The following is a 72,089-nucleotide window of genomic DNA, read 5'->3' as shown; positions in this document are numbered from 1 at the left end:
TTCGCAACCCTTCCATTTGCCTCTTCCATATCTGAACAATTTGGTACGTTTTGAGTGTGGCGCTTAAAGCAAGTCCCTATTCGAATCCTAAAAAACTCATATTCATGGCATTGACATTTACTTTTATAATGTCCCCTAGAAGCATATGAAATCATGTGCGTAAGCACAAAAAGCTCAGGACCAAAGGTTTGCTTTGTATGAACTAGCTTATTTGCAAACGAGGCTTACTTTTGTGCACGGAATTTTCTTTTTGGGTTTGCTTGCGAGATTCATTACATTTGTTGCTTCAGCTTATTTTTCTTTTCGTAAAGAAACAAAATCGGCAAAACCAACAAACAGAGAGCTTTAAGGCTGCCTGTGAAAAAGAAGGCAAGCGAAGCCGTCCTATGCGAATGTTTATTTTAATGACAGTAAAGCCTTCCACAAACGAGACTTTCCAAAGCAATTTGCAACTCTCTGGCCTAAAGGAGGCCCATGAGCTAAGGGTTGGGATAAGGATAGTTATTTGGACTGAAAGACGAGAGCCGGGTGGCCATCAATATATTTTCAATTTACTTTGCCTTAGTACCTAACTTACGGGTAGCTGGATTAAGGAATGGGCCATTTAGAATTGCCGAAGAAAGTCAAAAGTCTAATGACTATTTCCTTGCATTCGGATGGACTTAATGATTTACTGCCTTAATTAATTGGTTTAGCTAAGACAACTAAAGGCCTGTGACATATCATATAGTGAAGAACCATTGACTTTGCTTAAATGAGTTTTTTAACCTGACCAGGTTAAACTTTTAACTAAACGCAAAAATATCTCGTTTTAGCCATTACGGGTCCGAATGGTTTGAGCCTCCAAAGCCGCTCCGACTGGATAAGAAAATAGCCTAATGTCTAAGGGTAGTAGAAAATTAAAAGATAGCGAAGTTATCATCTATTTAGAGACGAGCGAAGAGCAGAAATGATATAAGGGCAACGCAAGACATTCCGCTTGCACGGTGTTTGTTATTTTAAAAATGGTAGTTTCGTTTGTGCGAGTTGTTTGATATATTTTTATATCGTTTAAGATTTAATCATTCTTTAATGCTCAAACAATTAAAATTGCATGGGAAGGAGGATTTATGAAGTTCTTGCCAATATCAGATCTTAAGGATCTATTGTTTCGACTAGAAAGTTTATTTGGCAAATCGACCTAAAATATCATAGTTTCTTTTTTGTGCTGTTTTGTAGATATAATTGAAACTTAATATCAGTGTTTAGGCATTTTAGTTATTCTTAAACTCATTAATCCTCATATGATTTAATATGGCTAAAGAAAAAAAATAAATTTCCATACAGGGGTTCCGGATTAGCTTAATTGGTAGAGCAATGGACTGTTAATCCATAGGCTGTAAGTTCGAATCTTGCATCCGGAGTTTAAAAAGAAATAAGCAAAATAGGGATGGGATTTAATTAATGAGAGCTAGTCTGCGCTTTTACGTTTTCTAAGTGCTCTGATTTCATATCCTGGATAACGGGAATGTATCTTTTTCTTAATATATGTTGTCCTATTTTATCGGCAAATGTTAAAGCTCCGATTATTGGCTTATCTTGGCAAGGATTTAACCTAACGCATATATGATAAGCACTTTCACTGTATATACATTTAAATACAATAGTATGTTAATTACTTTAGTTTGCGTGGTAAGACCGTTTAGTTGATTTAATTGTCTGCAATGTAATAGAGGTGTTCATGGGTTTGAATGTTATTTTATTTGCTAGGCTTTTTTCAATATGCAAATTAAGCTTTCTGTTTGATGGCCTTGCCATATGGGGCTTATGGCATGATCTGTGGGGTAAAGGATTGAGTTTTCATATCTGCTGTTCTCTTTTAATGCTTGCCTTGTTTGTTGGGCGAATAAATGATAGGTTTGTTTGCTTTGCTATCGTTTAGTTTTTGGCTTTTTGTAATTAACAAGATGTAGTAAAAGAATCGGTTAAGCTTCTATCCCTGCTCTAAGTACAATCCATTTGTTATTTGGTGAATTTAGGAGCAAATGAGTTATTTTTTAATTGTTTATTGATTTATTAATTGTTGGATCGGCGCTGAAAATAAGCAGTTTCCGCTGCGCAGAAAGAAACTTTATGGGCTAGCTTGAATTTCCGTACATGACAGTTTGCTGCCTGGAAGGAAAAGCGTGATGGCTTGTAATTTGTCAAAGATGCACGGCGCACTGCTTAAGAGTATTTTAGTGAAACTAGAGATAAGAAAATTAGCACTATCATTATGAGAAATACGGATACGGGAACTTACTATAGGTAAAGAATCACGAGTTTTTCTTTGATTTTTCCTTTCGCAAACAAAAATAAATAAGATTTGGCTGATGTGATAATGATATTCACTACTACTTCAAACGCACCAAGGTAGACATCATAGTCAGCATTCATAGATAGGAAAAACTGATTAATTCCGGGATGGATAATAGTTGGTAGATCCCACCCGCCTAAGTAAAGAACCGTTACAAATAGCGACGAAACCAAGAGATTTGGGTAGGAACCGACATAAAATAATCCGAATTTTATTCCTGAATATTCGGTTTGATAACCTGCTACTGATTCTTCCTCCGCTTCTGGCAAATCAAATGGCAATCTTTCGCACTCGGCTAACGAAGAAATGAAGAAAGCTATGAAACCTATAGGTTGGCGCCGTTCCATCCAAATATACCATACTTGGATTGGTTGTCGACTATATCAACTGTACTTAGACTTCCAGATAAGGATAGTCGACAGTTTGGTTGTATTTTACCGTCTCTGATTCGAAACCGTACATGAAGCGTTGTATTCATACGGCTCCTCATTGGTTATTTCAGAGGGAACCCATGCTCGATATTTTAATAGCACAGTGGAATTGCATAGAAAGTTCCAATCTGAACCAACGGGATTCCGTTCGCCACAAAGAATGATTGCTTCTGGATCCATCTCAACCTTCTCAGTTTTCTTTTCAATACAAAAAGAAAATATATTTCTTAATAAACCTTTTTTCATACATATTTCTACCAGTCGATGTTCACTAACAACTTTTTGTTTAGTTAGAGATATAGAAAAAGGTTGAATAGAAAACAGAGTCAGCTTAACAAAGAGATGTTAAGTATCATTTATTTGATTTGTATCCAAAAATGAATGAAAAGATTGTCAGAAGGATTATTTCGTCCTAGATAATCATAATATGAGTGGATAAAAAGATGCTCGAGATTGGGATTTCAAATTGGGTACTCCTCAGTTATTCCTACCCTAACTGAGTTCCCATCCAAAAAAAAAGGGGGGTCAATTTCTTTTTAGATCATTCTGATGGCAAAGATAAAGGATTTTTATACCAAGGGCTAAAGTAGTTTGGAAATAAGAATACATGCAAAAAAGCTAGAAAAGGGCATGCTACAGAAACATGGTTAATTCTGTTCAGTTAAGGAGTCACTAAGCATATTATATGAAAGTTATCTCTGTTGATTGAGATGAGGCAACTTTTTTACGAATCAAAGTCTCCTTAGGCAGCCGACAACCTACAGTTATCTTTACATTCCTGTGTTCGTTGATAGAACAAATAACTGTATGCTATTTTGTTTTCCGTCAGCTGAGATTGCTTGTTTGCTGAATCAAAGCACCCATCGTATAAAAAATATTGCCTATTCCTTCGAAGATAAAAGACTAAACGACATACCAGTCGGCAGCATTCCAGATCCTCTGGAATGAGAACCATAGGTGATACCGGATAAATCTAGTTAGACGTTTTTCTTGCGGATGATCGAAAGACTCATGGTATCTGCTATATTTAACAATATTTTCAAAAAAAAAATGTAACAACCAACAAAAGCCTATTTTGTTTTTTTATAGCAGCAGAAAAAGAGTCCAGATGTTTGCTTAATTTCAGCGAATTATACCCAATGCGATGCGCAGGTTCTGAGCCTATAGGTCTCTCACATTTCATTTGATGCGAAATGGAGTGGATTATCGTCTAGTGAATTTATTATTTGAGGCAGGACATATCACAAGATTTCCACAAAAAACACATAGCCGCGATTTTAGCGATTGATCTGCTTCGCGAAAGCTAAGGCTAGATAGCGGCACTTGCATCTATAAAGCTTAGTCCATCCTTTCAAGAAACCCTGTTACCAATCTAAAGCAAGTTGTTGGGGTAAAGAGCCGTATGCGCGGTGACGTGCTTGTATGGTTCGGAGAGAACTCAATGTACACCGACGGATTGGTGGAATAGTTTAACTCTTTATCCCAAATATGCTTCTCTAGGAGCATTATGATCTGCTGCTTAAATGGTTTCTTATGAAGTATCTATTGGTCCTATTATCATTACTGTACTAATTTGTGTAGGTTTTTGTAATTTAAGTGAGATTGTTATGGCGTAAGAGCAGATATGGTTTCGTATTCTCTTGTTTCCTGTATCGATTATGTTTTTTATTTCCTGTCTAGTAGAAATCAATCGAGCCCCATTTGATTCACCAGAAGCAGAGGCTGAACCAGTAGCTGGCTACAACGTGGAATATTCTTTAATGGGGTTTGTTTTATTTTCTTTAGGAGAATATGCTAATATGATTTTAATGAGGTGCGGAGCTTCGCATCTGACATTCGTTAGGCTTTCGCTTTTCGCAAAAGCCAGCGTCTTCTCAAGCAAGGGCCTTATGCAGTAAACCCTTTTGGGCGACGGTTTGAACACAAATAGATTCCGCAAAGCTTTCAAAAGGAAATAGCCTAGTGTGTAAGCACAGCCATGAAGCGCGAACCCGTTTAATGAGCTATCTAGGATTGAAGAGATATCCCAAGTAATTAACCTTATATTCTTTTCCAAATCTATACTATTGAATGCCCATATGGATAAGTGTGCTCTTAAGCTCGAACCCCGAAAAGGTTACCGTAATGAATCTCTTATCGTTTCCGGGTGCGGATACACTTGCACGGATTACAGTTGACGGCTACGAAAACGGCAGGAAAAGAGACAGTACCTGACGTCTAGGGATGAATGTAAACCCATTGGACAGGGATAATCATTTTGGTTCCAGAAAAAAAGATTCACTGGCAATAGTTCACATTTATAAAAAGGCCACAAAACACTATAAGTTACTGAAATGACAGCGAAGCATGCGCTCATGTGTTTGAAACGATTGCAGGCCAAATAGAGCTAATGGTATCTTATGGGCAAATCGGGCCTAGACTATTTAACTTTACCTTCTGTAAGGAATTTGCAAAGACTTGTTTTTTGCTTGAAGGAGATCTCTGCTAAATAAATAAAAAACAAAATACTAAAAAGTGCCCATCATTGGGTATTTCATTTGAGCCCGCAGCGGCATAGATGGCATTGCTTATTTGTAAAGGATCGTTTTCTTTTGGGTGAGGCCAAAACCATAAATCTTTATGCCGATGACTCTTCCAGACCCTTTTAGTTTTGTTTTTTTTAAGCAAGCTTTGTATGGTTGTCAGCAAACTTCAAAGTTTGCGTTGTCTTTCTTATGCCATATATTAGCTAAGTGGTCTAAAGGACTGTGAAGGGAGGCCGATAGATGAAGAAAGTATAGAATTATTTGCTTATCTGTTGCGGCAACTAGATTCTAGTGTTTTTTTTAATCGAGTAGGCCCCTCGGTAAAGGTGCCGACACGTTGTCGGCACTTATCATATTATATTATAACATGGTGCTGGATAAAAAAAAACTTAAACCATGGCAAAGGCCTCAAAGGCTAAGCCGCTAAATGCTAGATATATTCTTAGTTTCAAAGTTTGTACCTCTATCTATCTACTTCTCCAAATACAATATCTTAAGTACCTATAATGGTGACTACATCAGCTAGCATGTAATATTTGGACATAAAATCAAGTCCTTGTAAATGAGCAAAGCCAGGCGCTCTTATTTTACGGCAATAGGAACGATTGGTTCCGTTACTGACCGAAAACATGCCAAATTCCCCTTTAAATGCTTCAACTGCGGTATGGGTGAAAGAAGCTGGTACAGAAAACCCTTCTGTATAAAGTTTAAGGTGATGGATCGAAGATTCCATGAATTACTTCATTTAAGGCCGTGACGGAGGACATAACTTACGATTACCAACTCTAATCATGCCATTGAGCATCTAGTTAAAGCATTACACAATAATTCGAATACTTTGTCACATTTCTTCAATACAAATGCAATAACAATCATAACAATCTCCCCTAGTACCTACTGATATGTCAAAATCCGATTAGTCATAAACATCATAAGGTGCTGCTTTTCACGGATCCCGACATACTCCCGGTTGAAGTAGATGGGCCCTTTTATTTGGCTTTCCCTTCCTAAGAACCATACATGAAAATTACCCTTCATACGGCTCATATGCATTCTCAATCCTATGACATGTTTACGGGCAGGCGCTTAGAAACCAAAAACATTCTTAGTCTATATATGAACGCCTGCTTATAGCAGCCAGCAAATTCTAGTCAAAAATCCAAACCATTTCCCGCAATGCCTGTCTTTAGCTCATTTGAGTCATTTTTTGCCAACATAAGCAGCAAAGATCTATTTACTGACCTCATATTACTGGCTATATGGTTTATAGCCATAAGGAATCGACCCCAAAACCAAAACACATGCTATACTTGCGGCAACAGCCATTACGTTGCGATACGCAATTTGACAATGGACGGGATCTCTCAGTGATCCGCTAAGTCTTTTTCTTAAGTTTACATATTCTGCGATCAGAGGTTGACAAATTATTTAGCATTATTTCACTCAATTACACTCTGTGGCTAAACCTTTTATGCCTTTCTTTCCGCTTGAATCGATCCGTAATGAAAGCCTAATTTTCTTTAGTCAGATAGACTATCTTCCTATCTAATTTGATGCCGAAAAAGAAAATCACGCAATGGGGCCCAGCCTTTAGTCTTTGAGCCTTCCTCTACCCATATCTCGTAATGTATTTAACCTTATACATAGGACATCTATATGGATATAGGCTTGTCACGTTTCGTCAATAGCATCTACTCTATTCCGATTTCGGCGGACCGTGCTCCACCCCGGTGAACCTATGCGGTTTCGACGTGCCCAGAGGCTAAAGGCGAATCCGTTCACAGTCCATTAGACCGACTTCTCTAAGATAGCCATAGCCTAGTTCTGGTCATGCTTTACTGAGCTTATACACATTTGCCTGCGCTGTCCTTCCTTCGGCTCGCCCTAGCCTTCATCTAAATAGACGTTATTATCAAGGCGTCACACTAAGCCTTTACAGTCGAAGCGTGCTTGAATAGGGTCAGACAAAACCGTTACCCAATAGAAACTTTTTCCGTATCGCAATCGATGTCTTCGTGTCGCACAACCTCTTAACATTACACCACTAAATCCCCAATCCAAGGCTTGCTGTGTAGTGACAGTGCCAATGTCTATTAATCATTGTTTCCAGACACGGTTATTGGTTGACATCTCTTCTGATTCGTCAATACGAGAAGCAAATTGTTATGTGAATAAAAAAATATCTTCACCCAAGCCCAAAGGCAAATCTTGTGCCACTCCACCTGGTCATATGTAACTAGTATACATCCTGGCTCCCGAAACTCTTTCATGGAATTCGAGAAGTTTCTCTCATTCCTCAAAAGCCCACGGAAAGAGAATTAATGCTCCCACGTCCATCGCATAAGTAGTTAAAGCAAGTAAGTGATTCGAAATTCAAGTTATTTCACAAAATAACACCCATATATATTAGGCTCATAACGGTACCTCGCAATTACAAAGTCTTTCTACGGCTAAAGGATAAGCGTGTTCTTAAGCCATCATAGAAACATAAATAGAGTGAAAAGTTACTTGATGCCAGCCAAAGCTGTGTCACTTGCATCATATAATCAAGTGCTCTCTAAACCGTACTAGATAGTTGCCTATCATACGGCTCTTTGATTTGAGTGACCGTAAAAGAACAGAGTTTAGTTGCTACCGAACAGAAACGATTTCACATTAAGAGAACATCCAAATCTTTACCTTCATCTGTAACGCTAACGAAGCAGTAAACGTAAGTTAAAGGCTTTGCTTTGTCCTAAAAGCTAAAAAAAGTACGAAACCGCTTTTTTACCCCATTCCATGCACGCTATGAAAAGACTAGTTAAGGCAAATAAAACGCGTTGTTGTGCTCTGGCCTCGAAACTCATACATTCCAATAACATCTCACAAAGCGGTTAAATTAACTGACTAATCCCTCATCCAGATGTTCTAACTGACATGAACTTTGCTCTTAACAGCTCAAATGGAAAGCATTAATCTTAAAGCCATTAATCTAAACTCCTTCCCTTCTATGACACTAGCAGCCTTTTTTGTTTATATAGTGTCTTGGTACTGCGAACTTTCTGTCTTACACATCTAGTAAGCAAATGCATAATTCACCGGTTCCATTAAATGCTCTTATCCTTTAGCAAAGGTCATGTGAGCGTACAGTTATGCTTCAAATGTTTACGATATCCATGTCAAATCTTAGTTTCCCTCTTTTTTGGTGCATTCGCTTCAGATCTCCGATACACACAAGGAAAAATGCGAAAGAAAAAAACCTTATGTCCAAGGCTTATCCAGTTGATCATTTCACTAGCGTTTCGCATTCACAAGACTCTCCATTCAACTGCCACTTAAAGATATAGTGAAAAATATGGCAAATGTTGGCTGTGTCTGGTTATCTTTTTTTATGACATATTAGAGTCTCTGCCATATCTTATATTTCAATAAAAAATACTCGCTTTGCTGCGCTTCCTTGCAACGCTTGGCTTCATTTGATGGCTCCACGGTCGCCCTCTGAACGATCAAAATGAGGTAAAGCTTAAAGATACGTTTTATACTCGATTAATTTTTCTGTTCCTCTAGTTGGATAGGCGCTTCTTTTCTATCAGCTAAATCCCCCCAATAGAACCGTACATGCAAGTTTTCTCGCATACGGCTCACGCCACTTTGCTACAGGCAAGGTGGCCCAGTTTTTCTTTTCCAATGAAAGAAATCTCATTAGCATTCAGTTCGAAAAGGGGCCTTACCATTTCCGTCAAATGACTTGGCCTTCCTGGCTTGACTGCCTGGTCATGCTTTTTTGACTGGTCTGGTTGGTTTTTGTTTTGGGTTCCTTTTTCGCTATGCTTTTAGTTTAGCCAATGGGCCTGCCACATCCAGTGCCTAAGCATTTCTAGCAAAGTCTTTGCCAATGGTGCCATCCTAACTGCCCTGGGGATTCGGTTTGTTCTTTGCAGTTAACCTATTTCTTCCGATATGAGTGAAAATAGGATCCAGGGCCAGTCACACGTTCTACTGCGCTGAGATGCAGAGGGTACTGGTTACGATATCACCCCGCGGGGCACGCGCGTGCGTCTTTAGCGGGCACTCCAACACCCGCCGACGTGTCTTTGTTTTCAAGAAACCCCGATGATTAACTTGCATAACAATCGAAGAGAGCAAAGTTTCTTTCTGACTAGATCCTTAATATAGGTGACGAGGCCACCTTCATGACCTTTTAATTCCGTTCCCCAGGGGCCTCACTTGAATCGCTTGGCCTTTTCAGACTTAATGCTTATGCCACAAAAGTTGCCTTTATGTGTCATCCGTGCCAGGGGACAAGCAGGGCATCGCTGGCAACATAAAATATGTCGACTCGGCAGCAGCAGCTTTGTGTCGCACTGAAATAATCCAATATGCGGTTCCGCACGTTCTACTACTTCCCCATCCATTTCCGATACTGATCATAGGACACCATGAGCAGCAAGGTGTTAAGGTCCAAGATTCGAAGTGAAATTCTTGATTTGTCTACTCAATGCCATATTGATTTCCTTTCTGCCTTTTTTCCACCAGCCTACGACCGGACTCGAACCGACTTGCCGTTTCCCGATAATAGAAAGGCTCCACCTAAAGAGCTGCGTAAGCCACACAATTCGCTAACGATAGTCTTACCAGTTTGGATGGTATCCTAAAATATTTGTTTATGCATCGTTTAAAAGCTATAGGCTATGCAAATTCCCTATGGTTTCCAAAACATCCACAAAATTTAACGAAATCATTTCATAGCCTCAACAGTTAGGTTAGAATGTCTTTTTTTCAGATATTCTCATTAGTCTTTGTCGCCTTCACGACCCTATTTTTCTTAAAGCAGAAACCATGATATTGCCTTTTTTCGCTTCCAGTTGCCATCGTTTAGCCATTAGCCGTAATGCAATCAAAAAGAATTAATCGATAACCATTCTAAGAATCGCAAATTTCGCTCGTACAAAGCAATTGACAATTTTACTTTGGCTTTCAGGCATATTTGATCGATGCGAAACCTTGTTGATCTGTGAAATGCTGAAGCCATTTCTATAAGGTTATATTTTTGCTTATAAAGAAACTATCTTCTGAATTCTTATCAAATAACGCACATAATAATTAATATACCTATAAATCCGCTTTGTTTTGATGTTTTTTGGTTATTGAACTTTAAGAAATAGAAGGGGTGCCGACTCCTTTTCGAGTCGGCATTCGTAAATAATCTGTCCATGCTAGCAAAATAATGTAAACAACATTATCATTTTATTTCCTTCGAGTCGTCATTCCTAGTTAATATCGCTTCTATTTGACTAATAATAGGAGTGCTTACAAAATAGAAAAAAGACATTGCAAAAACCACTTATCCAATAGTAACATACGATGCCTCTACAGGTTAACATCCAATCCAGCCCAAAAGTAAGCAATCGGCCAGAAACAACCAAAACATTCTCTAATAAATCAATCAGAAACTCGAACTCCGTACTGCAGAAATGTTAATAAAAAACAAAACCAATGATAGCGCAAAAACTAATCCTGTAGCGGCCACTCCTCCTAATTTGTCAGGGATACTTCACAAAATGACATAAATCGGTAAAAAATACCGTTCCAGTACAATATGAGCCAGAATGAACATCGGATTCGCAGGGATATAATTATCAAAATGTCCTAAAGCATTAAAGGAATAAAATAGCCAAATGGAGAAAAAGATGGCAAATGCTACCCAACCTACCAAATCTTTGACGTAGAAATAGAGATAAAAAGCAATTCTATCTACAAACGAATTTAGACCCAATAGATTATTAGATCCGTATTCATACAATGCAGCCAAATGAATAAGACTAGCGCCTGCAATTATAGAAAGTAATAGGTGATAGGAACTGAAAAAACGATTCAAGGTAGCATTATCTACAGAAAACCCACCCCATAGCCAAGTAACTATGGTATCTCCTATCACAAATATGGCACTTGCTAAACTAGTAATTACGGTAGCTCCCCAAAAACTCATTTAACCCCAAGAAAATACATAGCCTATAAAAGCAGTAACGATCATTAATAAAGGAATGACCACTCCAACGCACCAAACAAATTCCCTAGGACTAGTGTAACTTCCATAATACAAACCACAAAAAATATAAATATGAACTACAATAAAAAACATACTAGCCCCATTTGCATATATGTAGCAAAGCAACCAGCCTCCCTTCACATCTCTCATGATATGTTCTACGCTGTTGAAAGCTAAATCAACATGAGGTGTATAATGCATAGCTAAAAAAACACCACTAATGACTTAAATGACCAAACAAAAACCAGCTAACGAACCAAATCCCCACCAATAACTTATATTGCTTAGAGTTGGATGATCTACCGAATGCTAATCGAGTACAGAAAACATGGGCTACTTAAGCACAAAAAGTCATCTAGCCATGATAGTAATCGTAATAATAGCATTTAACCTATTTCAAATCATACAGCCCCGACTGGGCATTCATTTTTGATCATAGATAGTTATTTCGTCGTTTTAGCTTTAGATAATTTACTTTATTTATCTAAAAAACTGGGGCTCTTACCGATAAATGAAAGTTTTTCCTAATCCCAGAAAGCATCGAATGTTCCCTAGAATTTATTGACTTTCATTAGAATCGGGACTTAAGTCCCATATAGTCTCCATTACTATTCTATTTAATAGACCTTCTTTCTTTTTTTCCTTTTCTTCATTATGACAGAGTATGTAAAGAGCGTTTAGAGCTGGAGGAAGACTGGGATTCGAATAAGCTTTAAGCATAGAAACTGCTATTTTAATAACAGAATCTTCGAAAGAAAGTATAAATTGATCAGAGTTAGACATACCCGCTAGTCCTATGCAAGCAAACCTACGCCCATTTAAAAGATCGGTTAATAAGTTTAAGGATAAGATAAATTCCCTAAAATTGTTACTATCCGGCATGTGGGTATGAATAAAAATTTCAGAGAAAAATCATCCAATCCCTTTATCTTTACTTTGTCCCCCAAGTCGTCCGTTCCTTGCTTTTCTTCCCTACCCGCATAACAACCTTTCCTGTACGGTATTTTGTGGATAAGCGAAGACTAGAGGCCGTTAGGCAGCAGACCCGCGACCTAGCTATCAAAGGGATGTTTAGCTTTATCCTACCCTTCGTGATTGCGTATTCCACGGTAGAATTTGCCAGTTTAAGGTGTCAAAGGAATGGCTTCGAACCGGGTTCAAATCCTATAAACGAATCATAGTTGTGCTTTGTTTGCTGTTTGGATTCGCCTTACCTGCTTATGCTTTTATAGCACAAGATTTTACCACCCACTTTATACCCATCACCAATATATTGCTGGGTTTATCATGGTAGGGGCCATATTCTTCATTAGGGATTATGATCCGGAACAAAACAAAGACAATGTATTGTCAAGAATGTTGGAGCATAAAGAAGCAATAATATCCCATTTAAGTTGGGCTAGCTTATTTCTAGGTTTCCACACTCTAGGTCTTTACGTACATAACGATGTCATGCTAGCCTTTGGAACTCCAGAAAAACAGATTCTTATTGAGCCCGTTTTTGCATTTGCATTATTGAAAAAGAAATATGGTTACGGATCTTTCTTAACTTTACAAAATACTTTAACCACCAAAGAATATTTGCTGAAAAAATAAAAGCTTTAGATAAAAGCCAATTTAAGCAACAAACTTGCAATTCACTCCAAGATACTAATTCAAATAATAGCTATAAGAAATGCAAACAAAAGAAACCGCATAATCCGGTTAATGATCATGATTGCAGGGACAAAGATAATGGTAAAAAAAAACAACCAGATTAATAAATATATATTATCATAGCACGCTAACTAAAAGGCATTAGCGCATTGATTATGGCTTTCAGCATCGAGGTGCTAAACCTTCCCTAAGATGTTTTGATCAGCTTGTTATCCCACAGAGTCACTCTTATCCTAAGAGTGACGGCTCTTCCACTTGGTTAGCACCGTTAAATCATAGCAGGCCAACTTTCTAACTATTTGACTGATAAGTATTGCAATCAATCTCCCGCACTCTTTGGCTGATTCCTGTCTCTGCATGTTTTCGTTACTTTCTATCTAAAAGGCCTACGCGCCAATCGCTTGCCATCGCTGCATATTGCTTTGCCAGGCCAGACAATGCAGCTGATCGCGAATATGGCTTATCGCATGCCATAGCAAAGACTGGCTATATCGCATTGATTATGTTTGTTTTCTGCGATCATAATATTTTTTATAGGTCTGGAGATCATAACATTTTTTATAGGTCTAGCAAGTGTCATAAAGCAGCAATCCGGCTAATTCATTTTATTTTGGGCAAGCGGGTGCCTTCGTGGTTAAGATTTTAGGGCGTCGAAACGGATTTTGGAACCTATTTACATTTTCTATGAAAGGAACGGTCAACGAGCCCGCCGGTACGGACGCCATTAAGAGGACCCCCAATAATTTATTGGGAACTGTACGAAGTATTTGAAAGACAGGGAAAAAGTACCATTCGGGTAATATTTCCAATGGAGTCGCAAAAGGATTTGCTGGTTCACCAATCATTGATGGTTCCGGAACCGCAAGACCCACAGTACATGCAAACGTCCCTAAAATGACTACTGGAAAAATATATAATGGGTCGAGTCCATTTATTAGCTTTTTCTAGTGCAGAAAACTTGTAATTCCTTACTATCTGGCATAATTGTCTTGTTTCATCCTGAATATGAAGTTAGTTGCAACAGGTTGCTGGAGGCAGCAAAAATAGTACAGGTTGCCAGGCTAAAGGATTGGTTCATTTTTTTTTTCAAGCCAATAAACTTATTTTTAGTGAAACTATTCATAATTCTGCGACTGGAGAGCAACCAACAAAGAAAGATGGAGATCCGGCATTATGGCGCGTGATCCTCCTAACCCTAGATAAAAGGTGGAAAGCGAGGATAAAGTGCTTTAGTTAAGTGTCATTGCTTATGACGTTATTGCTGTAGCCTCAAGGAGGTTTGGCCATTGCTTCAACCTTCCCGAATTCCTGCAGATTCGGGTCGTTTTCCGCCACCGGAACGTCTTGAAATAATTCCCATATGGTGCGGGAGACTCAATTGATCTAGACTCAGAAGCTGGGATTTGACCCTTTCCATCGATCGGTTGGGCCAAAGCATTTACTGGCTTAAAGGCCTAAGAAAGAATTACTAACTGGTATTTGCGCAATTTTTCCCGTTGCTTTTACGGAACCCCCTTCCTGTATGGTCGAACCATCGCCCATCAGTACTTAGCCAACATTATCAGATTCTAAATTCAAAGCGATGCCTACTGTACCATCTTCAGATTCTACCAATTCTCCAGCCATTACTTTGTTCGAACCATGAATGCGGGCTATTCCATCTCCCACTTAAGGTACAGTGCCAGTATTAACAATTTCCATTTCTGGGGATCGGATGGGTCAAAAACAGCTAATTCGTATAAAGCCATTGAACCCGCAATACTGGCCGGAAACGGCGAGCAGACAGTCTTTGATTCATAGCAGTGCAGCTCTTGACGTACGGGGCTTTCCCTTACTTTGTTTCCGGAGTACAGTAGCTAAAGAGTGCAGTATTTGACTATTTATTAGGCATTTCCTTCGACCGGAAAAGTGGCCATTGGTTCACGATACGAATACTGTTCTAGGGATGTCGCTAATAGTTTCTGCTAGACAGAAGTACTGTTTTGAACGGGCTGGCTCAGCAGCAACTCCTGGTACTGTAGCCGTGGGAACGACGGTTCGGTACTCGTTGCTGTGACTGAGCCTAGGGGTTGTCTTTCATAACAATAGCAAGTTCGTAACTGATAGGTGCAAATAGGGTTGTGTTTATACAAGTTCGACAAAAAAGGAAAAGCAATGAATCCTTTGGTTTCCGGTAGATGGAAGATCTGCATGAGCGATACAAGAATTCTTGTATAATAACAATCGATTAATAAGAACCTATTCGGCCAATCCAAACGGGTTGCGCCATAGCAATCTTTGTTGTAAAAAAAAAATTCGCTCTAAACCCATCTGGCCATATTTCTTTTTTTTAATAAAAAGGTCATTTGACATCAATTTTGTAAGATAAGGTGAATATTTTGGTCAAAACTGGCTTTGAATAAAGGTTACGAGAACTGGCTTTAAATAAGGATACAAGAACTGGCTTTGAATAAAGGTTACGAGAACTGGCTTTGAATAAGGATATATTCAATTAATATTATCTAATTGAATATTTTCAGTTTGAGTAGATACTGTATTTGTTTCTATAGACTCAAATAAAAATGGTCTTTCTTGATTACATTATTAACCATTTCTGGAACATCTATATTTTCAATAGATTTACCTCTTGATACACGATCAGATATCCTTAATAAATTTTAAGAAATTATTATCAATTCTTTCTTCTATTTGATATAAATTATTTGTTGTATTTCTTAAATTATTCAAAGAATATCCATAAACATCAGAAACAGACCGCAGAGCTTAAGTAAGTCTTTGCTATACCTAAGTATTTTAAAGAAAAATTGAAAATATGGATCCATTGCTTAGAAATTTGAGAGAATATCAGACATTGAAGAACTCTTTCGACGCTCATCTTAATCATATTATATACCTTACTGAAAACGATAACAGCACGGGAAGGGAAGCTTTGGCGAGACCCTTAAATGAATTACATCAGGTAATATTACCTAATCTAAGAGATTATTTATCCAAGGGTTCCCCTTATGGTGAACCTTTTACTGGATTTGTAAGGAAAGCCAATTTATGCATTCGTAAATACCATGAAATGGGGGATAATTATTATCCGCAGACAGTCAAACAGCTACTGCCTTTATTAAGAGATACCCAACAAACGTCTGATGCTTGCATACAGCAGCTAATCTATATATGGCCTAGCATTTGTAGTACGTTAGAGCCGTCTGTGGTGGCAGAAGAATTGGTTAATTTTTGTTGGGAGTGACAATCTGGCATTGAAACACCGCTGGATCTAAATCTCTCCCCTCCAGACCCGGTTTCCAATGACCAAATTGGTGAGGGGAATGGTTAGGATGGCCCGGCAGGATCATTAGAAAAATCCGATGCCCTTTTTCTTTCTGTTCTGCGCATCGGCAAGCCGGGCTCTGCAGTATTATCGTGGAACAATAGGTTCGCCACCAGTTGCCTGCTTTCAAGGATAATAAAAAGTGTAGGAAATGGCAGCAGGCTGGCCTGGCTAGCAAGGCACGAGATGGAAAATCAACCAGGCTGGCTGCATCGCTCATGCACCTATCTTGTTGGTTTGGAAATGTCTTGAAAAAAGGAGCTTTGTCTCCGAAGTCAAGATTTGTTATTCAGCACCTAAAAAAACAAAGATTATCGGCTGCTGGCTGCCAAGAGTTGGTATAGAAATTGCTATAAACATGGGTGCAGAGCCCTCATCCTGCCATTCTATTTACTTAATTTTCTATCCTTCCTTTTTCCCGACCTCACTTTGTTTTATTGAAAGAAAAAGGGTCAAGAAGTTCTTTTTCATATTGAGCAACCTGTGTTTTTCTTTCTGCGTACGGCCCTGTTTTTAACGGGATTGTCCCCAGATTTGCAATTGAACTGCTTGTTCATGGTTTTTTTTGTTTTGTAGGAAAAACTAGATCAGTATTGAATCCAAATCTATGATATACTAATTTAGCTTGCGACATGGCCTCTTCACCGAGTTTCTGTTGAGTAGCCTGGATCTGCTTTACGGTGGGCGCCCTATTCTTTGCTTTAAAGCCGTAATTTCTGTATTGGTCAAGGGTTTAATTCCATTACAGTTAGGTGTACAGGCAGCGTAGTAACCAAGACAACCGTAAAATAAGGTAGCTGCCAATTGATTAGCATTTAATGGCTTAATCGGGGTTCGGGATGGATTCGGCCGGGGTGAGAACCGGCGTGTTAGCATTAACAATCATGCTCTCATCTTTCAAATCAGTCGTTACGGGGTCAATGAGCTAGCTTGTAGCTATGAGAAGGATTTCCTAAGAACGAGGTTCCGGAGGACCTTAAAGTGGGAACAAGAGCCGGTGGGATCCTGGACTGTTTAAGTGTTGGTTTTCCTGGCGTATTTTTGTTTGGGTTGACGTTAGCCAATCGAGGTTCCTACCGAACTTGACCTGCTTTCATCTCAAGACTCGACCCGCTTTATTTCTCGTTGAAGGCTGAAACACTCGACTGCAACAAAGGGAGAGAAGCTTTCACGACTTCCCACGGTATGGCCATTATTCTTAGAAACAGCTGGTTTCACCGTTATGAGCCAGTTATTGAAAAAGCGTTCTTTTCATTAACTTATTCTGTGTTTAACATTCGAACTAATACACCATATGGACGCATCAAGATGACAACGGATAGAAGACTTTGGGATAGCAATGCAGCGGAAACCACAAAAAAAAGATTTTAAGATAACAATGCAACAAAAACCACAAAGGATAACTAACAAACGAATGGATGCAATAAAATCATGATAAAAAGTTAATTTATGATTCTGCTTTTATGGTATAGAATTAACAACATACTTTTCTAGTTTATGTTTTTGCGGATAAATAAATTTGATCAATTTATACTTTAATGTACTTTTGCTTATCTTACATCATATAGGTTCACTTTTTTTTTAAAAAAAGTGAGCAGTTACACTTCATCCAATTAAGCTAGGCATTAGAAGATCTTCGCTAATTGTTTCTTTACACTATGTAGCTCATATCCGATCAGATACTATTATCTGCTGAATTGGGTGCTCGAGAGAAAAGGGACTTGAACCCTTAACCAATGGTTTTGGAGACCAGTGTTCTACCATGTTAAACTATTCCCCCAACATCCAACCACAAGGACAGCTACAAGATCTTCTGTAACGATTAATTGGTTTAAGACCACTTCACTTAGTAGTTTGAAATTAAGAAACTTATGCTCGCTGTGCAAGCAAATAACTTTATGTTATTTTTGCTACAGGTAATGTTTTCAAAAACAGATGTCCCTAAACGTATATAAATAACCCATTGATTCCATTTTTTATGAGACAGAAAGGAAATGAAGTAGATCCTTTACAAGTTCTATCGACACGGATGATTAATCTATTGCAATAACAAAGAAGAGATAAAATAATAAGGGATTGAATCGTCAATGGATAGGGATATTCTAGTTTCATTCGGCACTTCTCTCAGACCGACCACAAAGGAATCGAATGTGGTTGTTTGCTTTTAGTAGCTTATTTCGGAGTGTTGGGAGGAAGTCTTTAATTTATAACAAAACCCTTTTTGTTTCACTTGGTTTCCATGCGTGCGTATGTGCCATATTTAAGGTATCTGCTGAAATCTCTTTTCTATGCCTCAATTGGTATAAATGGTTTGCGTATCCTTAGCTAATTTACAAAATAAAAAATCTGGCAACTGACGAAAACAACACAATTAATTTTGTAATTGCATCAGGAAATAGTTTTTTTACAATCATATCTTAAGTTTTTATGTTAACAAAAACCAGGCTACTGTAAAAAGATCTAAGCAAGCTAAAAGATGTAAAACGAGAATGGGAACTAAAATAGCTTGGAGAAAATTAAAAGGAGGATAGGAAAAAGTTTCAAGAAACAATAACACATTAACAGAAAAAATAGTAGCTACAGTAAATTAAAAACTAATTGCAACGCCAAAGCCAATAACTTTAAAGTAAGCAGCATCCTTTGCTACTCACTTAGTCCTTAATGTAAACCTCGTTTCATAAAAAACCAAAAATTAAATACATAATAAGGTAATAGTAATAAAACTTACATAAGTGCTTCAGTTAAACCAGAAGCAAAGTGCCCGAAACTAAGCAAACAATCCAGCCATTAAATCAGGGCAATAAGTTCAATAACAGACCTGGCTATTGTGGGATCTTGAATGGCGAAAAAGACCTGTTAACTTCTTTCGCTTTGCTAGGAAAGGATTTGATTCGATTGACAGAACGCTATTTTCTTTTTTTCTTTAAAGCTTGTTCCTATATACTTTCATTAGAATGGTTATCTGACAGTATAGTCAATTATGGCCAATTTTAAGTGCAAGATTTGGCGAAATACAAGGAATGGATGTCTGAGCGATCTTGAAAATCAAGGTATTTGTAAAAAGACCAAAAGTTCAAATCCTTCTCCATTCACAATTATGCTGCATACAAATAAGTTGGCATTCTCATGCAGTTTGTCCTTTACTCCTAAGAGTGCTTTGCGTCGTTTATGAACGAAGTTATCTTTTCTAAAGGCTTACATAGCGTTTTCTTTCTTAATAGGCTAACAAACGAGTCAGTCAAGGAGACTGAGATAGTATTTCAACTTTTCTGGCAGCGCTGGCGCGTGGGACGAGACATTAACTTTTTTTTTGTTTAAAGCGCTGGTCCTATCTAATGAACAAAAGTTTAGGTTCTTATTAGCTATTACTGCATAGATAGCCTGCGGATATGGTGAAATTGGTAGACACGCTAGGTTTAGGTTCTGGTGGCTTTAGTCATGAAGGTTCAAATCCTTCTATCCGTAATGGTTTAAGTCATTAAACTATGTAGATTTATTGAACAAAATCATATGAACTTTCTGAGATGAACGCTCATCTTTGCCTCAATGGCATGTTCTGGTCCTCTACATACCGATGTTAAATCAGTTCAATCCAACAGCAGAAGACAGTAACAAAAATTTACTTGCAGAAAATAAGATCGGCCAGCTAATCAACAAAAGTAATGTCGACAATAATAAGGCTAGCAAAGCTGGTTTTTTACAACGTATATTTGCAAATAAGCAAGAATAAGGCCTAAAAGCTGGTTTTTCCAACGTGTATCCGGGAGCATTACAATCTATCCGTACTCTCGTTTCCACTTATTTACCTTACTTTATCGCCATATAAACATTTTTAATAAAATGGCACAAACACAAAATTTCACGAGGTTGCCTTCGGTTCTAATAATGCAAACCAAACACCATAAAAGCCTTCTGCCTAACTTCTCAACCGGTACATCTACAAGGACAGAACGTGCTTTCAGTGAACTCATGAGGCCTAGGCGTAACTAAAATGTGTTTATAGTAACAGAGAGTGCTTTAAATGCGTTAGCGCTGTTAGAAACGAAACAGAACTTATTTCTGTGGACAAGAGCTAAACACTTTACATAATCGGTGCATTTGTACTTATGACTTTCTGCTTAAATGTTACAATGGCGGGCAATAATTTGAAAACGAGAATTCGGCTTTATTACTAGTCTGTATTTTTCTTGTAATGGAAGCCAAAAAAAAAAGGTTTACCTAAACTTCTAATACTGACAAATCTTATTTACATTCGGATTTTTATTTCTATTTTTTATTAAGCGAAATGAAAGCTAGGCACTTTCGCTTTCAGCAACCCTAGCCAATCTATTTGTCTGACTAAGGCTAGAAGCTTTATATGCACTCAGAGCCCTTTTGAATGAAACACTGTTGCTTTCCGTATCGTTTTTGCCGGCGCAATAAATGCTATTGCATTTTTGCGAACCTTTTACCTCGAAACGAGTCTAAAAATAAGCTTGTCCTTTTCTCTGTCCGCTAGCTCGCCAGCAAACTTTCATGAATATCGGAAATAGAGGAAAAAGGGCAAAGGAATATAAGCGAAATTTACGCGCGAGTTGCTTTTATTTGCCATTTTAATTTTCAGTGTTTTGAGTTCGGGATGAATATCGATGTACGATGAGGAAATATCGGTTGTCGTTCGTCTAGTGGGTTTTGTTCTCTTTTGTTAAAATACTTTAAGCAACTTTGTTAAAACCACTTCCGAGGCAAGAAGCGAAGCCATTTAAACAGATTTGTAGCATTTTCTTACTATTTAGGAAACTTTATGGTTTGAATCCAAGGAATAACATGAACTATTATTGTCTGGCTTGCGTTCAAATACAGAAATGATTGCGCAATCATTTCTAAATGAGATGATAAAACATTGTGCACCGCTATATGAACAAACGGTATATGCTTTGTTGCATTAAAAAATGGAACTTTAGTTGAAAGCACCGGTAGCTATTCAAGAGCATTCCTGCCTTTGAGAATGAGACAAAATAGTAAGTTGTTTTCGCTTTCCAGTGGGTGCAGAATTTGCCAGCTTTCCTGGCCAACCTAGCATAGTTTTTTCCATAGAAAATAAGTAATTTGTTAGCTGACATTTGCTTGCTGTAAAAGAAAAGCAGAATGAAAAAAATCACTCTATTAAACTAATAATAGGCACAACAAAGGAACAGACAAATCATTATGCAAATATATATTTTATAGAAATCAGCTATGGACGAGAATGATCCCTATTTTCTATCGATTGTTGATTTGGGTTATATGGGCGGGGCAGGATCTCTTCAAGTCCTCCCCTTCCCCCTGATGGAGCAAAGAAAAGTCTTAATATGAAACTATCTTATCAGAAAAGGCTATGCTTTCCCTTGATAAGATAAAAACCAATGATAAACTACCCTCGCTCAGATGCGTGCAAATAAGTGAAAATGCGTAGACACATAGATACAGCAAAGAAACGATGGAGGTTCATAGAGCGCCCTTGAACCATTGGCTTGTTTAGAAAGGCACTGCAGCTTGTCTAGCCCCATTTTTTATAGTAACCAATATTTCTAGTTTGATCTTATTTAATATTCTTTTATTCTGGCATATTCATATAGGGATGGAAGAGATTCTAGTAGATTATGTCCACCATGAAGTCACACGGCATTGGATGTTGATTTCTTTAAGAATCTTATTGTTACTCGTCGCAAAGGATTTTTGCCCGTATTTAGTTCTCTATCAATTGATCATACCAAAAAATAGCCCATAAGGGTCACCCCCTTTTTAATTAAGGAAACCCTTCCTTTTTGAGCAAATATTGTGATAGTTTGCCAAATTTGGAAAGCGAAGCGTTTCTGTTTTGTTAAGCAGGTTTAGTGGCTATTTTTCTTTCGTTTAGAAGATGGCGAGGCCAGGCCCATGCCTTTTTAGAAACCTCCCCACCAATAAATAGAAACAAATAAAAATAACCAAACCACGTCCACGAAATGCCAATACCAAGCAGCTGCTTCAAAACCGAAGTGATGTGAGGGGCTAAAATAACCCATATATTGACGAATACTGCATATTATTAAAAAAATGGTCCCTATAATAACATAAAATCCATAAAACCCAGTAGCTAAAAAAAAAGTAAAACCATGGGGAAGGGATACTCTTGAGATAACATTAGGAGGAGATAGCAAAACGTTTGTATTGCCGGAACCTGGAAGAATCCAAATTAGGGGATTCAACTGTTTCATTTGTGAAAAATTGTTTGAGGAGCTCAAACAATTTTCCGAAAATCGAAGATGCAAATAAGGAAGTGAAATTTTGATTACTTACCGGGCAGTACCAGTGATCAAAACCTACAATTAAAGAAAGAGATGCTGTATATCAATGTATCACATATTTATCTGATCTATATGTACCGGCTCAATCGATCTGGAAGAGGAACAAATCAATACAGAAATAAATTGTATGTCTCGGATCCATTCCTTGGATGAATCCCGAAGGAACGTTTGTAATCAATGGAATCGCGAGGGTCCTTATCAACTAAGTACTAAGGAGTCCCGGTATCCATTATAACCGCGAATTAGACCATAAAGGAGTTTCCGCGTATACTAGCACTATAATTTCAGATGGGGGGGGGAAGATTCAAACTGGGGATAGACAAAAGGGATAGAACATGGGTTCGTATCAGTAGAAAACGAAAAGTGTCCATCTTGATTTTACCTTTAGCTATGGGATTAAACGAAGGAAGTATTTTACGAAATGCCTCAAGATTTTTATGAACCTCTTAGATAAACAGAAAGGAACCATCTAATCATCAGAAGACGCTTTAGTGGAGCTTTACAAGCATTTGTACCCTAATGCAGACGTCGATCTCGTCTTTTCAGAATCGATATTTAAGGAATTATGGAAAAAATTTTTTCAACAAAAGTGCAAATTGGGACAACTCGGTCGACGGAATCCAAACGTCAGACTTAATCTTGATGTACCCCAGACGGAACATTTTTTACTACCTCAAGATGTGCTAGCGACTGCAGATCACTTAATTGAAATAAGTTACAGAACAGGCAGTCTTGACAATATAGACCATTTGAAAAATCAACGCGTTCAATCTATAGCGGATCTTTTACAAAAACAATTCAAATTAGCTTTGAATCGTTTGGAGAGTTCTATTCGACAAAATGTTCGTAAAGCCGTTAGGCGTAAACATTTAGTACCTCCCAGAGAATTAGTAACGTCTGCCCCGTTAATAATAACCTTCAAAGAATTCTTTGGTTCACACCCACTCTTGATAAACGTTTGGAATTGCCATCAATATAATAGACTATCCTAATTATTAGCTTTTTAGAGACTAGCCGAAAGTATGAGATTATCTAAAGCTAGAACAACGGAATAACCATCTACGATCCCGGAAGGAAGAGTTACCGACTATTACACTAAATTGCCAGTAGATGAGACCGGTTGAGTGATATCGGTCGGGGATGGAATTGCACGTGTTTATGGATTGAACAAGACTTAAGCAGGAGAAATGGTAGAATTTGCCAGCGGTGTCAAAGGAATGGCTTTGAATTCCGAAAATGAAAGTGTTGGAATTGTCATATTTGGTAGTGATACTGCCATTAAAGAAGGAGATACGGTTAAGCGTACCGGATCCATTGTTGATGTTCCCGTAGGAAAGGCTATGCCAGGTTGCGTAGTAGATGCGCTAGGAGTACTTATTGATGGTTTAGGTGGGGCGGCCTTTAAGTTATCTATAGTTAATAAATGCGAAGCTGGCATTGTATACAAACATAAGACTCACCAAAACCCACCAAGGAAAATCGGAACCATAGCATGTCGCAAGAGCAGCACGATTGAAGCCGGATGGATAAAGATCATCATGCAAGCTTGCTAGTTTGCCACGAGATGAGGGCAAAAGCCAGCGAATTGGAGTCTTTTCCAAGAGACCATGTCCTGTCAGATAAACACAGATATGTCTTTTGCTTGTAGCAGACTTGATGGAATAGATTGACATCTTTTGGAGCCTGCAAAAAATGAATGCTTTATTACCGTATTGAGCAAAGGGGACTGAATAACATCTTGAGGTGAAGTTGAACCCTTTATTACTAGGATCCCAACTACCTATAGATAACAATGGCGAGATCTTTAAGGGGAGGAAAGCCCTGAATAGAGGTCAGAGGGCCCATATTACCTGTCGAAAATCTAGCAATAGAAAGGCACTTGATAAAGGCCAGGTATAAGGAAAGGAGCCTATGCATTTGTTATGCTCTTCGATGGAGAATAATAACAAAGGGTTTTGCCTGACTATACTTTCTAGCGATTTACGATGGACTCTGAAAAAACACAAAGTAAGTTCCCGGCTAGAGGCCGGACGAGAGGAGTTTTCTTTTGCGGCCAGCTTGCAGATAAAATAAAATTTCAATAAAGTTAGGTTAGAAAGCCATGTAATAGGCAACTATTTTGCATGGTTTAAAGAGCACGGTTACGACCACTTTTTTTGGCAGAAGCTTGACTCTATCCTTGAGTGCAGTGGAATGAAGACGTGTGGAAGTTAAAGCCTCTGGCATTATTGCACGTAAATCCGTCCATGAACCTATGTAAACGGGGTTAAAAGCAGTAGATAGCTTGGTTCCTATAGGTCGTGGTTAATGAGAATTGATAATCGGCGACTGATAGACTGGAAAGACTGCTATAGCCATTGATACCATCTTGAATTAAAAAGCAATCAACACACAGAGCACTTGCGATAGTGAAAAATTGTTTTGTGTGTATGTAGCGATTGGATAAAAACGTTCAACCGTGGCATAATTGGTTAAGATTCTGTCGGAAGCTGGTGCTTTGGAATATTTTATCGTTGTGGCAGTTATTGTTTTGGACCCTGCTCCTCCGTAATTTCTGGCACTATATTCCGGTTGTGCTATGGGAGAATATTTTAGAGATCATGGAATGTACGCATTAATCATTTACGATGATCTCAGTAAGTAATTAGTGGCATATTGATAAATGTTATTATTGCCACGCTGACCACCAGGTCGTGAGGTTTTCCCTGGAGATGTCTTTTATCCATATTTGCGTTCATCGGAAAGAGCCGCCAAAAGGTTAGACTAGACTGGTGCGGGTAGCTTAATTGCCTTACTTGTCATTGAAACATAAGCTGGAGATGTCTTTGTTCACATTCCTACCAATGTCATTTTTATTACAGATGGACAAACTTTTTTGGAAACTGAACTCTTCTATCGCGGGGTTCGGCTTGTCATTAACGTAGGATTATTTGTTAGTCGCGTTGGGTCTGCTGCTTAGCCGAAAGCGATGAAAGCACTTTGTGGAACCCTGAAATTGGAGCTGGCACAACATCGTGAAGTTGCCGCTTTTGCGTAATTTGGGTCAGACCTTGATCCTGCTACCCAGTATTTGCCATATTGTGGCGCTAGGCCTACCGAGGTGCTTAAATAACCATAATATTCCCCGATTTCTATCGAATGACAAATCGTGGTCATCTTTGCGGCGGTCAATGGGTTTTTGGACTAGATCCCTTTGACATAGATTGCTTAGTATGAGAAAGAGCTCCCCGAAAGAATCGAACCACATATACTTGAGACTATCAAAGAGTAAAAGCAATTAGGTGAAGAAGTACAAAAAGATCTGGCTTACGTCTGCCAAAGAATTGCTACATCAATAAAATAACGAAACCAGCTATCACCTACAGATTTGTTTCCAATTAGTATGCTAGATTGGCAGTATATGCAAAATATGGTTGACCATATTTTCTTTAGCCTTTGATATAAGTCCTATAATGATTCCTTGGGAAACTGAAATATTTGATAATTTCTTTTTCGAGGATAGGGTTGTCTACCTTTTTTCAATTATTAGACCCCATCATTTCTAATAATTGGGTAGAGGCACAAAAACAAAATCTTTCTTTATATACGAGAATACTCTATCTCATAACTAGGCTTACACCTATGAAACTGCGGAGAGTAAATCTAAGCCCGAGGGACCGTAGAATTTTGCGTTATAGATTTAACGTGCAAACTAAATGATTTCAATACTGCACTAATGGTTACACCAAATAACCAACTTAGTGAGAATGTACGTTATCATGCGCCGGGAAACCATTGAAGCCATAGATGGAATGGCCTACTGTTACCACAGTCCTTATTTGTAGCGATGCTGTAGCTCAAGGGAGGACCCCTTCCCATTGCCAAGGAGATCCTTCCACCCACACCAATAGCTTAATAAGGAGAGCACCTGCTGATGGTTAAGAGTTCGAATCTCTTTTGGTGGGCAAAAACACGTAGCAACCGTGACAATCTGAAGCTGATGGCTAATTGCTATGAGAATTCAATTTATTTACATTGTGTAATATAAGACTAGTGGCATGGCATGCTTTATGACTGTCCATATGACTGTTTAAGCTTCTATTTCAATTTGCCATTGTCGTAGCTTATCTAATTCGTAGTTAATCAGGCCATATGATCCCTGCTCGCGGCATTCTTAATTATTCAGTTAGCATAGAAAAGAACTGCCATGAATGCTGCCTGCCAGTGTAAAGCACCAAGGAAAGGGATTCGACGGAAGAGAAAGGAAACGAGATTATTTAAAGCGTTCATTTTCTTATTTTTCTGACACTGAGAGACGAAAGCTAGGGGAGCGAATGGGATTAGATACCCCAGTAGTCCTAGCCGTAAACAATGGATACTAAGCGCTGCGCGTATCGACCCGTGCAGTGCTGTAGCGTTAGCGTTAAGTATCCGGGAGTACTTAAGTGGCTAGGGGTGAATCAGAAAGCTACGACTCTGTTCCTTTATTGAAGTCTGAAGGGCCATAAGAACCTACAGGCGGGAAAAGGAGTCCTCTTTCGCCCCACAAGCGTGCGACCATCGCGAAACAGATCCAGGTCCCAATACACCCAGTGCCAGATAACAGCAAGAAACAACAAGCCAGATAGTATGATAGCTACACCTCGTAACTCCAGATACCTGCATCAGTTACGGTATCTCCGGTAAAGCTTCAACCGCCCCATGACTTCGTTACTCCAATGCGAGTCATAAATGGAATAACAAACATGCCTTGCCGGGAGGAAAGCCCTGAATAGAGGCCTTTTATGATGAAATGTTCCGGCTACAAGTCAGTGGACATGCAGGAAGAATTGCTCAATATGCATTAGCTCTTGAACGTTTATGGCATTGAAGAAGAGAGAAACGCAAATCAAAGAAAAAATGAGATTGTTTAAAGCTAGAACAACAAAATAACCATCCTGGAAAGAAGAATTACCGACTATTATACTAAATTGTCAGTGGATGAGACCGGTTGAGTGATAACGGTCGGGGATGGAACTGCACGTGTTTATGGATTGAACAAAACTTAAGCAGTGGAAACGGTAGAATTTGCCAGTTTAAGGTGTCAAAGGAATGGCTTCGAACCGGGTTCAAATCCTATAAACGAATCATAGTTGTGCTTTGTTTGCTGTTTGGATTCGCCTTACCTGCTTATGCTTTTATAGCACAAGATTTTACCACCCACTTTATACCCATCACCAATATATTGCTGGGTTTATCATGGTAGGGGCCATATTCTTCATTAGGGATTATGATCCGGAACAAAACAAAGACAATGTATTGTCAAGAATGTTGGAGCATAAAGAAGCAATAATATCCCATTTAAGTTGGGCTAGCTTATTTCTAGGTTTCCACACTCTAGGTCTTTACGTACATAACGATGTCATGCTAGCCTTTGGAACTCCAGAAAAACAGATTCTTATTGAGCCCGTTTTTGCATTTGCATTATTGAAAAAGAAATATGGTTACGGATCTTTCTTAACTTTACAAAATACTTTAACCACCAAAGAATATTTGCTGAAAAAATAAAAGCTTTAGATAAAAGCCAATTTAAGCAACAAACTTGCAATTCACTCCAAGATACTAATTCAAATAATAGCTATAAGAAATGCAAACAAAAGAAACCGCATAATCCGGTTAATGATCATGATTGCAGGGACAAAGATAATGGTAAAAAAAAACAACCAGATTAATAAATATATATTATCATAGCACGCTAACTAAAAGGCATTAGCGCATTGATTATGGCTTTCAGCATCGAGGTGCTAAACCTTCCCTAAGATGTTTTGATCAGCTTGTTATCCCACAGAGTCACTCTTATCCTAAGAGTGACGGCTCTTCCACTTGGTTAGCACCGTTAAATCATAGCAGGCCAACTTTCTAACTATTTGACTGATAAGTATTGCAATCAATCTCCCGCACTCTTTGGCTGATTCCTGTCTCTGCATGTTTTCGTTACTTTCTATCTAAAAGGCCTACGCGCCAATCGCTTGCCATCGCTGCATATTGCTTTGCCAGGCCAGACAATGCAGCTGATCGCGAATATGGCTTATCGCATGCCATAGCAAAGACTGGCTATATCGCATTGATTATGTTTGTTTTCTGCGATCATAATATTTTTTATAGGTCTGGAGATCATAACATTTTTTATAGGTCTAGCAAGTGTCATAAAGCAGCAATCCGGCTAATTCATTTTATTTTGGGCAAGCGGGTGCCTTCGTGGTTAAGATTTTAGGGCGTCGAAACGGATTTTGGAACCTATTTACATTTTCTATGAAAGGAACGGTCAACGAGCCCGCCGGTACGGACGCCATTAAGAGGACCCCCAATAATTTATTGGGAACTGTACGAAGTATTTGAAAGACAGGGAAAAAGTACCATTCGGGTAATATTTCCAATGGAGTCGCAAAAGGATTTGCTGGTTCACCAATCATTGATGGTTCCGGAACCGCAAGACCCACAGTACATGCAAACGTCCCTAAAATGACTACTGGAAAAATATATAATGGGTCGAGTCCATTTATTAGCTTTTTCTAGTGCAGAAAACTTGTAATTCCTTACTATCTGGCATAATTGTCTTGTTTCATCCTGAATATGAAGTTAGTTGCAACAGGTTGCTGGAGGCAGCAAAAATAGTACAGGTTGCCAGGCTAAAGGATTGGTTCATTTTTTTTTTCAAGCCAATAAACTTATTTTTAGTGAAACTATTCATAATTCTGCGACTGGAGAGCAACCAACAAAGAAAGATGGAGATCCGGCATTATGGCGCGTGATCCTCCTAACCCTAGATAAAAGGTGGAAAGCGAGGATAAAGTGCTTTAGTTAAGTGTCATTGCTTATGACGTTATTGCTGTAGCCTCAAGGAGGTTTGGCCATTGCTTCAACCTTCCCGAATTCCTGCAGATTCGGGTCGTTTTCCGCCACCGGAACGTCTTGAAATAATTCCCATATGGTGCGGGAGACTCAATTGATCTAGACTCAGAAGCTGGGATTTGACCCTTTCCATCGATCGGTTGGGCCAAAGCATTTACTGGCTTAAAGGCCTAAGAAAGAATTACTAACTGGTATTTGCGCAATTTTTCCCGTTGCTTTTACGGAACCCCCTTCCTGTATGGTCGAACCATCGCCCATCAGTACTTAGCCAACATTATCAGATTCTAAATTCAAAGCGATGCCTACTGTACCATCTTCAGATTCTACCAATTCTCCAGCCATTACTTTGTTCGAACCATGAATGCGGGCTATTCCATCTCCCACTTAAGGTACAGTGCCAGTATTAACAATTTCCATTTCTGGGGATCGGATGGGTCAAAAACAGCTAATTCGTATAAAGCCATTGAACCCGCAATACTGGCCGGAAACGGCGAGCAGACAGTCTTTGATTCATAGCAGTGCAGCTCTTGACGTACGGGGCTTTCCCTTACTTTGTTTCCGGAGTACAGTAGCTAAAGAGTGCAGTATTTGACTATTTATTAGGCATTTCCTTCGACCGGAAAAGTGGCCATTGGTTCACGATACGAATACTGTTCTAGGGATGTCGCTAATAGTTTCTGCTAGACAGAAGTACTGTTTTGAACGGGCTGGCTCAGCAGCAACTCCTGGTACTGTAGCCGTGGGAACGACGGTTCGGTACTCGTTGCTGTGACTGAGCCTAGGGGTTGTCTTTCATAACAATAGCAAGTTCGTAACTGATAGGTGCAAATAGGGTTGTGTTTATACAAGTTCGACAAAAAAGGAAAAGCAATGAATCCTTTGGTTTCCGGTAGATGGAAGATCTGCATGAGCGATACAAGAATTCTTGTATAATAACAATCGATTAATAAGAACCTATTCGGCCAATCCAAACGGGTTGCGCCATAGCAATCTTTGTTGTAAAAAAAAAATTCGCTCTAAACCCATCTGGCCATATTTCTTTTTTTTAATAAAAAGGTCATTTGACATCAATTTTGTAAGATAAGGTGAATATTTTGGTCAAAACTGGCTTTGAATAAAGGTTACGAGAACTGGCTTTAAATAAGGATACAAGAACTGGCTTTGAATAAAGGTTACGAGAACTGGCTTTGAATAAGGATATATTCAATTAATATTATCTAATTGAATATTTTCAGTTTGAGTAGATACTGTATTTGTTTCTATAGACTCAAATAAAAATGGTCTTTCTTGATTACATTATTAACCATTTCTGGAACATCTATATTTTCAATAGATTTACCTCTTGATACACGATCAGATATCCTTAATAAATTTTAAGAAATTATTATCAATTCTTTCTTCTATTTGATATAAATTATTTGTTGTATTTCTTAAATTATTCAAAGAATATCCATAAACATCAGAAACAGACCGCAGAGCTTAAGTAAGTCTTTGCTATACCTAAGTATTTTAAAGAAAAATTGAAAATATGGATCCATTGCTTAGAAATTTGAGAGAATATCAGACATTGAAGAACTCTTTCGACGCTCATCTTAATCATATTATATACCTTACTGAAAACGATAACAGCACGGGAAGGGAAGCTTTGGCGAGACCCTTAAATGAATTACATCAGGTAATATTACCTAATCTAAGAGATTATTTATCCAAGGGTTCCCCTTATGGTGAACCTTTTACTGGATTTGTAAGGAAAGCCAATTTATGCATTCGTAAATACCATGAAATGGGGGATAATTATTATCCGCAGACAGTCAAACAGCTACTGCCTTTATTAAGAGATACCCAACAAACGTCTGATGCTTGCATACAGCAGCTAATCTATATATGGCCTAGCATTTGTAGTACGTTAGAGCCGTCTGTGGTGGCAGAAGAATTGGTTAATTTTTGTTGGGAGTGACAATCTGGCATTGAAACACCGCTGGATCTAAATCTCTCCCCTCCAGACCCGGTTTCCAATGACCAAATTGGTGAGGGGAATGGTTAGGATGGCCCGGCAGGATCATTAGAAAAATCCGATGCCCTTTTTCTTTCTGTTCTGCGCATCGGCAAGCCGGGCTCTGCAGTATTATCGTGGAACAATAGGTTCGCCACCAGTTGCCTGCTTTCAAGGATAATAAAAAGTGTAGGAAATGGCAGCAGGCTGGCCTGGCTAGCAAGGCACGAGATGGAAAATCAACCAGGCTGGCTGCATCGCTCATGCACCTATCTTGTTGGTTTGGAAATGTCTTGAAAAAAGGAGCTTTGTCTCCGAAGTCAAGATTTGTTATTCAGCACCTAAAAAAACAAAGATTATCGGCTGCTGGCTGCCAAGAGTTGGTATAGAAATTGCTATAAACATGGGTGCAGAGCCCTCATCCTGCCATTCTATTTACTTAATTTTCTATCCTTCCTTTTTCCCGACCTCACTTTGTTTTATTGAAAGAAAAAGGGTCAAGAAGTTCTTTTTCATATTGAGCAACCTGTGTTTTTCTTTCTGCGTACGGCCCTGTTTTTAACGGGATTGTCCCCAGATTTGCAATTGAACTGCTTGTTCATGGTTTTTTTTGTTTTGTAGGAAAAACTAGATCAGTATTGAATCCAAATCTATGATATACTAATTTAGCTTGCGACATGGCCTCTTCACCGAGTTTCTGTTGAGTAGCCTGGATCTGCTTTACGGTGGGCGCCCTATTCTTTGCTTTAAAGCCGTAATTTCTGTATTGGTCAAGGGTTTAATTCCATTACAGTTAGGTGTACAGGCAGCGTAGTAACCAAGACAACCGTAAAATAAGGTAGCTGCCAATTGATTAGCATTTAATGGCTTAATCGGGGTTCGGGATGGATTCGGCCGGGGTGAGAACCGGCGTGTTAGCATTAACAATCATGCTCTCATCTTTCAAATCAGTCGTTACGGGGTCAATGAGCTAGCTTGTAGCTATGAGAAGGATTTCCTAAGAACGAGGTTCCGGAGGACCTTAAAGTGGGAACAAGAGCCGGTGGGATCCTGGACTGTTTAAGTGTTGGTTTTCCTGGCGTATTTTTGTTTGGGTTGACGTTAGCCAATCGAGGTTCCTACCGAACTTGACCTGCTTTCATCTCAAGACTCGACCCGCTTTATTTCTCGTTGAAGGCTGAAACACTCGACTGCAACAAAGGGAGAGAAGCTTTCACGACTTCCCACGGTATGGCCATTATTCTTAGAAACAGCTGGTTTCACCGTTATGAGCCAGTTATTGAAAAAGCGTTCTTTTCATTAACTTATTCTGTGTTTAACATTCGAACTAATACACCATATGGACGCATCAAGATGACAACGGATAGAAGACTTTGGGATAGCAATGCAGCGGAAACCACAAAAAAAAGATTTTAAGATAACAATGCAACAAAAACCACAAAGGATAACTAACAAACGAATGGATGCAATAAAATCATGATAAAAAGTTAATTTATGATTCTGCTTTTATGGTATAGAATTAACAACATACTTTTCTAGTTTATGTTTTTGCGGATAAATAAATTTGATCAATTTATACTTTAATGTACTTTTGCTTATCTTACATCATATAGGTTCACTTTTTTTTTAAAAAAAGTGAGCAGTTACACTTCATCCAATTAAGCTAGGCATTAGAAGATCTTCGCTAATTGTTTCTTTACACTATGTAGCTCATATCCGATCAGATACTATTATCTGCTGAATTGGGTGCTCGAGAGAAAAGGGACTTGAACCCTTAACCAATGGTTTTGGAGACCAGTGTTCTACCATGTTAAACTATTCCCCCAACATCCAACCACAAGGACAGCTACAAGATCTTCTGTAACGATTAATTGGTTTAAGACCACTTCACTTAGTAGTTTGAAATTAAGAAACTTATGCTCGCTGTGCAAGCAAATAACTTTATGTTATTTTTGCTACAGGTAATGTTTTCAAAAACAGATGTCCCTAAACGTATATAAATAACCCATTGATTCCATTTTTTATGAGACAGAAAGGAAATGAAGTAGATCCTTTACAAGTTCTATCGACACGGATGATTAATCTATTGCAATAACAAAGAAGAGATAAAATAATAAGGGATTGAATCGTCAATGGATAGGGATATTCTAGTTTCATTCGGCACTTCTCTCAGACCGACCACAAAGGAATCGAATGTGGTTGTTTGCTTTTAGTAGCTTATTTCGGAGTGTTGGGAGGAAGTCTTTAATTTATAACAAAACCCTTTTTGTTTCACTTGGTTTCCATGCGTGCGTATGTGCCATATTTAAGGTATCTGCTGAAATCTCTTTTCTATGCCTCAATTGGTATAAATGGTTTGCGTATCCTTAGCTAATTTACAAAATAAAAAATCTGGCAACTGACGAAAACAACACAATTAATTTTGTAATTGCATCAGGAAATAGTTTTTTTACAATCATATCTTAAGTTTTTATGTTAACAAAAACCAGGCTACTGTAAAAAGATCTAAGCAAGCTAAAAGATGTAAAACGAGAATGGGAACTAAAATAGCTTGGAGAAAATTAAAAGGAGGATAGGAAAAAGTTTCAAGAAACAATAACACATTAACAGAAAAAATAGTAGCTACAGTAAATTAAAAACTAATTGCAACGCCAAAGCCAATAACTTTAAAGTAAGCAGCATCCTTTGCTACTCACTTAGTCCTTAATGTAAACCTCGTTTCATAAAAAACCAAAAATTAAATACATAATAAGGTAATAGTAATAAAACTTACATAAGTGCTTCAGTTAAACCAGAAGCAAAGTGCCCGAAACTAAGCAAACAATCCAGCCATTAAATCAGGGCAATAAGTTCAATAACAGACCTGGCTATTGTGGGATCTTGAATGGCGAAAAAGACCTGTTAACTTCTTTCGCTTTGCTAGGAAAGGATTTGATTCGATTGACAGAACGCTATTTTCTTTTTTTCTTTAAAGCTTGTTCCTATATACTTTCATTAGAATGGTTATCTGACAGTATAGTCAATTATGGCCAATTTTAAGTGCAAGATTTGGCGAAATACAAGGAATGGATGTCTGAGCGATCTTGAAAATCAAGGTATTTGTAAAAAGACCAAAAGTTCAAATCCTTCTCCATTCACAATTATGCTGCATACAAATAAGTTGGCATTCTCATGCAGTTTGTCCTTTACTCCTAAGAGTGCTTTGCGTCGTTTATGAACGAAGTTATCTTTTCTAAAGGCTTACATAGCGTTTTCTTTCTTAATAGGCTAACAAACGAGTCAGTCAAGGAGACTGAGATAGTATTTCAACTTTTCTGGCAGCGCTGGCGCGTGGGACGAGACATTAACTTTTTTTTTGTTTAAAGCGCTGGTCCTATCTAATGAACAAAAGTTTAGGTTCTTATTAGCTATTACTGCATAGATAGCCTGCGGATATGGTGAAATTGGTAGACACGCTAGGTTTAGGTTCTGGTGGCTTTAGTCATGAAGGTTCAAATCCTTCTATCCGTAATGGTTTAAGTCATTAAACTATGTAGATTTATTGAACAAAATCATATGAACTTTCTGAGATGAACGCTCATCTTTGCCTCAATGGCATGTTCTGGTCCTCTACATACCGATGTTAAATCAGTTCAATCCAACAGCAGAAGACAGTAACAAAAATTTACTTGCAGAAAATAAGATCGGCCAGCTAATCAACAAAAGTAATGTCGACAATAATAAGGCTAGCAAAGCTGGTTTTTTACAACGTATATTTGCAAATAAGCAAGAATAAGGCCTAAAAGCTGGTTTTTCCAACGTGTATCCGGGAGCATTACAATCTATCCGTACTCTCGTTTCCACTTATTTACCTTACTTTATCGCCATATAAACATTTTTAATAAAATGGCACAAACACAAAATTTCACGAGGTTGCCTTCGGTTCTAATAATGCAAACCAAACACCATAAAAGCCTTCTGCCTAACTTCTCAACCGGTACATCTACAAGGACAGAACGTGCTTTCAGTGAACTCATGAGGCCTAGGCGTAACTAAAATGTGTTTATAGTAACAGAGAGTGCTTTAAATGCGTTAGCGCTGTTAGAAACGAAACAGAACTTATTTCTGTGGACAAGAGCTAAACACTTTACATAATCGGTGCATTTGTACTTATGACTTTCTGCTTAAATGTTACAATGGCGGGCAATAATTTGAAAACGAGAATTCGGCTTTATTACTAGTCTGTATTTTTCTTGTAATGGAAGCCAAAAAAAAAAGGTTTACCTAAACTTCTAATACTGACAAATCTTATTTACATTCGGATTTTTATTTCTATTTTTTATTAAGCGAAATGAAAGCTAGGCACTTTCGCTTTCAGCAACCCTAGCCAATCTATTTGTCTGACTAAGGCTAGAAGCTTTATATGCACTCAGAGCCCTTTTGAATGAAACACTGTTGCTTTCCGTATCGTTTTTGCCGGCGCAATAAATGCTATTGCATTTTTGCGAACCTTTTACCTCGAAACGAGTCTAAAAATAAGCTTGTCCTTTTCTCTGTCCGCTAGCTCGCCAGCAAACTTTCATGAATATCGGAAATAGAGGAAAAAGGGCAAAGGAATATAAGCGAAATTTACGCGCGAGTTGCTTTTATTTGCCATTTTAATTTTCAGTGTTTTGAGTTCGGGATGAATATCGATGTACGATGAGGAAATATCGGTTGTCGTTCGTCTAGTGGGTTTTGTTCTCTTTTGTTAAAATACTTTAAGCAACTTTGTTAAAACCACTTCCGAGGCAAGAAGCGAAGCCATTTAAACAGATTTGTAGCATTTTCTTACTATTTAGGAAACTTTATGGTTTGAATCCAAGGAATAACATGAACTATTATTGTCTGGCTTGCGTTCAAATACAGAAATGATTGCGCAATCATTTCTAAATGAGATGATAAAACATTGTGCACCGCTATATGAACAAACGGTATATGCTTTGTTGCATTAAAAAATGGAACTTTAGTTGAAAGCACCGGTAGCTATTCAAGAGCATTCCTGCCTTTGAGAATGAGACAAAATAGTAAGTTGTTTTCGCTTTCCAGTGGGTGCAGAATTTGCCAGCTTTCCTGGCCAACCTAGCATAGTTTTTTCCATAGAAAATAAGTAATTTGTTAGCTGACATTTGCTTGCTGTAAAAGAAAAGCAGAATGAAAAAAATCACTCTATTAAACTAATAATAGGCACAACAAAGGAACAGACAAATCATTATGCAAATATATATTTTATAGAAATCAGCTATGGACGAGAATGATCCCTATTTTCTATCGATTGTTGATTTGGGTTATATGGGCGGGGCAGGATCTCTTCAAGTCCTCCCCTTCCCCCTGATGGAGCAAAGAAAAGTCTTAATATGAAACTATCTTATCAGAAAAGGCTATGCTTTCCCTTGATAAGATAAAAACCAATGATAAACTACCCTCGCTCAGATGCGTGCAAATAAGTGAAAATGCGTAGACACATAGATACAGCAAAGAAACGATGGAGGTTCATAGAGCGCCCTTGAACCATTGGCTTGTTTAGAAAGGCACTGCAGCTTGTCTAGCCCCATTTTTTATAGTAACCAATATTTCTAGTTTGATCTTATTTAATATTCTTTTATTCTGGCATATTCATATAGGGATGGAAGAGATTCTAGTAGATTATGTCCACCATGAAGTCACACGGCATTGGATGTTGATTTCTTTAAGAATCTTATTGTTACTCGTCGCAAAGGATTTTTGCCCGTATTTAGTTCTCTATCAATTGATCATACCAAAAAATAGCCCATAAGGGTCACCCCCTTTTTAATTAAGGAAACCCTTCCTTTTTGAGCAAATATTGTGATAGTTTGCCAAATTTGGAAAGCGAAGCGTTTCTGTTTTGTTAAGCAGGTTTAGTGGCTATTTTTCTTTCGTTTAGAAGATGGCGAGGCCAGGCCCATGCCTTTTTAGAAACCTCCCCACCAATAAATAGAAACAAATAAAAATAACCAAACCACGTCCACGAAATGCCAATACCAAGCAGCTGCTTCAAAACCGAAGTGATGTGAGGGGCTAAAATAACCCATATATTGACGAATACTGCATATTATTAAAAAAATGGTCCCTATAATAACATAAAATCCATAAAACCCAGTAGCTAAAAAAAAAGTAAAACCATAAATACCATCGGAAACGGTAAAAAGTGCTTCATAATATTCCATCCCTTAGAACCCAGTAAAAACCAAAGCCAACTAAACAGTAGCTACTAAAGCGTAAATCGCTTCTTACTTTAAACCCACAAGTATAGCGTGATGGGCCCAAGTTACGGCAGCTCCAAAGAACAATAAAATAATAGTGTTTAGAAAAGGAATTCTCCAAGGGTCTAAGACCTCAATCCCTTTAGGAGGCCGAATAGCTCCAATTTCTACCGTGGGCGCTAAGAAGGAATGAAAAAAGGCCCAGAAAAAAGCTAAAAAAAACATAACCTCCGAAGCAATAAACGAAAGAGAGCCATAACGAAGTCCTAATTATACCACTTTGGTGTAATGTCCCTCATAGGTAAATTCACGTACAACATCGCGCCACCATATAAGCATAGTATGCATGATTGATCCCGAACCAGGACTCAAAAATATTCCACCTCCCGTAAATGAATGCATATACATAACCGCACCTGTGGTACTAGCTAAAGCTCCTATTAAACCCAATAAAGGCCATGGACTTGGATCAACCAAATGATAGGGATGTTCTCGAGAAACGCTCATGTTATTTATTTGATGAATTCCTTTTATCACCTCCCGATATCTATGGCAGTTCGTTTTGTCTGGCAAAAACGTATGCTTGGATTATGCGTCTAACGGAACAGAAGCAAACCAATTGCCCTGCTCTGCACCAGGAAGGACAAAAAGAAAAACCTTTGCTTAACTACTGACGACAGCTGCGGATCAAAAAAAAAGCCTTTTCTGTTTTTTATTTCAATGGCAAATCGTGCCGTGCATTCCGATACACTTTTATCAACTAAACAATGATGCAAAAAAAGGCAATTCGCCTTAGGATGATCATAAAAAGCAACTTCTCTATATATCCATGTATATACGGGACGACTAAAAGACATCATAATGGCTTGTCGACATGTTAAGCTCTTACGCTATTGATATTATTGGTTCATGGGAGAATTCGCTTACGTGAACTAAGAAGATTTCATATTACGCCACTCTGGCCGGCTCAATAGCAGGCAAGCCATGTAACCTATCGATTAGGTTAAAAAACTTTACCAACGGATCCGGATAGAATCCCTTTTTTAGCAAACCAAACTATTCGACCACTCGTCTCATGACCTTTTATCCAGATCGGAAAAGACGACAAAACCTAATCTAAATTAGATAGAAAGGGCCCGTTGTTTTTAGGACTTTGAACAGCAAGGTAAGAAATTTTCCAAATAAAGTAATATTATATAAACGATTAAACCTCGTAATACTGTCATTGCCATATTTTCAACTGTAAACTGGTCTTCAAAGAGACTCAGCTGCTTTCAAGTTATTATAAAGGAATTAGATAGTTAACCTTTATTCCCGGCTCTTCCGTTCACATAGTGAACGGGGCGATAAGAGCTCGCTTTTAGAGCGGATGATCTATTTTGCATTACAATTTTTACATAAATAACGAAATAAAAAGAGCTTCCTTACGCTTACCCTAAGTATACTTCGTTCCTATTATGAAAATGCATCGTGTTAAGATTCGCCATCAAAAACTAATTACAATCATATCTTGGAAGTCCCTAAACCACATGAAATTACTGTAATCTCAAAGGCATCTCCTAATTCAATCGGGAATGTTGAATCAGCAATAGAGAACTTTTGTGGTTAAAAACGCGTAAATACACGGAATGAGAACAAATCTGGAAGATCTTTCCCGACTCAAGAGTCGACATATGTTACTTATTTGACGCGAAGCGTCTTACGGGGGCGCATTATGTATAAATTTTTTGAAAAACTTGCTATGATGATCTCTACTCATTATCCCGTCAAAGTATAGAGAAATTGGATAGAATTTCACTCTTCAATCGCCACCACTCTTTTGTCAAAGGAACCTTCATAATTGAAAGAGAATTTCGAGACTTTCGCGCATTTTTGAGAGTCCAAAGTGACTTTCGTTACTTCAGCCAACACAGGAGGGGAGACTTTTCTTTTACGGAGCGGCTTTAAAAAGGGTACAAAATGGAATGTAAAATGCAAAGAACCAAACACAATAAATAGAATAAAGGTGTAAATATGACTTTTTTTCCAATGCATTTTTTAGGGCTTTCGGGTATGCCCCGTCGCATTCCCGATTATCCAGATGCTTACGGCGAATGGAATGCTTTAAGTAGTTTTGGCTTTTATGTCTTTGTATTGGGGATCTTTCGTCTTTTTGTAGTTGTTCTTAAAACTCTGAGTAGCGAAGACAAGTGTGCTTCGAGTCCTCGGGCTGGTGAATAAGATTCAACCACACTGGAATGGATGATATAAAGTCCTCCGGCTTTTCATACTTTTGGAGAACTTTCGGCTATAAAGGAAACCAGTCCTGAACAACCGCCATCACCAAATGGAACATGCCCGGATGGCTTGCCATTTGCGGTTATGCAAATCAATTTGGCGTTCGATTGTGTATCCTTATCGCATCGGGTCTTCCCCAAGTAATGATAAGCTTGGTGCTACTACGTGATTGCCAAATCTTTAGGGTCAAATTTGACATAAGAACAAACCGTCATTAATATATGATAATAAAAATAAACGAAAAAACCATGCTACTTTTTGACGTCTTTGCGGGCTTGAGTTTAGTTTTTACTATTATGGTCATATGTGCTAGAAACTCTGTCCATTCCGTTTCCCTTCTCATCCTCGTTTCTTGCAACACTTCTGGTTCACTACTTTTGTCAGGTCTTGAGTTCTTTGCTATGATCTTTTCAATAGTTTATATAGGTGCTATTGCCGTATTATTTTTATTTGTAGTGATGATGTTAGACATTAAAATAGCGGAAATTCATGAAAATATATTGCGCTATTTACCGGTAGGTGGTACTATTGGATTAATTTCTCGGTTAGAAATCTTTGTCATTCTAGATAATGATTACATCCCAGTATTATCTAGCCATTCAAATACAATCTATCCAAGATATACAGTGTATGCTGAAAAGATATAAGGCTGGACAAATTTGCAAGCATTGGGCAATTTACTTTATACCAATTATCTGGTCCCGTTTCCAGTGTCTAGTCTTATTTTGTTAGTAGCCATGATTGGAGCTATAATATCAACTATGCATAGAACTACGAAGGTTAAAAGACAGGATGTGTTCCAACAGAATGCTATAGATTTCTGAGAAACTATCCACAAAATACGCTGAAACAAGCAAATATAAGGCATTGTTGTTAAAGCTTCTATTGAAGGGGCAGGCTTTGCCTCCCCGCGGGACTGTATGCATATAAACCAAAGAATTTAATGAATAACATGAATTCTCTTTCTTGCTGTCAGAAATTAATTAATATTTTAGAAATATATAATTCTATCAAAATATATGATAAAGAATGGTCAGATGTTATTCATAATGCTTTTTGTCTTTTTCTTAACTATGAGAATATCATGGCTACTGGCCAACATTATCAAGGGATTAGAGAATGGCTTCAGTTGGCAAATGATCTAATAGTTAAGAAATTTGGCAATCGGAAATATTATAGAAGTAACTGCAGAAGATAAAAATAAAGCTAAAATCTTTGTTGATTGAAATGGTTTAGCTAGTCGGGTTCTCATGGATTCTGAATCTATTGAAAAGAGTTTACAAGTTGGTCATGTTATCAACCCGTCCCGAAATATCTTCTACGCGAATACAATTCTATTTATCAAAACACAACAGATTTATATGCAAAAATAGAGAAAATACCTATAGATATAATTCTCCTTGAGAATAATGAGTTAGGAATAGGAATTCGTCAAAACTTAACGGATATAAATACTTCACTCAGAGATTTAAGGGATTCTATTATACTTCATCTATATCGTGGATGACAGGTTTTTTCTAATTTTTGTAGTCGTGTCTGTTTGCTGTTCGTAGTGGCATATTTGCAACTTGTTTATTTTTTTATGTGATAACGGAGTTAACCCTTTGGGGTGGATAATTGACTTTATTTTACCTTTATTGTTTGTAGTTTTTTTGTATGAAATCCTTATTGGCCAGGCAAATCGGATGGTTTTGCTAACTAAAACCAATACCTTAACTTATAGACAAATATGCATTAACCCTTTAGCTTCTACATTTCTAAGAAATAAAGCCAATAATATGGCAAAACGAAACCTCTTAACTTTCATGCCTAAAGGAATTGCGGAAAGGGACAAATTACACTTTTGGTAAATGATAACCCTTTGAAACAAATAATAGTCGTACAGAGCTGAAGTAAAAGGATTCGAACCTTTGCTTGTTGGTATCAAAAACCAATGCCTTACCACTTGGCGATACTCCATAGAAAGGTAACCCAAAAAAAAAGGCAAGGCCAGAGACGAAAAAATTGAGCTTCCATCACAAATATGGGCTTAGCAGGATTCGAACCTACAATATTGCCGTTATGAGCGGCACGTTTTAACCATTCAAACTATAAGCCCATAGCGCACTATCAATTCGATCAATTTGTCACAAGCAATGGAACGAACTTAAAGTCCTTTTCATAAACCAACTTCATAACCTATTTGGCTAGCTTTAATCATTAATACATGCTTTGTTGAGTAATCTTAGATAATAATATCAATGGTTTGTCTGCCATTCCTATAGCAGTTTAGGTAGCTTAGTTGGTTAGAGCAAAAGACTGAAAATCTTTAAGTAAGTGATTCGAGTCCGCTCCTAAGCGACTATGACCACTGAAATTAGATTCAACGCTAATGATACGCTAGACACAACCAGAACTTCAAATTATGGAACCAAAGTGACAAGACAGTATCTTTAACCATACCGACTTTAAGTTACTAATATGGCAACCAATAAATGGTTAAGATATGGAGCAGAGCCTAATTGTTTCTGTCATCATATGCTTTTATGTTCAAGCCAGTGGTTTCAACCGGGAAAGTGATTATTGGTCTCTTACGTGATTTAATAGAAATACTATTTGCTTGCCTGCTTAAAGGTCGCTAATAGCTTTTATGAAACAAAAGTATTGTTTCAAATAAGCTAGCTCAACAACAACTCCGCTATACTATAGCCATAAAAGTAATAATCCAGTATCCGTTGCTGTGACCAAGCTTAATATCTTTTAAGCCTATAAGCTCATAACTAATAAATGTCAATAAAGTTACATCGAAAAGGCCAACGCTAAGGAACTTCATTTCAATGTTAACAAACAATAAGGTTAAGAACCTTTTGTACACAGCTCGAAGCTATAATGGGGTTACATCCTAAACAATGCTCTGTTTAATCAGCTGTCTAAATAAAGGCCCTAATCAACCGCTATCCTTTTATATACAGAAATAAAATATCGAAATGGCATACCCTATGTAATGCGAAATGACAAAACTTTTGGCTACGTTAGGACGGCATGTTTTCACCCGATCTATCTTTTATAGTCTAAATCATTGGTTTCTCTTATGCGTAGATCAGCTTTAAGGAATATCCGAAACGATCGTAACGGAAAGTAACGCTCTTTTTTTTACACACACAGGAGTATCCCTTATTCATATCATTTCAACTTACTCTCTTTCACTTATCGGTCTGAATCTGGGTTAGGGAGTGCTTTTAAGGCCATAACGCCTTTTTCGTATCGCTTCCATATACGTGATTTTGACATACTTTTTTGTTTCCCTTACCTAGTTATTTGAAAACTAATTTACCGAGCATGTGTAATAATAAGAGACAACAAATTCGTCAAAGCAAATACCCTTTTTTTCAAGTACGTAATAGTGGCTCCCCTTTGAGTTAGAGACCCTATTTCTACCACTTAACAGGTACCGTCTAGGTTTCACATTTTGGGAATGTTACGAGGTTTTCTTTGAGAGAAAATTTTAAGCTGCTTTGTTTCCTCTCAATTTGCCCCACGGTTACATGGAGGCAACCCATGGATAACTACAATGGGGGCAATTTTATTATAGCCTTATATGAAACTTACTATCGGAGATTCCTTATTTTATATAGTCATGCATGGATTAAGCAACTAGCCAATACTTTTTTTTTCAGTGCCAGGATCCTAATTTCGCAGATGGCAGATCGTTTAACCATATGACATAGCCACATTATGTACATACTATAAAGCTCGTAGGCTAGCTTTCAGCCAACCCATTTGCGTAATGTGGGCTTTTTAAAAACTTATTTCTAGCAGGACTATCCGGATCTCCTTGGCAAGGTTCCTTCCTTGAGCTACAAACAATGGCCACAATGATTTCATCAAAAATGCCCTTTAGCTACTAGTAAAATATCATTAAAATAACAGATAAAAAATAGGCTAATTAACGCATATATGAGATTTTTAGCTTGTATCTTCATCTTTCTGGAAGAATCCATCCAGCCACAGGTTCCCCTACGACTACCATGTTACGACTTCACCTCAGTTACTGACCCAACCATAATATGTAGCGGAAACACCTTTAAAACTAAAGTGAATTACACTTAACGGAAGCATAATGCACTTTACTAATAAGTGATCCCTGCTCAATGCTTCAGGCGGAGCCAATTCCCAGGGTGTGACGGGCGGTGTGTACGGGGCTCGGGTACATATTCACCGCGGCATGCTGATCCGCGATTACTAGCGATTCCAACTTCATGTCCTCGAGTTGCAGAGAACAATCCGAACTTAGACAATCTTTACGGATTCGCTCCACCTTACGGCCTTGCTTCCCATTGTAATTGCCATTGTAGCACGTGTGTAGCCCAGCTCATAAGGGCCATGCGGACTTGACGTTATCCCCATCTTCCTCCATAGTAAAACTACGGGCAGTTTTTCATGAGTGCAACACCCAATAAAAAGAATACCGTCGATCTCAAGCAACCATTGAGCTGTACGGCTGCTGATGAAAGACGGCATGGATCCTTTGTAAACAGCATGTCTTAGCAACATGAAACAAGGGTTTCGCTCGTTATAGGAGTTAACCAAAAACGTCTCACGACACGAGCTGACGACAGCCATGCAGCACCTGTACGAATTTTTATCTTATCCCGTTAAGAACAAGTACACTAGTTCATATGTCAAATGTGCATACGCCAAGTGTTTCTATGTCAAGAGCTGGTAAGGTTTTGCGCGTTGTATCGAATTAAACCACATGCTCCACCGCTTGTACAAGCCCCCGTCAATTCCTTTGAGTTTCAGTCTTGCGACCGTATTCCCCAGGCGGAGTGTTTAACGCGTTAGCTGAGCTTCCGATCCGCAGACCAAAAACGAACACTCATCGTTTACGGCATGGACTACCGGGGTATCTAATCCCGTTTGCTCCCCAAGCTTTCGCACCTTAGCGTCAGTAGAGACCCAAAGAGCTGCCTTCGCTACTTCGGCGTTCCTTCGTGTATCTCCAGATTCTATCCCTACGCACGAAATTTCACTCTTCTCTATCTCACTCAAGTAAATTGGTTTCGTAAGCATTCCGCCAGTTGGGCTGGCGTCTTTAACCTTCGACCTAACTTACCGCCTACGTGCCCTTTACGCCCAGTCATTCCGAATAACACTTGCCCCCCCCGTCTTACCGCGGCTGCTGGCACGGAGTTAGCCGGGGCTTCTTCTTTAAGTTTTGTCACCATCGCACACTTGACGAAAGGGTTTTACAAGCGGTATTGCCATTCCTCGCGTTTGCGACGTTCTTCACTCACCCACGCGATATTGCTGGATCAAGCTTTCGCCCATTGTCCAAGATTCCCCACTGCTGCCTCCCGGCGGAGTCTGGGCCGTATCTCAGTCCCAGTGTGGCTGGTCATCCGAAAAGATCAGCTAAGCATCGTAGGCTTGGTTGGCCTTTACCCAACCAACTACCTAATACTACGTAGGCTCATCAAACAGCGCTTTATTATCTTCTCGCATAGCTTTATTGCTTGCGTTGCTTCGGGATCTAGCCCGAACTGTTTGGCAGATTCCTGCGCGTTACGCACCCGTTTGCTACTTTTTTTTCAATTATTCCATAAAACTGGAACAGAAATGACATCCAACTTACATGTGTTAAGCATATCGCTAGCGTTCATTCTGGGCCAGGATCAAGCCCAATTTTTTAGTGAATTTCTGCCATATGAGGCAGGTTGATGATGATTTCTTAGTAAGTTATTAGCTTTTACTAACAACCGTAAGCGGAACGGCCACTGGCAAGGCGAATCATCTTACATTCCGGATACCAAAGATTGTTATTATACAAGAATTCTTGTATCGCTCATGCAGATCTTCCATCTACCGGAAACCAAAGGATTCATTGCAGGAGAGTAAAGTATGGCTGAAAATAGAAGGAATTGACGAGAAGCTAACGCTTTAGGTAAGTACGATAGTCATTACAACTGTTTTTATTGGTTTTTTAGTGGCTTTTCTCCTTATTGGTTTTTGATATAGTCTCCTGAACTAGTGCTTTCCTCGGAACCAATGCATTTAAAAAACGATGTATTTACTTTCAAATAAGATTGACTATATGAAAGACATATTTGATATGATTTTATCATTGCCAGAACCTATGCATTTACCATAGATAATATATTTACTGAAACCAGAACCCATGCATTTATCAAAAACATAGCCAATGCATTTACCGAAACCATAACCAATGTATTTGTCCCATTTAACTCTTATAAACAGTTTAATTAGAAACATCTTTTTTTATTAAGAAAGAAATATGGTACAATGCATTTACCGAAACCATAACCAATGCATTGGATCTTCTTCTTTTTCTTTAAAAACAAATGTCCTTTGGTTCTTTCTTATCCCTTTTTCACATTGTTATACATATCCATCAACAGCTTATTAGTAAGTATTATGAGATAGAGAAACAGTCCATCAACACGTTGAACATTATGAAACAGTCCATTAACTTATTTATTGGTAAGATATAGAAACAGTCCATCAACATATAGACCATCATAGCCAGGATCAATTTCAATTTTTTTTGATTTTTCGATGAAGAGGTTTAGTTTGTCGAAATAGAATCTTTGCCTGGGGAGGTTAGCTTACTCCCCGTGCTTACAAAATGGAAAATTGAATAAATTTCGAAAAAGTCAAAAAAACCGCAACTAATAACATCACGATTCCAAAAATATAAACTTAAGACAGATCTAAAATAAATCCGAAATCTTACCATAAATGACAAACCCCATTACTCATATAATAAGACAAAGCTAAAAAAATGAAATTTACTAGGCCTAAGATAAACCAATGGAAATGCTTTAAGAGAAATGATTCATGATTTATTTGAAGCTGCCACGGGTATGCGAATGATGCACAATTATTTTCGCATCGGAGGGGTAGCCGCAGATTTACCCTACGGGTGGGTAGACAAATGCTTAGAATTTTGTCACTATTGCCTACCAAAAATTAACGAATACGAACGACTCATTACGAATAACCCAATCTTTCTTAGACGGGTCGAAGGAATCGGTTTCATCGCAAGAGAAGAGGCTATCAATTGGGGATTATCAGGTCCAATGCTACGAGGTTCGGGAATTCAATGGGATCTAAGAAAAGTGGATCATTACGAATGCTACGACGAATCGGACTGGAAAATCCAATTTCAAACAGAAGGAGATTCTTTGGCTCGTTACCGAGTACGGATCGGAGAAATGAAGGAATCTATAAAAATTATTGATTAGTGAGGAATACCATAAAAATCTATTTGCTAATAAATTCAACTGAGTATAAATTCAGAGTATGAATACAATGGATACCTAAATATGGATTGAGTAACAAAAATGAAAATATCAAGAATTCTTTATCGACACGATGCACACTGATACAGAAAAAATATTTGCTTATATTTCTTTGTTCATGCTTTTCTTCACTACTTTGTCTGAATGGGTCTATTCAATTGGCAAATCTAAAAAGCTTGAAAGAAATTTCAGTCATAAGAGCATGGTAATCGCTTTTGCGTGCACAACTGCCCTTATGATTACTCGTTGGATAGATTCTAAACACCTGCCACTAAGTAACTTATATGAATCACTTATCTTCATTTCATGGAGTTCTTCCTTAATTTATTTCATTCTTGCTCTTAAAGATCGGGATGGTTGGTCAAGCACAGTTACAGCATCGGGTGCCACATTGATCCATGGATTTGCAACTTCAGGTCTTCCCGGGGGGATGGAACGACAGACACGGTTGATACCCGCCTTGCAGTCGCACTGGTTAGTAATGCATGTGAGTATGATGTCATTGAATTACGCAACCCTGTTACGTGGATCTTTGCTAGCAGTGTCTCTATCAATTATTTATTCCAGTTCCAAAAAAGAATGTTCCGTACTTGCTTTCAACCGCAATACTATTCATTTGATATCCACTTGGTGTATAGCCCAGGATTTTTTCAAACCAATAGGAACAAAAAATGATGCTGTAAAAGAATCTTTTTTTCAATTATTTCTAAACCTAGGTAAGTACCAGTTGGTTAATCGGATGGACCAATGGATCTACCAAATGATTAGTTTAGGATTTTCTCTTTTAACTATTGGTATTCTGTCCGGGGCAGTGTGGGCTAACGAGGCATGGGGATCTTATTGGAGCTGGGATCCTAAAGAGACTTGGGCACTGGTGACTCGGTTAATATATGCTACTTATATTCATGCTAGAATGACTAATGGTTGGAGAGGGCAAGTACCCGCTGCAATAGCATCCATAGGATTTCTCTTGGTTTGGATCCGTTTCTTAGGGGTTAATCTATTGGGAATTGGTTTGCATAATTACGGCTGGTTAGTTTAGAAACAGTGAAAAAGGTTGAATTAATCAGATTATTGAATTAATCAAATAATTTGATTAATTCAATAATCTGATCTGGTTACAAAAGAGTTTTGTGTGAAAATTGAATGCGAGCAGTAAACAGGTGAGGATGCTACGTGGCAGTAACAATGAGATGGGCACTGGCAAAAGCATAGTATGCTAAAAAGAATATATAGGAAATCTTATGGGGAATCCTAAGTTAAGTGGATTCCCCATCAAAGTTTTCCATATATAAACATTTTTTAACAAAATTTTTATCCTCTATTTTATTGATTAAATAGTAATAGATAAAAAAAAATGAAAATGATACAACACCTTTCATCGCGAAATTATCGATCAAGGAAAAACAGTGACTACTTGGCTGTTCCACACGGGTAGAATCATGTTGGGGTACAAACCGATACCCAGAATCGGTAATAAAAAACAAATCAAAATGAAAATTTCTCTTGGTCCAATATCATTTAGGGACAAGTCTAAGTAATTAACTTTATTATAGCCAAAATATATTTTACGCAACATTGATGATAAATAAATAGGGGTTAATACTATACTGGTTGCTTCCATTGCAGTCACCAGTATTTTGAAAAAGGGGGAATAAGTTGTCTTGGTAACTATTCCTAGAAAAACTAATAACTCGGATACAAAACCGCTCATTCCCGGTAAGGCAAAGGATGCCATTGAAAAGGCACTAGACATGGCGAATAATTTAGGCATTGAAATGGCTATTCCACCGAGTTGGTCAAGGGAAAGGGTCCGCGTTCGGTCATAACAAGCTCCTGCGGAAAAAAATAGAGCTGCGCCTATCAATCCATGGGAAAGCATTTGTAAGAGGGCCCCGTCAAGACCTGTATCTGTCGAAGAACCTATTCCAATGACTACGAATCCCATATGGGAAATGGATGAATAAGCAATTCTTTTTTTTAGATTATATTGGTTTGAACAAATTAAAGAAGCATAAACAATTTGGATTGATCCTATCAATACCAACCACCACGAAATTCTCGAATGAGCCTGAGATAGAATTTGCATATTGACTCGAATTGATCCATACCCACCCATTTTTAGGAGCACTCCAGCTAACAACATACACGTACTGTAATGGGCTTCTCCGTGAGTATCCGGTAACCAGGTGTGAAAAGGAAAGATTGGTAATTTTACTGCTACAGTTACTAGGAATCCTGTGTACAAAAGTAATTCCAATGAAACGGGGTATGGCTTCACAATCAAGTCTTGAATGTTGAAGGACGGTGTTCCACTCCCATAAAAACTCATAACTATAGCTCCAACTAAGAGAAAGACGGAACCTAAGCTGTGTATAAAACGAATTTTGTAGCCGAATAGAGACGTCTCTTTCCGCCCCATATAGAGAGAAGTAAATAAATTGGGATCAATTCTAATTCCCACATAAAGAAGAAGAGAAGAATGTCTCGAGATGCAAATAGTCCTATTTGACCACTATACATAACTAGCATTGAAAAATAAAACAAATGTGTATTTTTAGTGACTGGCCAAAGTAGCCGACGACACTGCTGCAGTAGTAACAAGACCCGTAAGTAGAATCAGACTCATGGAAAGCCCATCTATGCCTAGCCTCCAATGGAATTGAATAGAGTCAATCCAACTAAAATTTTCAAGTAATTGAATGGATTGGTCGTGAATATGGAAATGGCAATAAAATATATAAGTGATTAATGCAAATTCTAATGTACAAATGCCTAAGGTGTACCACCGGACCATTCTACTGCCTTCACTCTGAAGAAATAATGGAATCAAGAAACCCGCAAAAATTGGGAAGAGAACGATTATCGTTAGCCGAGGTACGTTACTCATCATGGGTGATAATTTAATTGTCTTGAAAGTTTTTTGGTAAGTTCAGATCAGCATTCTGACTCATATCATTCCGATTCATATCAAGATCTTTTATAAAGATTCGAGTATGAATCGGTAATGGTATAAGAAAAAGAAAAAAGTAGTATTTGACTAATAATCTTTGATACAACTAATTAATAAGCTAAACCCGTGCTGCGAGTCGTTTCAGCTCCAAGATAAACACGTACACTTAGGAAATCTGTTGGACAAGCGGATTCGCATCTCTTACAACCTACGCAGTCTTCTGTTCTGGGAGCAGAAGCTATCTGATTGGCTTTGCATCCATCCCAGGGTATCATTTCCAGTGCATCTGTCGGACAGGCTCTAACACATTGTGTACAACCAATACAAGTGTCATATATTTTTACTGAATGTGCCATTGAATCCCAAAAGATGCCTTAAAATAAGTTCTATTATAATGGCCTAAATCCACATAAAAGCATAAAAGTATGGAAACACTTTGTAAGACAGTGGAAAATGGATTTGCATATATGGTTTTGGATAAGATTATAAAAGGTATGCTTTCACTCATTTGTGTTGTGCCCATTGCAAAAGCAAACTCTCTTTCTCTCCCTCTTTTCCTTCTCTTCTCTTGTTGCATCTCTCTTCTTCTTCTCTTTGAGCTTCATTGGTTGCATCTATTCATTTCATCTTTTTCTTGCTCGTGATTTTCAGTGAGTAAAGAGAGAGTAGCTTCACAGCTACACTACCTAAAACACTACAACAACCATGGGTGTCCGGATTGGCTCCTTACTTCATCATCACGATGTGAAAGGATAGCAACGTAGGGAGACATTTGAGACTTCCTAACGATATACCCTGACACAACATAAGGAGTGCAATAAAGCAAAGACCAGATTTGACATGGTTTTTATTGATCTACATATGGTTACGAGTTGAGTGAGGTTTGATGTATTTTGGAGGAATCTTAGCTTTTTTTGTTGCTTAGTTGGTTTAGGTCAGCTTGGGCTTTGCCTTGTAGCTTCCCTTACCTCCCATTTGGCACTGTTGTTTAGGAGTCAATTTATTACTTGTGAGATAATAGTAGAGTAATTGTAGTAGTGCTTTGGAATATCTTTCTATTTTCTGCTATCCTCCTCCTTTGCCATTCTAGTTGCTTACGATTTTCCTTTGAAATCCCTTGCTATTGATTCTTTTTGGTATCCTCGTTCTCTGCTATTATACTGGCTCTTCTCTTTGCTTTGATATTCCATGCTATACTTATTCTTTGTCGTCTTTCTTTCTCTTGATGGTTCTTGTGAACGTTTTTGCTTTTAATTGACTTCTGTATCATTGCACTCCGTCGTTCTGCTATCGTTGTTTATGTAGTTCCCCTTTTATTAATGAAATAAAAGGTGTTAATTTTGTAATAATGAAGACGTTATGTGGTTTTTTTCTTAAGAAACCTTCGTGAAATAAGCTTTAATAATATTATAAACATATCAATCATTAATATACCTTGCTTATTATGGCTAAGTGTTTAAAGGCTTCGGGATGTGTCAATATTTTAGAATTTTTGAGCGTGAATGTAAAAAAGACAGCGAAAAGGATTTTACGTTATTTTCTAGACTTTCTGGACTCTCTCTCTCTTTCTAAGTTGAGTTGGCACTTCTTAGATAACCTAAAATCAAATCCAAAATAAGCATACAAAGCATGTTCTCATAATAAAGCAAACAAATAAAGTGTTCTTTTCTTACTTTATCAAAAACAAAGATATAATCAGGAAAAACCAATATAAACTGACCTAAATAAGGTTTTAAAACATAAGTATTATGAAAGTAGTCGAACGTTAATCAAACCAAAAGGCATAACTAAAAACTCATAGTATTCATAACTTGTTCGAAATGCAGTTTTGAAAATATCCTAAGCTCTAATTCTAACTTGATGAAAACCTTGCCTAAGGTTAGTCTTTGTAAAATACTTTGCACCTTTAAGTTAGTCAAACAACTCTTTTACATTGAAAAACAAGTTTAATAATTACCTTATTTGAAGCTCTATCGATAATACAAAGATGTATCGTGTCATCTTTCTTTTTCACTAGCAAAATGGGTAAATAATCAGTGTTTTCAATGGTTTTCTTGACGTATCTGTCAGCTAATATTTTTTACTTTGATAGGGTTCTTTAACTAATATGGTAAAGTTAATCATTTATCTGTACTGTCTAGTAGTGACAGAAGGCAGGCCTACTTTCGCATAATCAACTCAATGACGAAGTATAGCGGTAAAGGGTAGGCAAGCAAATCTCGCACAGACAGCTAGCTCCTGCCGCGCTGTGAATGGTATAGGCTAAATAAATGCTTTCCAAATCAAACGTGCGAGTCACCCATCATACGGCTATCTCATTGCTTGATGGATCTCGCCCAAGCATAGCTAGGCAGGCTAGGCATCTCGACAGAGTGCTGCTTTTAACGAAGTGCAGCATATGGTGGTATACAGACTTCTTTTCTATTATTTGGCGTCCGCTAGGTGCTTTTTCATTGCTAGTAGGTTTCCAAATGCGGGTGGTACAGGCCCTCCGGTTTCCTCTTGACAGCGAGATCTACTCCCGGGATCTTATTATCGTTTCCTATATGGCTTGCCTAATGCTTGATTGGATGTCGTTTAGTTTTTTATTTTTAATGACATAGGTAATTATCCTTTATTGTTTGTGCTATAGGCTGTTTTCCTCGTTAGTTCAATTGCCTTTTAAAGATCTCGCCATTGTTATCTATAAAAATATATGTTTTTTATGCTTGTGAAGCGTGGCCAAGTGGTAAGGCAACGGGTTTTGATTTTGTCATTCGAAGGTTTGAATCTTTTTCGGTGGTTTATTCACTATTTCATCTATCTGATATATAGATATCTATAGCAATCAATAGAGATTGCCTTTTACGTAGGCAGAGCTTTGCATGCCAAAAAAGAGTGATTGCTTTGCTTTACTATGATAAGGCATACACTTGCTGCCAATGACTAGCCAGCCGATCAACACACCTTACCTTGGATTCCCCTTAAAGCTGCTACGGCAAAACAAGATAAATTGCTTTATTTTGCTATGGCAAGGCAAAGCATGCCAAAACTTTATGTTAAACCTCCCCACATGATGGCAATCCGACTAGAAATTTTAGTTCCGATGAGCACGAGCGCTGGGCTGGCTAGTGAAACTCGCCGAGCATAGGATCGCCCACTACAAGACTATGCACATTACCATGCCCTATCAAATGGACCTACGACTTTGAGAACACAAAGTACTCAGCTTTGACGTTAAGGGTTGGCTAGGTAAATTATGAATTGTCAGAGATATAAATTGTCGCTCAAAAAACCTTAAGCCAGGAAAATTCAAAAACGCGTAGGCAGGTGTAATTGGTTTGATTGGCTGAGTGACTGGATCAGAGGGCAATCAATAGGGTATTGTGTAACATTGTAGAGCCAAAACCAAGCGGCTAGGCTGGGCTGTAAGGCCATCTCACGTTCCGGACTCCTGACCTACACTAGGCGATAAGGGTGGATGGATGAAAGGAACATTGACAATCCTTCCTGACATAATGACTCACGGCCTTACCTCTGATTAACGTAAATATGGCAGCCATTCTTTTACATTCAGCTATTGCTCGGTGAACTGGGAGTTGTTTCTTGTCGTTCAATTACTATATAAAAATTTCTCTTAGAATGGATAATAGTAATAATAATACTTGGGTGTATGGTTTAGTTGGTAGAGCATTGGGCTTTTAACTCCCTGACCTGGTACCTTTTTTAAGAATTTGATATATAATGCGGAAAGGGATAGAAACTGGATTATCCAAAATGCCATCTACTAGCAGTCCATAGCCATTGTCTGAAAGCCACTTATCAAGTCTGAAAGCTACTTATCGAGCCTGGATCCATATGCAATTCGCCTAGCTGTAGTAATTTAATGAAATCTTATCAGCTGCGCGGATCCTTAACATTTGAAAATAAAAGAATTCCACTTACTAGGGCCTTGTTTGCTCTATTCAGAAACGATTACGAAAGAGGAGAATTGAACTCCCATGAGTGGCCTCATTATCACCTCAAGATAGCGCGTCTACCATTTCGCCACTTTCGCTGGCTGTTGTATGGATATTGATTAAGATTTAGGAAAAAAAATCATGTTATAGAAGAAAACAAGCCTTCGTTCAAAACAATCCGCTACTAAATGAAACTAAACTAAATAATAACAATTACACCCATTGGGAATAATAATAATAATGAGCTGATAAAGATTCAAATCTTTTCCTTTCATCTCAGCTGGCTTCGTATATGCTAAGCATATTCGGTTACTTGGTTCCTTAATAGACGGATATGAACTAATGAAAGAGTGAAAAGGTTGGACAACGAGAAAGAAACATAGATAAATGAAAACCAGCTACAAAATGCGGCAAAAATTTTATGTCTTGATAAGATATTTAGGGCTTGACCAAATTAAAGCAAGCTCCATAAATAAAGCGCAACTGGGTGGTTTCAAAAAAGGATTGGATTAAGCAGGCCAGGTAAGGAAAATTCCTATTGTACATTTCCTTTGATGAGAGCTTTGTTTGCTCACTTGGTGAAAATGGTAGACACGATAGACTCAAAATCTGTTCCATTATGGGTTATCGGTTCAAGTCCGATAGTGAGCATATTTGCCTATTAAGATGGGTAGATAAGAGAAACGAAAGCTCTGTCTCATTTTAACCGATTCTCCTTTTATATTTAGTCAAATCGATCCCAGACTTGCTTGGGCCTATATTGGATCTAAAGGAGCTTGCAAAGAGCCCCGAGGGCGAGTATAACTTAATAGGTTAGAGTGTCAGATTGTGAATCTGAAAACACGGGTTCAAATCCCGTTACTTGCCAAAAACATACTATTTCGACGCGCTTGACTGCTATCAGCAAACGATACAAACAGTTATAAATATCAAAAACAGACGGAAACCATTGTTTGTAGCTCAAGGAAGGCTGGCTTTGTTTGGGAAACTATTGTTTGTAGCTAAAGGAAGGGCCATTGTATTAGCTTGACTCGGGATTGTTAAATATGAAATCATTATGGCCTTGTTCTTTCTTTCGTTTCGTTAGTTTCGGGTGGCCAAGGTCACCTCCAACTAGGTAACATAATGGCAATGTGTTGGTCCTGGAATGACGGTTCGACTCCGTCCCTAGTTTTTTTCACGAAAGTGGTTTGGTCGAGGGTTTGCCCTTTTTCCTTTCCCTCCACCTCGGCAACCATCACACGGCGGCTTAGCAGCTAGAGTCTCGTGGTGAAGAACCCACTTAGCTGCAGCATAACGAGCTTTAGTATGGTAGGCGGTATTGATATTAATTTTGCCAATCTAATACGTGGCTTTACATAAGACACCATGCCTTAGCCTCCCGTGTTGACAATACTTGAATAGCCCCAAGTAGTAAATACTGCATAGTAGGGGTGATAGTATACTGCTTTGTAGGACCCCGAAGGATACTTAAAGCCTTGCTTTGGATTGAAGGGAGCTGCCATTGGACTGAGATATATCGCAGGTACCTCCCCTACCCGGCCCGTCACAGGGAAAACTATAACCAAATTCCTTTTTATCTGGCATGAGTTTGGAACCACGCACATCTAAAGCACCTTTCACTAGAATCAACGTGTGTAAACCCAAAGCAATAGCGTGGTGAACCTCCGGGTCCAATACTGAAAAATAATGAGTTACTATTATTATTAATAGCATCTAACCAACCGGGTAACCATAAGCTCTGACCAGCTTTTAATGCTGGGCTATCTGTCGAGGATAGAAGTACGTCAAAACCATACGAGACTTTACTTTTAACAAATTTCATTTCTTTTCGTTTCCATTCCTTTAGCCGGCCAAAGGTCTTTTTGATATGATCCCAAAAATGCCTATAATCTTAACAATGCCCAAAGACTTTCTGATAGCAAAAACAAAGAAAATACCATTTCTCATAACTCCAGGTCTTAAGGCCCGGCTTACAATGGATACGGATCCCAAAGACCGGGCCGATATACATTAGGGATCTAACCTTAATCTTAACTCTAATGGTGCGAGTCCTTTTTTTGCAACCTTAACGGATCGCAACTCGCTAAGGAATTTTCGCTTACTCATTGGAGAGATATGAACGGAAAGTTTTCATCGATGGCGTTCCATGAATCATCGTATATGAAACGAATTAAACATAAATAATCCATCACTTGCATTTTACTAGGCGCTTGAGCAAGACAAGGTCTTTGCGCACGCATGGAAGGCCACTTTGGTTAATTTGTATTATAGAAACGATTTATTTAGAATATCTGGGAATGAAACTTAAGCGAATATAGATTAACGGTAGATTATCTGCCTTCCAAGCAGAGGATATGGGTTCGATTCCCGTTATTCGCAAGTAACTTTTTGACAGGCAAGATAAGAGATGGCCATAAGGAAACTAACATTAAGCTAATGTTGATTTTCAATGGGTCATCCTATGCCTATCATCATCTCGGTGTTTCTTAGGTAAATGGAAGTAGAGAAAGAAATGGGATTTTCATTTATGATACAATCTTATTGTATGTTGATTTAGCAAACTAATGTCTCCAAACGGGCCTTCATTCCGAAGCGCTGCAGGCTTGGGCCGGCATGCCCGGACAGGAAATTTATTTGGCTGGCATTACGGTTTTCACGCCCTTCGGGTGGACGGAGTCGAGTTGACTTAATTAGGCTAATGGATCATAATGTGCTCCATTAACTTTTTTGCGAAACCGTCGCACCTAGCCTTGTCTATTCACAAGGACTTGATTTTCCATTCAAAAATTACATGTCAGCGAATAGAATCATCAGTAATGATATTGTGCTTAAAAAGGCAAATAAATGAAACTACTTAAGACACAAATAAGAACCCAATAAAGAAAATGGAAAGTAATTTGTACGGATAAAAGGAAAAATACCTATAAATTTCTTTGATTGTGCAGAAAAAAGGCTGGACAGGTACATGTTAATCTAAATCGTAGGTACTTTGAGATAAAAAGAAAAAAACCCATACCTACTAAAGATATGGCGTTGTGGCTTAAGACATTGGTTTATGAGTCAAATAATTAAGTTGTCTTGCTCCGAAACAAATTAAATACACATCATTATCGCTAATACAAAAATCAGAATTGCCATGAAATATAGAGCTTCAGTTAAGGATATTGCTCATATTTACTATGTTTACCTGATAACAGCAAAAGCATTAAAGAAAGCAGCTTTAGGAGTTTAGATTCAATTTATTCCTTTATGGGTAATCATTTGTTTTGGCATGAAAGACCTCCTTTCAATAAACTGCCCTAACTATATATTAACTTTATTAAGAAATGTTTAATGTTGTTTGATTTTCTTCTTCATATTCGTATAAGGCAGCATTAAAATTGAAAAAGTTAATGGCTAAAGGGCAAAATTTATCTGATGTTGCTTTTCAGCATCATATTATTGGAAGCCGGGACCGGAATTGAACCGACGTACAAAGATTTGCAGTCCTCTACATAACCACTCTGTCACCCGGCCTAAAAGTAAGATCACTGTGAACATCTTGCTTTGAAATCTCGATAGATTTCAAACTTAAAGAATCTATCCAAGTACGTTATCTCTTCCTCTTTTTGTTCATAACTTTAAATATACAAAATAATGCATGGTCTGATCAGCTAACGGCTTTGCTATTAATTAAATTGGCATTAACTTAAGCAAAGGCATCTTGTCTGGTTGACAGCAGATTATTTATAGTATTGTTATCGCCAGAAAACACTTTTTTCCATTTTTATTTCTAAATGAGTTAAGTTAGCTTAGCTCATTTGCTCTTCCGAAGAACACATTACCTTTTGCCTTTAGCTTGCCTGCAATAAGCCAATCGATAAGGCCAAAAGCAGTTATCATGTCTCCTAAACCGGTCTGGGCTTTGCTTGCCTGGTGGACCTTTGACAGACAAACAAACAAGATGTCCTATATTATCTTATTTTTTATGATAGCGTGAGCATTCGATCATGGCTTTTACGGAAATCAATTCCCATTTAGTTTAAGCACTTCAAAATAGGTTCTGATAACATATCATCATACTCAATATCTGAAATATCAGATTCCGCTGGTGAAGTCTCTTTTATTGAGTTTTTATCTTAGCCTTCATTAACCTTATTGTTTGTAGTTTTTTTGTATGAAATCCTTATTGGCCATTTTTATGCAGTGTGCATTAAATGCACAAAGATTAGACAACCGGAATCATAACGTACGACAATATAAACACGATATCGAAGCAAACCCATGGAAAATCCGAACGCCATGCAACTTTCTTGTATGATAGGCTTGCTAATGAATATACGTAGGAAAAAGAAGAAAGGAATTAGTAAGTACCACTTACTTAATTTCAAATCAAAATTAAGATTAAATAGAGATATAGGTAGAAAATGACTCCAAATTTGGACAGGTTGCAGCCTTTGGTCCTTATTTTTGTTCTTCCAGCGGTAATAAATTTATAGATATTTTACCATTAACATCCTTTATATAACAATGCTAAGATTGTCTTTATATCCGCAGCACGAAACTATCTGGATTCCTGACTATTTTAGTATTTATAGGAAATCTGTGTATTTAAATATTTGAATTTCGGATCCGATTCTACTTTTATCTGGGTATGTTATAATATAGCTATTTTCTTATTGGCCATTTTTCTTTTGTTTTTATTGGCAAATTGGTTGCATCTACAACCGTGTATAGAAACCATTAATTAAAGGTTCTTTAATGTCTCAATTATCATTTATCAGGACTTTTTGGTTAATGTAAGTTCCTTATCAATGATTAGATACTTAATTTATATAGCTATTTCTTTATTAATAAAGTGCGGGGGTTGGATTTGAACCAACAGTCTTCAGATCATGAGCCTGACGAGTTTGCCAATTACTCTACCCCGCAGAACCATCTTATTGATTATTCAATTAAACCTAACGTTAGAAAGTATTGCTAGAACCTTCAATTTGACTAAATTTTGTTATTTCTTTTCAAGAAACTATCATTTCCTATTATGCAAAAATTCTTATATTAGATGACAATAACCGATTTAAATGACTTATAGACAAAAGTCTACTTTATATAAACTTTCAAACAATCGTAAACTAGACACCCACCTTTTACATATAACGTTTACTTAATTCCCTGCTTTACCGGATCTTAGCACCCAAAGTCTGTCTATACAAACCTATGGCCTGTATTCGGAGTTTCCTTGAGGTTGGTCAGGCTTGAGGCCACCCTAGCCCATTGAGTGCTCTATCCCAAACCATAAACATTGTACGCTCTACTGCAATAGATTTCGCGGAAAACCAGCTATATCCGATCTTGGTTGGCCTTTCCAAGCCGCTCTATCTTTCGATCGAGATTAGACTATACGTTTTCCCATTCCCAATGTAATTTTTAAGTTAGATCACGAATGCCATAAAGATATCCCCATTACGGTTATATTAGAAGCAAAATGTAGTAATAAACTTATTTTTAAAGACGTAATCCATCTGTTAGCCAAAATTAGGTCTGTCTGCTGCAGCCACGTCAATCCTAGCTAGTCATTGTTTGGAATGACTGCAGCCACGTCATTCTAAACATTGTCTAGCTTTTGCTACCGCATTACGGTTATATTAGAAGCAAAATGTAGTAATAAACTTATCGTTCTAAACATTGTCTAGCTTTTGCTGCCGCATGTATTAGAAGCAAAATGTAATAGGTAAGTTAGGCAAGGCGAATCATCTTACATTCCGGATACTGAGTTAACCGGTCAGAAGATAAGGACCGGGACCCCAACAGGCCAAAGCCACTGCTTTTGAAAAGACTTCTTATTGTAGTTATAGTCTTACCGTGATATGTTCTTTTTGGCAGCGCTTGAAGTGCTGGCCAACAATGGAGTTTTTCAGCTTAACGTGAAAATATTTTTGTCATTTTAATTGATGACTCCGCTTGCCGATTGCATGGAATGCAAATTGAAAGGGGATATCAAAGTCAAAAACCTCATCACTTTCATTAAGAGAATTCAGCCTCATAGCGGTGATTTACGGTCATCAATGTGATGTGATCGCAGCGTTATGCGAAAACAATCCGGACTGTCCAACCACGTCTCCCGGTAATTTCCAGTACATATGGCAGAAAAAGGCGCTTTTCACACATCGAGGTCAAAATGGCATCGGGTGTTTCACGTCTTATTAGAGTGCCGGAGATTTCTTAACTTACTTAAAAAACAAAAAAAGGCAACTATACTAAAGCAAAGAGGTACTGGGGCCATGGTGAGTTCAATTGATGGGTTTAGAGCGAATTTTTTTTTTACAACAAAGATTGCTATGGCGCAACCCGTTTGGATTGGCCGAATAGGTTCTTATTAATCGATTGTTATTATACAAGAATTCTTGTATCGCTCATGCAGATCTTCCATCTACCGGAAACCAAAGGATTCATTGCTTTTCCTTTTTTGTCGAACTTGTATAAACACAACCCTATTTGCACCTATCAGTTACGAACTTGCTATTGTTATGAAAGACAACCCCTAGGCTCAGTCACAGCAACGAGTACCGAACCGTCGTTCCCACGGCTACAGTACCAGGAGTTGCTGCTGAGCCAGCCCGTTCAAAACAGTACTTCTGTCTAGCAGAAACTATTAGCGACATCCCTAGAACAGTATTCGTATCGTGAACCAATGGCCACTTTTCCGGTCGAAGGAAATGCCTAATAAATAGTCAAATACTGCACTCTTTAGCTACTGTACTCCGGAAACAAAGTAAGGGAAAGCCCCGTACGTCAAGAGCTGCACTGCTATGAATCAAAGACTGTCTGCTCGCCGTTTCCGGCCAGTATTGCGGGTTCAATGGCTTTATACGAATTAGCTGTTTTTGACCCATCCGATCCCCAGAAATGGAAATTGTTAATACTGGCACTGTACCTTAAGTGGGAGATGGAATAGCCCGCATTCATGGTTCGAACAAAGTAATGGCTGGAGAATTGGTAGAATCTGAAGATGGTACAGTAGGCATCGCTTTGAATTTAGAATCTGATAATGTTGGCTAAGTACTGATGGGCGATGGTTCGACCATACAGGAAGGGGGTTCCGTAAAAGCAACGGGAAAAATTGCGCAAATACCAGTTAGTAATTCTTTCTTAGGCCTTTAAGCCAGTAAATGCTTTGGCCCAACCGATCGATGGAAAGGGTCAAATCCCAGCTTCTGAGTCTAGATCAATTGAGTCTCCCGCACCATATGGGAATTATTTCAAGACGTTCCGGTGGCGGAAAACGACCCGAATCTGCAGGAATTCGGGAAGGTTGAAGCAATGGCCAAACCTCCTTGAGGCTACAGCAATAACGTCATAAGCAATGACACTTAACTAAAGCACTTTATCCTCGCTTTCCACCTTTTATCTAGGGTTAGGAGGATCACGCGCCATAATGCCGGATCTCCATCTTTCTTTGTTGGTTGCTCTCCAGTCGCAGAATTATGAATAGTTTCACTAAAAATAAGTTTATTGGCTTGAAAAAAAAAATGAACCAATCCTTTAGCCTGGCAACCTGTACTATTTTTGCTGCCTCCAGCAACCTGTTGCAACTAACTTCATATTCAGGATGAAACAAGACAATTATGCCAGATAGTAAGGAATTACAAGTTTTCTGCACTAGAAAAAGCTAATAAATGGACTCGACCCATTATATATTTTTCCAGTAGTCATTTTAGGGACGTTTGCATGTACTGTGGGTCTTGCGGTTCCGGAACCATCAATGATTGGTGAACCAGCAAATCCTTTTGCGACTCCATTGGAAATATTACCCGAATGGTACTTTTTCCCTGTCTTTCAAATACTTCGTACAGTTCCCAATAAATTATTGGGGGTCCTCTTAATGGCGTCCGTACCGGCGGGCTCGTTGACCGTTCCTTTCATAGAAAATGTAAATAGGTTCCAAAATCCGTTTCGACGCCCTAAAATCTTAACCACGAAGGCACCCGCTTGCCCAAAATAAAATGAATTAGCCGGATTGCTGCTTTATGACACTTGCTAGACCTATAAAAAATGTTATGATCTCCAGACCTATAAAAAATATTATGATCGCAGAAAACAAACATAATCAATGCGATATAGCCAGTCTTTGCTATGGCATGCGATAAGCCATATTCGCGATCAGCTGCATTGTCTGGCCTGGCAAAGCAATATGCAGCGATGGCAAGCGATTGGCGCGTAGGCCTTTTAGATAGAAAGTAACGAAAACATGCAGAGACAGGAATCAGCCAAAGAGTGCGGGAGATTGATTGCAATACTTATCAGTCAAATAGTTAGAAAGTTGGCCTGCTATGATTTAACGGTGCTAACCAAGTGGAAGAGCCGTCACTCTTAGGATAAGAGTGACTCTGTGGGATAACAAGCTGATCAAAACATCTTAGGGAAGGTTTAGCACCTCGATGCTGAAAGCCATAATCAATGCGCTAATGCCTTTTAGTTAGCGTGCTATGATAATATATATTTATTAATCTGGTTGTTTTTTTTTACCATTATCTTTGTCCCTGCAATCATGATCATTAACCGGATTATGCGGTTTCTTTTGTTTGCATTTCTTATAGCTATTATTTGAATTAGTATCTTGGAGTGAATTGCAAGTTTGTTGCTTAAATTGGCTTTTATCTAAAGCTTTTATTTTTTCAGCAAATATTCTTTGGTGGTTAAAGTATTTTGTAAAGTTAAGAAAGATCCGTAACCATATTTCTTTTTCAATAATGCAAATGCAAAAACGGGCTCAATAAGAATCTGTTTTTCTGGAGTTCCAAAGGCTAGCATGACATCGTTATGTACGTAAAGACCTAGAGTGTGGAAACCTAGAAATAAGCTAGCCCAACTTAAATGGGATATTATTGCTTCTTTATGCTCCAACATTCTTGACAATACATTGTCTTTGTTTTGTTCCGGATCATAATCCCTAATGAAGAATATGGCCCCTACCATGATAAACCCAGCAATATATTGGTGATGGGTATAAAGTGGGTGGTAAAATCTTGTGCTATAAAAGCATAAGCAGGTAAGGCGAATCCAAACAGCAAACAAAGCACAACTATGATTCGTTTATAGGATTTGAACCCGGTTCGAAGCCATTCCTTTGACACCTTAAACTGGCAAATTCTACCGTTTCCACTGCTTAAGTTTTGTTCAATCCATAAACACGTGCAGTTCCATCCCCGACCGTTATCACTCAACCGGTCTCATCCACTGACAATTTAGTATAATAGTCGGTAATTCTTCTTTCCAGGATGGTTATTTTGTTGTTCTAGCTTTAAACAATCTCATTTTTTCTTTGATTTGCGTTTCTCTCTTCTTCAATGCCATAAACGTTCAAGAGCTAATGCATATTGAGCAATTCTTCCTGCATGTCCACTGACTTGTAGCCGGAACATTTCATCATAAAAGGCCTCTATTCAGGGCGGAAGGGTTAAGGACCTACCCGGTGTAAGGTCCGAGACTTAGGCAATAAAATGAAATGATCACTTTTGGCATCGTTTGCAAATAATATCAAAATAAGATTAATGTTAGGATCAAACAAATAGAGAGCTCTGTAGCTTTAGCTAAGACTCATAAGCTGCGGGTTTAATTGCATTTAGTATATAATTGTCCAGAGATTTCAATCTAATAATTCGCTATGTTTAGAAGTGGATTTGAACCACTGACCCAAGGATTTTCAGTCCTTTGCTCTAACCAACTGAGCTACCTAAACCATAAAAGAAATCATTGCCAATTATTATTACGTTATCTCTAAAGATTGTTAATTCATTTTGCATCTGTTAGCATTGAATCCGATCTCTCTGTCCTGATTCTTGCCAATATGAGACGGAGGTTTCTTGACTTACTTAACAGACAAAAAAAGGCAATCTCTAGTTAGTAAAGCGTTTCGAGGTAGCTCGCTGAGACGAAGCGGTTCAATTGATTCCGCTACTTGCCTACTCTTGGCGCTGCTAAGAGGTGCCCTGTCTGTGAGTTCTACCCCTATGAGTTATTAAATGGTTGTCTCTCTTTCCTAGTTTTCATTGGAGCTGGACGTGGCTATCCAAATAGCCACTTAATGTTAGAAAACGAAACAAACTTCATGATTCTTTGGGCCCGGGTCCGTATTCCACCGAAGCCACAGTTTCTTGTGATAATCGATTCGTTTCAGTTGTTTGGCCCTGAAAACTTGTGACTTGCAAGCAAAAGGACTTTCGGTCTTAGGTTTTAGAAATCCTTCCCAATAGTCAATGCGTGAATACTGAAAAGCATATCTTGGGTCAGTACGGGAACCAGATCGTGTTAGATAAAATAAATTAGGATAACGAGCCGCTTCGATACATGGACAGTCCCCGGATCACAAACCAATGGATGTAAGCGAATGGCGCGTCAGAAAGTTAGCTTGAATACCTAATCTATGTCACTCCATCGATTCTGCCGCCTTATGGGATGACCAGATTGCAAGCGAGAGGTCAGATTACGAATCACTCGGTAATCCACATTGGTGTAACAAAAAAGATGGACCCACGACCCGCAATCCAGATTCCCATAAAATCGCGCAACAAAGACGACTTTTTTGTTTGTAAGGTCTGTTATTGACATAGTTGCCCACGTATGCTATCGATGAGGGCATCCATAGCTTCCTAGACGAGATGACCACGCCCCTAAAATCAGACCAGCACTTCATCCGGCACTTTAGGCGATGAAGCGCGATGTGGAAAGGGGGATAAGAAGCAATCTTATCTACTTTGGAGTTTACGCCTGATGGATTATTCAATCCATATTCATACGATGCAGCCAAGTAAGTGGGGCTAGCGCCCGCAATTACAAAGAGTAATGGGTGATAGGGACTGAAGGAACGATGGCTGGCTAAGTAAGTGGTAACTTTTCTTTTTAGGGATCCAACGTTTGGAATTTTCCAATCGCATAAAGGGTCGAACGCCATTCAAATCGTTGCACTTTGCCTTTCCCTCTTCCCTTCAGTCGAGTGGCTGAAGCCCCTCTTCTTTTAGTCAATACGCTAAAGCTCCTCAAAGCTTTGCTTTGCAAAGCAGAGCAAAACAAAGTAAAGCAAAGCAAGCAAGAAAGTCTATAAAAAATAAATAAAAATAGCATAACGAATGAGGGACATGACAAAAGGATTGGCCCTTCAAAACATTTCAATATTACGTTTTATAAGCACCTTATTGTAAGTAAGTAAGTTTTTGTGTTCCAACATTATGTTTTTGCCAATACCTTGCGTCTTAACATTATATTTCTAATTATTGCATGCTGAAAAGTTTAGTCTTTGCGTTCTCACGTAGGATATAGCGATTTCTAAACACCTTGCCGTTTAGTTATTGCATTTTCGTCACGTCACGGGTTCGCGATTTCTAAGTATGATTTACTTTAAAGCTTACCATTTAAAAAGCGCAAAATACCATTGAAAGCGAAAAGGCTAAGCTTACCTTATTGTATTGAAGACGTTGCTTATCTTTGAAAAAAGTCGATTAACGATAGCCCAAGCAAAAATACCTTTTTGATTTGAATAGACGTTGCCGACAGCTCGTGCCTATAGGTGTTGGGTTGAGTCCCATGTTGCCGTTGCCATTACCATTTTTAGAACCTGGCAACAGACTTTTACAAAGGTGATAAGCCGGAGGAAGATGAGATGACGTCAAATCAGCATGCCCCGTTATCTCTAGGCGACGCATGTGCTACAATATTGCTAGAGATAAAGAGTCGCGAGGGCGTCCCTGGGTCGTACGTCTCCGCTTATATTGGTTTTTTACGTATACACTTAGTCGCAGAAAGCAGTGTAATCAAATGCCTAAAGGTATTCAGGTTGCCGGGATTGGGTTTATGGTGGTCCACATGCTGATGGACCTCCCAAAATGTTCCTTTCACCCGTTTGATTGCCAAGCAGCTTGTTATCGTTACTCGATTGCTCTTGAGTCGTGGTTTCAGGGGATGCAGTGTCGAATGGTGGCAAAGCGATTTGGCTTGGCTCTTAAAAAGCTAGCTTTCCCAATCAAGTTAGAGGGATGAAAAACATACTACATAAAAATGCTAACTTCTAACCATACTTACGGATGAAGAGGGATTCGAACCCCCGGTATTCAAAAGAATACTTCGGTTTTCAAGACCGACTCTTTAAACCGCTCAGACATCCATCCATTTTTTGGCAAGATTATGAGCCATCAATAATCAACCAACACAGGTTTTTGTAAATTACATGCAACACAAAAGAAAAACAAATAGGTCATATTGGCTGGGATGGGGGCCTAATTGATTTCTTTTTTTTCTCATCACATCTATTTTGGATAACACTGGTTAATAGATTCCTTTTTTTTAAGCTCAGTTATCTTTTTTTGCTTGTGTAAAGACAATCACTATGTTACGCTTTATTGAACACAACAACTAACATAAGGGTTTCTGTGGAAACTAAACTATAGGAATCCTTTCTAGCAAGTAACTAAATGGCTTGGCAAACCTCTAGCAAAGCTTTGACAGTTACGGGCTCCGCTTGACCTTTTCCATTGGCCGTATGGTCGACCAAAATTGATTGCGATTACTGAGGGCAAAAATTTCAAATTGCAGCCTTTTTGCTTGCCAGGTTACGATCTTTTGTCTTGACGCAGGCTATAGCCTAAATTACAAAGAGCTACAAAAGCATGCTGACTTAACGTCATCTCCATTTTTTGTTGCTTTCCATAATACATTGAAATTACTGTAATTTTTAAAGTAGCAATAAAAGGAATATCAGCTAAAGCAACGCATTGCATTGCTTAATAGTTTTAAGTTATCATTTAATGTAATCTACTTTAAGTTTGCAATAAAACAAAACATCAATGATAACGTTGCATTGTGGGATAATAAAGGAGATCTCTGTGATCAAGAAGAATGATTCGTAATAGCTTAAGTTTACTAGAATAACTTTACATGAGTTTGCAGGGGAGAGACAGAAATGTAAAGCTCACCTTTGAAATAACGAACTGATAAGCCTCAAAAGCAGATGTGTCACCTTTTTGTGGCTTCTATAGCGAAAAAAGGGATTCGAACCCTCAACCCCAGCCTTGGCAAGGCTATACTTTACCATTAAGCTATTTTCGCTGGCTCTCTTTGCACCTTGGCTGTTGAGTTAATTGGAATCATTGATTTGCAATTGACAGTTGATTTTGGCAAGTTCAGACCACCAATCTTAGGAAAGGCAAAAATTTATATACGAAACCACGTAAAATGTTTCGCCTTTCTTATCCCCTACGAGAATCGAACTCGTGTTTTCGACATGAAAAGACGATGTCCTAACCATTAGACGAAAGGGACTTATAGGCAGGCACCTGGCCTTATATTTTATGATCAAAATCCTGGCTGAGGATTCGTTAGTTGCTAATGTTTAAATAGTTCTAAGATTTGACAGTAAATAAGTGTGCTAAGGCATTTGCTTTATTACTTTTGTATGTTTTTTGGGCATGTGTTTATTTGTTTACTGGCTATTCTCAATATATGTGAAATTGTTGTCGGTTTATTAAACCATCTAAGCATTGAGTAGAGGACACCATTAAGAACCAAATCGGCCTCATTTAGCATATCACGAGCATTCAACACGGAATTGATTATTATATATTATTGTACCTTTAGTAACTATATCCGTATTAGATATTCTATTTTATCATCTGAAACAAGTAAGAAGATCTAATCCATATTCAACTTATTAAAGAATGTTAAAAAATAGTAATTTACTTAAGTCTATGAGAACATTTGTATAAATATTAAAGCAGTGCAATATTGACCTTGTTGAGAGAATTGGATGATAAAACGCACTTTATGCCAAATCAATTCAACAGTTAATAAAATAAATAGCATAATGGATGCGAGCATGATAAAAGCAAGCATAATTAGCTTTTTAAGCACCTTGTCGTTTTTGCGTTCCAGGATATGGTGCTTTCCAAACACCTTGTCGTTCTTGTGTTCTATGGCTAACGTTTTTGCGTTTTATGGCGTTTTTCAAACAATAAGTTCTTCAGTGCTATAAGAATCAACGATTAGACTGGTCCTTAGTTAGTGGGCCTTTGGCCTTGCCGATGATAAAACGTTTTATTGTTAGAAATCGATTTTAGGTTGATATAGAAGACATAATAAATTATTGACTCCTATTCAGTTAAGTGACGTTTTGTCGTTGATACGCTAAAGCTCTTTGGCAAGCGGTTTTCTTATAGTGTCGTTAGCCAACATCCGTTTTCTTGCATAAAGAAACAGTCATTACCAATCGAATAGAAGATAAAAAAAATAAACTAGCATTGCTTTGAAAGGTTTGTATAGATTTGTTTCATATAAGTATTGGTAACGGATGCACTAATCAATCGTTTTGCCATCAAAGTCCTTGAAACAATTACTTCACATGTGCCGGCAAAGTGCTGGCAAGTCATATCCTATTTCTTGCCGGCAAGAACTTAATATTTAAAGCCATAAAACGCAAAAACTAAACGCCATAGAATGCAAGAACTTACCTTTTTTAGAAAACAAGGTATTAGTGAAAATGCCATAAAACACATTAATGGCAAAGTGTTGACATGTCATATCCTATTTGAAACTAAATAACTTTAGCCTAAAGAATAACGTGGTTAAAGTTATAAAACACAAGGTACTGACGAGCCATAGAATGGCCAAGTATTGACGAGCCATATCCTATTTTTTTAGGCAAAAACAACATATTTAAAGCTATAACATGCAATAACTAAACGTTGTCGAAAATGCCATAAAACGCATTACATTGAAATGTTTTTAAGGGAAGCATGTACATTTTTAAAGGAACTGGCTACTCTTAAAGTACTAATATGGGTTTGCAGGGCCAGCGTATATCCAATAAGCTAGTTTCATATTAATTTTCTTCATATATCTTTCTATTTATCCAATACCCGAAAAAATCGTTTTGAAATAAAAAGGTTTTCTTTTCAAAGGGAAAAGGAATTGAAACCGATGCGTTGTGACTTTAAGATCTTTTACCTTTGTTTGCCGTTCATTCCGGCCTCTTTTATCTTTATTCACTTTATGGTTATCCTTACGGGCACGTTTACCAAATAACATAATCTGAAACAAAAGAGATTCGAACCCTCGACAGCATGGTTCGTAGCCACGTGTTTTAATCCCCTGGGGAGAGGAGAGGAAGTGAAATGAATGAGGATAAAAACGTGTCCTTTAGCAGGCCTGACATTGCCGCTAGGTGATCTAAGCGAATCGCCCATCTTGCCTTAACATACCAGGCTAGACAATCTAGCAAGGTGATGAACCAAGGCAAAGCAATTCCGTCAAGAGGTGTGCCAGCTTATATGACTTTAATAGTAAACAGCAAGAATGGCATCATTTTAGCTAGGCCATCAAAATCAACGATTTAACCATCAAATAAAATCTATCACGGATCCAGTTAAGGTGCCATCCAATCTCGCAGAAAAAAGATTATTCCAATAGCGCCTTAAGGTGATTTGCTTAGTATGCGCGAAAGCCAGCGATAGCACGTAAAATTATTATTTAAGTTTGAGTCTTGCATCCGGAGAAAATGGAGTTGAACCCTTCTCGCCCCGATCTTTTTGAATAAAACTACCAGATGGCTAACATCCTGTTTATCATACTATTCATTGTACTGTCTTAATCTTTATTCCATATATCGTGATATCTGGTTTAAAGTTTAAACCAATTCTCATACCATCTAAACTGTCGAATCCTAAACTCATTCTTTTCTTGTTGAAGAAACACTGTCCTCGATGTTTTGACGGTTTCTTTGATTGCGGTTGCAGTTTTTGATATTTATAGCCAGTTTTAATAGGGAGGGTTTATCAAGCCCTCATTTTTACGTGCTGCCGGCCTAGCAAGTCAACATGTAACCATTTTTTTGATGAGATACTTTAAAAATCAATTTACCATAATCACACATACATAATCGGAGTGATAAGGGATAGATTGGTACATAACGTTAGATTATTAGACATTATCGTAGCCTAATAGATGTAATCTATATGGTTTCTTCATTTAATAAAAGAAAATCCAAAGCCTCATATGAGTTGCTTTTGTCATTTCAGTGACAGGTTCAATTTAATTCTTTAAAAGACGACACCTGCGCAAGCAATAGGCGACTGCACGCTTATTGAGCAAATATCCATTTCAGATAATCATCCTTAGAAACCGCTTCCATGACGATAAGCATGAACGCATAATTGGTTCCACAGATCTCGCTGCACTAGCCATAATAAACTCCCTCTCATTATATAAAAATGAAAGTCTAATTCGAACAACCAGATACGACATCACATTTAACACCTGGAAAAGGTACAGCCCAACTATAAAATACATCAGCTAAAGTTATAATCATACATGAATGAGTTTTAGCCGATACAACCACTCAATTGTCCACTTCTGATAAACATAATTAACCCAATTACAAATCATCCTCTGAAAGCATATAACTGTCGAAAGTTAATAACTATTCATCGGAACTGTTATAGTCCGAATACTCATAAGGTTGGGTTGGCAGCCAGCCATTTCTCAGGCTCATTTGCCACCCTCCAAACTGTACTTGCGAGTCTCCCCGCAAACAGCTCTCCACGCCTATTGATACTTGAAAAATAAGCTAGTATTTTATGGGTTCTCATTTCAGCTTGCCAGAGATGAGATGTTACGACTTAACTTAGTATATCAACTTTGCCTACTGGCCAGAAATTTCCGACAATCTGTTTTCCCTCCAATGAAACCATGGCCTTATTTTCGGCAAAAAGAAGCAACCTTTTTTTGCTTAAACGGCCATACAACAATATGTTTTATCGAAAACAATATTTACATGTCCAGCAACCTATGGCCACTTTTTTGCAACCTTTAGCTATGGGATTTTACTGTTTCTTGCTTGCTGTGAGCCTTTGAAACCCTAGTAAAATATAAGCGCTGGTCTCCTTTAGTGAAGTGCTCGTGTTTGCCTAAACCTATTGTGAGACCTCCATTTCCAAGGTAGACAAAGTTATCATAGTTGACCCAACGCTTCCTTTTCGATGCTTTAGTAACAATTAAAATAGTTATTGTCAATATATCGGAAATTTCCTATTTCAGAGATGACAAGGTTGGGCCCATTGGGCTCAAAACTATATGCCATTAGCTGTGGTGTTAATGCATTTATTATTTATATTATAATTTAAGCTACCATATATTGCCTGTATCGGAAACAAGAATATATGCCCTTAATGGCTTTGGGAAAGGAGCCATAGGCTTTTTATTGGCTATAGACTAAAAGAGCATTTTCAATCTTATAAGGCTAAATATAAGAAGGTAACATTTCTTTTTTTTGTTTGTTTCTGGCATGCTCTAGTTCCTTGAGTCTTTCGACGCCAAACGCTTTAAGCATTGCGTCTGTTCCGGTAAGCCAGATGTTTTGTGGACTATTTAATTAGTCTGGCTTAGCCTTTGTTGCACTTCTATCATCTTTGTAAAAAGACGCACTCCGATACCGTTAATAACCAATAGCTTTAATGGTAATGGCTGGATCTATTATTTAGTCCATTGCATACAATAAGGCAAAAAATAGTATGGCGATAAACATCGAAATGAAACTGGAAAGAATGGTCCAAATGATCTCTATAGTAGTTCCATGCATTATTCTCCAGGGAATAGGATTTCTCTTAACATGGAAATACCACAAAGTGCGAACCAACATCCATAATACAAAAATCATAATAATGGTTAAAAAGACTGAAATGTCATGATGTAGGTCAATTATTCCTTACATCATGGGTATGGCTGCGTCTTAAAATCCCAATTACCAAGGTTCCGCGGCATCGCAAAAAGCAATAGAAACGAATAGCTGGGTTCTCGGAATCGTTTGGTAGAGTTTCTTTTCTCAGATCGGCAAGGCCGCATCAAAGATACTCGCGTCAACGGAGCTGACATCATAGCAAAAGTGCT

General features: G+C 38.1%; 6 non-coding genes and 1 pseudogene across 6 annotated transcripts; 3 read left to right on the top strand and 4 right to left on the bottom strand.

Moving 5' to 3' along the window:
- Positions 1 to 1,330: 1,330 nt before the first annotated feature.
- TRNAN-GUU (transfer RNA asparagine (anticodon GUU)) lies at positions 1,331 to 1,403 on the top strand. Its single transcript has one exon. It is a non-coding gene; the product is annotated as a tRNA-Asn (tRNA).
- A 40,608-nt stretch (positions 1,404 to 42,011) lies between these two features.
- On the bottom strand, positions 42,012 to 42,085 carry TRNAM-CAU (transfer RNA methionine (anticodon CAU)). Its single transcript has one exon. It is a non-coding gene; the product is annotated as a tRNA-Met (tRNA).
- A 1,875-nt stretch (positions 42,086 to 43,960) lies between these two features.
- Positions 43,961 to 45,652, bottom strand: LOC148009005 (18S ribosomal RNA; annotated as a pseudogene).
- Positions 45,653 to 54,973: 9,321 nt separating this feature from the next.
- On the top strand, positions 54,974 to 55,046 carry TRNAH-GUG (transfer RNA histidin (anticodon GUG)). Its single transcript has one exon. It is a non-coding gene; the product is annotated as a tRNA-His (tRNA).
- Positions 55,047 to 56,490: 1,444 nt separating this feature from the next.
- TRNAG-UCC (transfer RNA glycine (anticodon UCC)) lies at positions 56,491 to 56,561 on the top strand. Its single transcript has one exon. It is a non-coding gene; the product is annotated as a tRNA-Gly (tRNA).
- Positions 56,562 to 63,826: 7,265 nt separating this feature from the next.
- Positions 63,827 to 63,900, bottom strand: TRNAF-GAA (transfer RNA phenylalanine (anticodon GAA)). The gene has a single exon. It is a non-coding gene; the product is annotated as a tRNA-Phe (tRNA).
- A 2,335-nt stretch (positions 63,901 to 66,235) lies between these two features.
- TRNAS-UGA (transfer RNA serine (anticodon UGA)) lies at positions 66,236 to 66,322 on the bottom strand. Its single transcript has one exon. It is a non-coding gene; the product is annotated as a tRNA-Ser (tRNA).
- Between the last annotated feature and the right edge of the window lie 5,767 nt (positions 66,323 to 72,089).

The sequence above is a fragment of the Lygodium microphyllum genome, unplaced genomic scaffold (assembly GCF_053477565.2).
Source record: "Lygodium microphyllum isolate KBCC unplaced genomic scaffold, Lygodium_microphyllum_v1.1.10 scaffold_42, whole genome shotgun sequence".
Lineage (NCBI taxonomy): Eukaryota > Viridiplantae > Streptophyta > Polypodiopsida > Schizaeales > Lygodiaceae > Lygodium > Lygodium microphyllum.
Note: the sequence above shows the minus strand (reverse complement) of the source record. Positions and strands in the feature narration are given on the sequence as shown.